At 44.2% G+C, this 72089-nt stretch overlaps 3 protein-coding genes and 1 pseudogene across 3 annotated transcripts; all 4 read left to right on the top strand.

Moving 5' to 3' along the window:
• The first annotated feature begins 3710 nt into the window (after positions 1–3710).
• Positions 3711–38750, top strand: LOC112263680 (fibroblast growth factor 10-like). Its single transcript, XM_024440564.2, has 3 exons — positions 3711–4698; positions 33347–33450; positions 36879–38750. Exons 1-3 carry the CDS (start codon positions 4341–4343, stop codon positions 37071–37073), a joined length of 657 nt encoding a protein of 218 aa, XP_024296332.2. The 5' UTR covers positions 3711–4340; the 3' UTR covers positions 37074–38750.
• Positions 38751–48454: 9704 nt separating this feature from the next.
• On the top strand, positions 48455–61509 carry LOC112265256 (annotated as a pseudogene).
• A 158-nt stretch (positions 61510–61667) lies between these two features.
• LOC112264538 (mast cell protease 2) lies at positions 61668–63890 on the top strand. Its single transcript, XM_024441600.2, has 5 exons — positions 61668–62581; positions 62693–62843; positions 62966–63101; positions 63217–63480; positions 63591–63890. Exons 1-5 carry the CDS (start codon positions 62482–62484, stop codon positions 63750–63752), a joined length of 813 nt encoding a protein of 270 aa, XP_024297368.1. The 5' UTR covers positions 61668–62481; the 3' UTR covers positions 63753–63890.
• A 365-nt stretch (positions 63891–64255) lies between these two features.
• LOC112229676 (complement factor D) lies at positions 64256–66655 on the top strand. The gene is made up of 5 exons (XM_024395675.2): positions 64256–64406; positions 64684–64846; positions 64991–65123; positions 65337–65591; positions 66154–66655. Exons 1-5 carry the CDS (start codon positions 64352–64354, stop codon positions 66307–66309), a joined length of 762 nt encoding a protein of 253 aa, XP_024251443.1. The 5' UTR covers positions 64256–64351; the 3' UTR covers positions 66310–66655.
• The last annotated feature ends 5434 nt before the right edge of the window (positions 66656–72089 follow it).

The following is a 72089-nucleotide window of genomic DNA, read 5'->3' on the forward strand; positions in this document are numbered from 1 at the left end:
GACCCTTTTAAAAGGAAGTAAGTGCTGCACTAACTGGATAGACTCACTTTAGAACATGTGCTGTGGAGTGCTGCGGCTGCTCTCACGGCGGATGCTCCTAGCACCCTCGGCTGGTAGAATCAGATGATAGTGAATATTTCAGTTGGTTATACTTTTGTGTAAAAAAAGGTCAACACATTACAGTTTTGTCCTCATTTCATTATTAATGATTAGCATGCAGTGAACTTGAGCCCCCCTTTAAATACCATCAGGAATACACTGAAGGAGTGAGGACAGGACAGTATATGGACAGTTTTGACAAATATTGAATACATTAGGTATCAGCAGTGCCGGCCCCAGGTATAAGCAGTTGCTAAGGGCCCCTGACCCTGTCCTCTCTTTCAGCTACACAGATTGAAGTGGATTTAACAGGTGACATCAGTAAGGGATCATAGCTTTCACCTGGATTCACCTGGTCAGTCTGTCATGTAAAGCGTTCCTAATGTTGTGTACAGTCATTCTCAAAAGTTTTGAGAATGACACAAATATTAATTTTCACAAAGTTCCTGCTTCAGTGTCTTTAGATATTTTAGTCAGATGTTACTATGGAATACTGAAGTATAATTACATGCTTTTCGTAAGTGTCAAAGCCTTTTGTTGACAATTACATGAAGTTGATGCAAGAGTACATATTTGCAGTGTTGACCCTTCTTTTTCAAGACCTCTGCAACCCGCCCTGGCATGCTGTCAATTAACTTCTGGGCCACATCCTGACTGATGGCAGCCCATTCTTGCATAGTCAATGCTTGGAGTTTGTCAGAATTTGTGGGTTTTTGTTTGCCCCCCCACCTCTTGAGGGTTGACCACAAGTTCTCAATGGGATTAAGGTCTGGGGAGTTTCCTGGCCATGGACCCAAAATATTGATGTTTTGTTCCCCGAGCCACTTGGTTTTCACTTTTGCCTTATGGCAAGGTGCTCCATCATGCTGGAAAAGGCATTGTTCGTCTTGGATGGTTGGGAGAAGTTGCTCTCTGAAGATGTGTTGGTACCATTCTTTATTCATGGCTGTGTTCTTAGGCAAAATTGTGAGTGAGCCCACTCCCTTGGCTGAGAAGCAACCCCACACATGATGCTTTACTGTTGGCATGACACAGGACTGATGGTAGCGCTCACCTTGTCTTCTCCAGACAAGTGTTTTTCCGATGCTTCAAACAATCGGAAAGGGGATTCATCAGAGAAAATGAATTTACCCCAGTCCTCAGCAGTCCAATCCCTGTACCTTTTGCAGAATATAAGTCTGCCCCTGATGTTTTTCCTGGAGAGAAGTGGCTTCTTTGCTGCCCTTCTTGACACCAGGCCATCCTCCAAAAGTATTTGCCTCACTGTATATGCAGATGCACTCACACCTGCCTGCTGCCATTCCTGAGCAAGCTCTGTACTGGTGGTGCCCCGATCCGCAGCTGAATCAACTTTAGGAGACGGTCCTGGCGCTTGCTGGACTTTCTTGGGCGCCCTGAAGCCTTCTTCACAACAATTGAACCGCTCTCCTTGAAGGTCTTGATGATCTGATAAATGGCTGATTTAGGTGCAATCTTACTGGCAGCAATATCCTTGCCTGTGAAGCCCTTTTTGTACAAAGCAATGATGACAGCACTTGTTTCCTTACAGGTAACCATGGATGACAGAGGAAGAACAATGATTCCAAGCACCACCCTCCTTTTGAAGCTTCCAGTCTGTTATTCAAACTCAATCAGCATGACAGAGTGATCTCCAGCCTTGTCCTCATCAACACTCACACCTGTGTTAACGAGAGAATCACTGACATGATGTCAGCTGGTCCTTTTGTGACAGGGCTGAAATTCAGTGGAAATGTTTTTTGGGGGATTCAGTTCATTTGCATGGCAAAGAGGGACTTTGCAATTAATTGCAATTCATCTGATCACTCTTCATAACATTCTGGAGTATATGCAAATTGCCATCATACAAACTGAGGCAGCAGGCTTAGTGAAAATTATTATTTGTGTCATTCTCAAAACTTTTGGCCACGACTGTATATACAGGTGTATTTATATTTTTTTAGGAAGTCAACTTACTGTTGACAGTTAGACTAGTAGAATACACCAGGTGCAAGTTCGAAATGTGGTTGTGCATCAGCCGTTTTTCTCTTGTTATGTCAGTCACTGACAGTCAGTCAATTATCCATGTCAGCTAACTATTTTTAGATTGGTAAGTTAGTCTAGCCAGCTATCTAAACTTGTTGTAATCATGGCCGTATACCAACGTGCTCATAGGGCACGGGCCCAGGGACTCTGACCTCAAGGGGGCCCCCATTGATTTCGTTAGTCACTCCCACTCAGTTATCATTACCATGGCATAAGTCATGGCAAAATGTGTAGAATTGCAGGAAATAAGCTGTTAAACTGCAATTTGTATCTCTCTGTCCCATGGCAAAATAAGTAGAATTGCATGAAATATGTAAAAAAATTGCAAGATAATATTTTCTCTACTTTCCATTGCAAAATGTGTAGAATTGCAGGAAATTAACTTTTAAACCAAAATTGTTTGCCTGCGAGGTGGGGGCTCCCCACAACCAAATCTTGCTTAGGGTCCCTAAAAGGCTAGTCACCCTAAGGTGACATATTAATTTCTTTGAACGCAAAGACTCAGTCCTAATTTACAGCCTAATTGTGACAACAGACAGACAGTGTGAAGTTGTTAAAATGGTGTTCACCATTACCACCCTGGTCTCACAAATCAGAGGTGAACATCAGAAACCACCTCAAGGAAACATTAACACAGGTGATCAGAAAGACTCCTCTGTCGTTGTTTCCGACAAACTAAAGCCCTCTTTAATCTGTCCCATGTGTCTACAAATAGTCCAGTCAATGGTGTCACAAAAGGGCCCCTTCCATGTCAATTTACCTTCTCACTGCTGACCTAGGATAATTCCTCATCATCTTCAAGTGCCGGGACAACAAAGGAGTTTGACTTAACACTTTCCAGTTGACTCTTTCCATGGAGCAATAAAACCTACAGGTAGCCGGCTAATGGCTTTCTAGGAACCACTATTAGGAGACAAAGGCTACATTAAGAAATGATAAAAGAGAGATCGTGCAAAGCCTCTCTCATTTATTTCAAATATTTATCAATGATTGTGGCCCCACCCCTCTCCTTTCAACTCCCCAGATGCAAGCCCTGCCCAGGATAAAATGCAGGACAAGCCCAAGCCTCCCATTCCACACAGGAGATGGGACGGACTGCACAGGAGAGAGTGGAGTCATTCATTTACTGCTTCACTGCTTCATACAGGCAGACAGACCAGACACACTCTCACTCACTGACTGCCTCTCTCTCACTGACTGCCTCTCTCACTGACTGCCTCTCTCACTCACCGCCTGCCTCTCTCACTCATTGACTGCCTCTCTCACTCACTGACTGCGTCTCTCACTGACTGCCTCTCTCACTCACTGACTGCCTCTCTCACTCACTGACTGCCTCTCTCACTCACTGACTGCCTCTCTCACTCACTGACTGCCTCTCTCACTGACTGCCTCTCTCACTCACTGACTGCCTCTCTCACTCACTGACTGCCTCTCACACTCAGTAGCTGTTGTCTCTTTCTCTCTTCCTCATACACACAGTGTCTCTCTCACTCTCCCTTCCCCTCACTGTCTCTCTCACTCTACCTTCCCCTCACTCTACCTCTCTCACTCACATATACACAAACATACACACACACTCTCTCCCTCTGTCTCCCTCGGTTTCTCTCTCTCTCTCCTCTCTCTCTACACACACACACATTCTTTCTGTGACTCGCTCTCCCTATTGCACTTTTACACACACTTACACACAGTCACTCACTCTCCCTCACTCAAGTCATTCTCAGCCAGACAAGCACTGTATTCCAGTCCAGCTGGAGAGAGGAGCATCGCAAGGTGCACACATCGCAGGACAGGACACTGATTGACTCTGCAGCTGGAAAGAAGGACACAAGCCAAAAGGAACAGAACAAGGAAAACAACAGAAAATAACAGATTACTTTTGGCAATGGAATTACAAAATAAATCATTTTAAGGGACAGAGTGAGTAAATAGAGGCTGAGAGAGAAATAGTAGTTTATCATCAGACAGACAAGTAAAGAGACAAAGTTATCTGTGACAGAGAGCTGGTTAGAAGCCCAGGTTCCTCTTTGCTCTGCTGACTGGTCCTCAGTGACAGGGTCTGCTGCCTGCTTGATCACCACCCCTTTCCACCTCCAGAGAGAGAGAGAGACCACTCGACTGGACCACACAGCCTGGGTCTCCAGCCAGCCAGCATGCCTACTGCTTGTGCAAGGTGCACCTTGGGAGTCTGATCCACCATGTGCAGATGGATGCCACCCGTCGCCGGACTCGGTCCTGACCTTGCTGCCATTGGCACAGCCCACGCCGGGCTTCCGCCCCTGCCCAGCGCTGCCTCCCTCAGCCTGCTGTGCCTCACCCTGCTCCTGGTGGCTGGCTCGGCTCTGGGGGGCTGCCCACCTGGGGTAGGGCATGAGCCCCTCCAAGTACTGGCGAGGGGCATTAACTGCTCATGGACACTGGAGCGGCACACACGCAGTTACAATCACCTAGAGGGCGACGTCCGACTACGGCGGCTCTACTCCGCCAACAAGTTATTTCTCTGTATCGACAAAACGGGCAAGGTGGACGGCACCAGACGGAAAAACTACGCTGAAAGTGAGTAAGCTGGCACTATCTCCCCTCTCTATCTCTCCTATGTGATGGAGGAGTGGCGGGATGCCTATGACACTATATGATATTTTATGGTGGTGTGAACTCTCTTATCTTGCTACTTTTATAGTGGTTCATAGGGGTTTCACTGGTTTGTATCAGCCTGTCACTCCTATTTATGTTGTGTTTGGAGCGGGAGGCGTTGCTAGGTAAACTGGGAATACCCAGTGTGGAGTAACACACCTCATGGGAACCCCGGCACTGTGTTTACAGCAAGGCAGACTTGAAGAAAGACATTATGCATCAGTTGGTCATGCAAACTGGGCTTGGGAAAAAAGCTTCAATATCACAGGGGATTAACTTGTCAAAACTGTGTTGAAAGTCCTCTGGTTCAAGGGGTAGCAATTTTCTATTTCTCACAGTTTTCTCGCTGATTTTGTTGAGCGCTCGTTAGTGGAATTGTCAGGATAATTTGGAGCCTCTGTGATATAAACTGTTAAGTACAGACCCAGAAACAACCGCCAACAAAGATCACGTGTGTGTGAAAACTTCAGACTAGACCAGAGAGCTGGCTTCACTTCCACGTACAACAAGTGCCTTGGGCTCACCAGCACTGTATAATTTACTGTAGACACTCAGAGAATTTCTACATACCCATGCAGAGTGTAAAGTCTTCTTACACACACACCTATCAGTCAATGATCTTCCAAAAAATGCCTTGAACAGATCAGCTCTTTCAACAGCTGCTATTATCTCATCTCAGTATGTTAAGATCCCCCAGATTAGATTGCACTGTATCTGATGTTAGTAGTAAGGACACTTGAGAGGAGAGCAGTGCACTGGGCATAGGTGTCACTCACTCCACAATCTCCATCAATGGTGTCTTTCAGACTGTTGACCAGGACAGACGAGTTGTCTCTGGTCATGAACTGACCTCCCAGTGGCTACTGGACAGCCTTGAGAGGTTTATGCCTTCCACGGTTATATTTATGTATTTAGTCGTTAATGCCTTTTTACACAAGTGGCTGAATCGGGGGTTTTCCATGCTACCGAGGTAACAGCCGAGGACTGCCGAGTCAGTCTGCCACTGTGTACAGCTTTTTAACAGTCGGTGACATTTGTTAACCTGCCGGGGCTAGTAGACTTCTCGTCTGGCAGACAGTTTTATACCTCACACACATCAACATCCATTCATATTGACTTGAATTATCACAATTCAAAATTGTGCTGGTGTTTGTTTTCCCTCAAATGGGGATTCTAATTTTCATGAAGGTGGTTTAGATGTCAGATATAATCAGAAAACGTTACTCTCTCAGGTCGTGATTATGTTTGTCACTTTAAAATCAGATTGGAGCAGGAGCGGAAATCAGGAATTGGCATCACAATGCAAGTTCTTAAGAGGACTGCAGCTACATGAAGCTTTTTCATGCTGGAAAACAGCAAAAGTGATGCATCTGGATTGGGAGATTTGTGTCTTTCCGTGGTCTTGTCAGAAGTGCTTAGTCAGTTGTAAAGACTGGTTCCCCATGAAAATGTGCAGCCCCCAAATGCAATGCTCTCATACTCTTTAACCACCATCCTCTCATTTCCTGCCCTGGAAAGAATGGTTCTCTATGAACACTACAGCACAGTGAGGGTGTGTACCTGCCTGCACCCCTAAAGCTGCACCCTGCCAAACCAGTGGTCATTCGGCCTTGAAATGAGTGAAATGGACCTTATGGTCGTGATGTGGTCATACCTCACAATGAGACGATATGGCCTGGTCTATTATGAGGTCCAGTTTGGGTTCTGTGTTACCACAGGTCATTGCACCTAGAGAATTCCTTGATATTGATATGGTCACTATGCTTTAGATTAGAGAGGGAGCTCTGCATTTTTAATGAGCTTCCATTGACACAGACACAAGACTGCAGCCTCAGTACGACTGTCTCGGTGAAAAGAGGGCACATATCTTTAAGTGGCTTGGCTGGCACAGTAGATGTTTGTGTTGAGTTTTAAGTGGCTTGGTTGGCACATTAGATGTTTATATTGAGTTTGAAGTGGCTTGGCTTGCACAGTAGATGTTTGTGTTGAGTTTTATGTGGCTTGGCTGGCACAGTAGATGTTTGTGTTGAGTTTTAAGTGGCTTGTCTGGCACAGGAGATGTTTGTGTTGAGTTTTAAGTGGCTTGGCTGGCACAGGAGATGTTTGTGTTGAGTTTTAAGTGGCTTGGCTGGCACAGGAGATGTTTGTGTTGAGTTTTAAGTGGCTTGGCTGGCACAGGAGATGTTTGTGTTGAGTTTTAAGTGGCTTGGCTGGCACAGGAGATGTTTGTGTTGAGTTTGAAGTGGCTTGGCTGGCACAGGAGATGTTTGTGCTGAGTTTTAAGTGGCTTGGCTGGCACAGGAGATGTTTGTGTTGAGTTTTAAGTGGCTTGGCTGGCACAGGAGATGTTTGTGTTGAGTTGACAAAAATGTGTCAAGTGTCTAATAAAACATAAAGAAACAGCAACTACTTTATTATCCAAACATAGATGTAATGTAACCAAATCCTGTGAACACATCACATATGAGCACACACACACACACACACACACACACACACACACACACACAGTCTTGTACAGCTAACCTTGTGGGGACACAATTCAGTCCCATTCAAAATAGTATTTTCCCTAATCCTAACCCGTACTCTTACCCTTACCCTAAAACTAGCTCCTAACCATAACACTTAATGTAATTCTAACCCAAATACGAATTATAACCTTAACCCTAAACCCACTAGAAATAGTATTTGACCTTGTGGGGACCAACAAAATCTCCCCAGTTGGTGAAATGAACATACACACACACACACACACACCTCTCACCCGCTGCAGACCCCTTGCTCCTTCCCACATGTTTTAATGTTGCTGGTGTGAGTGGGGAAGCACAGCTCAGCAGAGCCCTGAATGCTGTCCAGTGCGAGGACCCTCCTTGTTCTCTGTGTTGCGGTCTGTCAACACGGCTACATTGCCCCGACTGCCCTGCTACACCCTTGCCTCACTCAGTTTTTCCAGCCCCTGCTCCCAACGTCTCAGGTGTAAAAACAGTTGGAATTAGTCAACGGGCCCTCTGCTAATTGAGGTTGGAAAATATTGTATCAATCCCAGTGGACCAGAGTATGGAACAGCTGAAGGAAGAGGCTGAGAGAGAGAGAGAGAGAGAGAGCGAGAGAGAGAGAGAGAGAATTATCTGTATATTATCTACCGAAAATGCTTTGGCAATGTTAACACGTTTCCCATGCCAATAAAGCCCCTTGAATTGAATTGAGAGAGAGAGAGAGATCTCAATCTACTGAGGTAAAGTCTGGTTCTGATTAGGCATTAGTGGAAGGGAAGGCACATCTTTCTCTGTTTAGAAAGAGAGAGACAGAGCAAGTGGGGTTAAAGAGGTCAGGGAGCACAGTCTGAGAGAAAAGGGTGATCAAGGGAGTGATAGTCCAAAATCAAAATGGTTGGGATATAATTTCCAATAATTCAACTGTGTATTATACCCGGATAGATGCTGTGATTTGTGTTCTCATATTTATGTCGAGATACAATATGATACTGCACCTCTACAGTGAGGTTCTTGGGGTCCCGCAGTGGAATATTACGCTGAATGACTGAATGATCTGTGGTATATATTGAAATGTAACACTTGTGCTGGTCTGGACATTATTTGTGGGCCAGATATCAATTGCATATTTTTTTTAATGATTTCAAAGGTTCATTTCTGTCTTATACAGTAGCATCCTGTTCTGTCCTTATGCTTTTGAGCACACAGGTCATGTATCAATTCCTGAAACCTGTTATTGTCGCAGCCAGACCTAATCCCCACAGGCCACAGCACAGTATTTATAAAACAAATGATCTAGATACCCATCAGCCATGATAAAGTGCCTGCCAAACCTAGCCAATGGTGGAAAGCTTGCAAAAACCACACTGGTAAAGTAGGCCTTCATATGATTACAAACTACCATGTCACCAAGGCACTAAAGTTGCATGTTGAAATAATAATAAGAGGGGAGAGATTTATTTTTGACTGATTGGGGTTCAACATGTTTTTCTTTTTAGTAAATGGTGAAGGTACAATGATCGAAGGGCCAAACAAATCAAAGTGTTTACAAAAGCTCTAAAAGTCATTACTCATCATATCCTGTCCCAGGTCTTGGGTCAAATCTTACTAATTAAGAAGAGCACAACAGCTGTCGAGGCTGGACCATCTTCCACACAATAAACCACAGCAGCCAATCACTGAATAGGGAGAACGCTGTTAGGGACCAATCAAATCCCAACACAATGTTTGATGTCCCCTGGACAGCCTTAGTCCAGGTCAAAATACATACGGGATGATTATGCTGGGCCAACCTTGTTTTCTTACTTTTCCCTTTTTTCTCAGGTCAGTTCCCTATGAAATATAGTTGGCAAGTATGCCAATGTATGAGACATTTTCACATCTCACTTGAAAAGGACCCACTGTTGAATTGAAGGGTGTGGCTAAAGGCATCAAACCGTTGAGCGACCTCCAGGCTATGACACCGCGTTCAACCTGAGGAAATAAGGCCCTGCGACAAGTATAATCAGAGAAGTTACTTACATTAAAAGATGCCTGCTTTGCTATTTGCCAATTTGCTGTTTTATCTTTCTTCATCCGTTTATTTTAATTTGATTTATTTCACCTTTATTTAACCAGGTAGGCTAGTTGAGAACAAGTTCTCATTTACAACTGCGACCTGGCCAAGATAAAGCATAGCAGTGTGAGCAGACAACACAGAGTTACACATGGAATAAACAATTAACAAGTCAATAACACAGTAGAAAACAAAGGGGGAGTCTATATACAATGTGTGCAAAAGGCATGAGGAGGTAGACGAATAGTTACAATTTTGCAGATTAACACTGGAGTGATAAATGATCAGATGGTCATGTACAGGTAGAGATATTGGTGTGCAAAAGAGCAGAAAAGTAAATAAATAAAAACAGTATGGGGATGAGGTAGGTGAAAATGGGTGGGCTATTTACCAATAGACTATGTACAGCTGCAGCGATCGGTTAGCTGCTCAGATAGCTGATGTTTGAAGTTGGTGAGGGAGATAAAAGTCTCCAACTTCAGCGATTTTAGCAATTCGTTCCAGTCACAGGCAGCAGAGTACTGGAACGAAAGGCGGCCAAATGAGGTGTTGGCTTTAGGGATGATCAGTGAGATACACCTGCTGGAGCGCGTGCTACGGATGGGTGTTGCCATCGTGACCAGTGAACTGAGATAAGGCGGAGCTTTACCTAGCATGGACTTGTAGATGACCTGGAGCCAGTGGGTCTGGCGACGAATATGTAGCGAGGGCCAGCCGACTAGAGCATACAAGTCGCAGTGGTGGGTGGTATAAGGTGCTTTAGTGACAAAACGGATGGCACTGTGATATACTGCATCCAGTTTGCTGAGTAGAGTGTTGGAAGCCATTTTGTAGATGACATCGCCGAAGTCGAGGATTGGTAGGATAGTCAGTTTTACTAGGGTAAGCTTGGCGGCGTGAGTGAAGGAGGCTTTGTTGCGGAATAGAAAGCCGACTCTTGATTTGATTTTTGATTGGAGATGTTTGATAAAATCAAATCAAATTTTTATTTGTCACATACACATGGTTAGCAGAAGGGTTGATATGAGTCTGTAAGGAGAGTTTGCAGTCTAGCCAGACACCTAGGTACTTATAGATGTCCACATATTCAAGGTCGGAACCATCCAGGGTGGTGATGCTAGTCGGGCATGCGGGTGCAGGCAGCGATCGGTTGAAAAGCATGCATTTGGTTTTACTAGCGTTTAAGAGCAGTTGGAGGCCACGGAAGGAGTGTTGTATGGCATTGAAGCTTGTTTGGAGGTTAGATAGCACAGTGTCCAATGACGGGCCGAAAGTATATAGAATGGTGTCGTCTGCGTAGAGGTGGATCAGGGAATCGCCCGCAGCAAGAGCAACATCATTGATATACACAGAGAAAAGAGTCGGCCCGAGAATTGAACCCTGTGGCACCCCCATAGAGACTGCCAGGGGACCGGACAGCATGCCCTCCGATTTGACACACTGAACTCTGTCTGCAAAGTAATTGGTGAACCAGGCAAGGCAGTCATCCGAAAACCGAGGCTACTGAGTCTGCCGATGAGAATATGGTGATTGACAGAGTCGAAAGCCTTGGCAAGGTCGATGAAGACGGCTGCACAGTACTGTCTTTTATCGATGGCGGTTATGATATCGTTTAGTACCTTGAGTGTGGCTGAGGTGCACCCGTGACCGGCTCGGAAGCCAGATTGCACAGCGGAGAAGGTACGGTGGGATTCGAGATGGTCAGTGACCTGTTTGTTGACTTGGCTTTCGAAGACCTTAGATAGGCAGGGCAGGATGGATATAGGTCTGTAACAGTTTGGGTCCAGGGTGTCTCCCCCTTTGAAGAGGGGGATGACTGCGGCAGCTTTCAATCCTTGGGGATCTCAGACGATATGAAAGAGAGGTTGAACAGGCTGGTAATAGGGGTTGCGACAATGGCGGCGGATAGTTTCAGAAATAGGGGGTCCAGATTGTCAAGCACAGCTGATTTGTACGGGTCCAGGTTTTGCAGCTCTTTCAGAACATCTGCTATCTGGATTTGGGTAAAGGAGAACTTGGAGAGGCTTGGGCGAGGAGCTGCCGGGGGAGGAGCTGTTGGCCGAGGTTGGAGTAGCCAGGCGGAAGGCATGGCCAGCCGTTGAGAAATGCTTATTGAAGTTTTCGATAATCATGGATTTATCGGTGGTGACCGTGTTACCTAGCCTCAGTGCAGTGGGCAGCTGGGAGGAGGTGCTCTTGTTCTCCATGGACTTCACAGTGTCCCAGAACTTTTTGGAGTTGGAGCTACAGGATGCAAACTTCTGCCTGAAGAAGCTGGCCTTAGCTTTCCTGACTGACTGCGTGTATTGGTTCCGGACTTCCCTGAACAGTTGCATATCACGTGGACTATTCGATGCTATTGCAGTCCGCCACAGGATGTTTTTGTGCTGGTCGAGGGCAGTCAGGTCTGGGGTGAACCAAGGACTGTATCTGTTCTTAGTTCTGCATTTTTGAACGGAGCATGCTTATCTAAAATGGTGAGGAAGTTACTTTTAAAGAATGACCAGGCATCCTCAACTGACGGGATGAGGTCGATGTCCTTCCAGGATACCCGGGCCAGGTCGATTAGAAAGGCCTGCTCACAGAAGTGTTTTAGGGAGCGTTTGACCGTGATGAGGGGTGGTCGTTTGACTGCGGCTCCGTAGCGGATACAGGCAATGAGGCAGTGATCGCTGAGATCCTGGTTGAAGACAGCGGAGGTGTATTTGGAGGGCCAGTTGGTCAGGATGACGTCTATGAGGGTGCCCTTGTTTACAGAGTTAGGGTTGTACCTGGTGGGTTCCTTGATGATTTGTGTGAGATTGAGGACATCTAGCTTAGATTGTAGGACTGGCGGGGTGTTAAGCATATCCCAGTTTAGGTCACCTAACAGAACAAACTCTGAGGCTAGATGGGGGCGATCAATTCACAAATGGTGTCCAGGGCACAGCTGGGAGCTGAGGGGGTCGGTAGCAGGCGGCAATAGTGAGAGACTTATTTCTGGAGAGAGTAATTTTCAAAATTAGTAGTTCGAACTGTTTGGGTATGGACCTGGAAAGTATGACATTACTTTGCAGGCTATCTCTGCAGTAGACTGCAACTCCTCCCCCTTTGGCAGATCTATCTTGACGGAAGATGTTATAGTTGGGTATGGAAATCTCTGAATTTTGGTGGCCTTCCTGAGCCAGGATTCAGACACAGCAAGGACATCAGGGTTAGCAGAGTGTGCTAGAGCAGTGAGTAAAACAAACTTAGGGAGGAGGCTTCTGATGTTGACATGCATGAAACCAAGGCTTTTACGATCACAGAAGTCAACAAATGAGGGTGCCTGGGGACATGCAGGGCCTGGGTTTACCTCCACATCACCCGCGGAACAGAGAAGGAGTAGTATGAGGGTGCGGCTAAAGGCTATCAAAACTGGTCGCCTAGAGCGTTGGGGACAGAGAATAAGAGGAGCAGGTTTCTGGGCATGGTAGAATATATTCAGGGCATAATGCGCAGACAGGGGTATGGTGGGGTGCGGGTACAGCGGAGGTAAGCCCAGGCACTGGGTGATGATGAGAGAGGTTGTATCTCTGGACATGCTGGTTGTAATGGGTGAGGTCACCGCATGTGTGGGAGGTGGGGCAAAGGAGGTATCAGGGGTATGAAGAGTAGAACTAGGGGCTCCATTGTGAACTAAAACAATGATAACTAACCTGAGCAACAGTATACAAGGCATATTGACATTTGAGAGAGACATACAGTGAGACATACAGTAATCACAGGTCTCATCTGTGCCATTTCCACTGGGAGGACGTGTGTCCTGTTTGCCACATTCCCCTTGAGCTTAGCTTTGCAACATCTCACTGTTTGATGTAAGACTTTTCCTTTGCAATGAGTTCATGAGTATTTGACTTGGACTGGGCCCAAGGGAAGAAAATCTTCCACCCCTTCAGAATAGGATGTGGAAATGATTTAAACCCTTTTGAGAGAGGGGAAACTGTCACTCACCGACCAGAGAAGGACTGGATTGAACATGAATTGGTCACATTGGAATGGACAGGATAAATTATTGTGCAGGCATCTATATTGCTGCTTGTAAGACCTTAAAAATATTTTATGCTTGGTCTCTAAAATGCCAGTTTATTTCTGTTAATTGTAGCTATAAGATAGTGATCTCCTTTTTAGAAAGAGAGAGATAGCAAGAAAGAAAGAGGGAGAGAGATGGAGAGATAAATAGAAAGCGAGAGAGAAAGAAATAGAAAGAGAGAGAAATATATATTAAAAAATATATATATGTACACAGTGCATTCAGAGAATGTTTTTCCACATTTTATGTTGCAGCCTTATTACTTTTTTTTTTTAAATGCTCATCAATCTACACACAATACCCCATAATGACAAAGCAAAACCAGGTTTTCAGAAATGTTAGCAAATGTATTAAACATAAAAAGCAGAAATACCTTATTTACATAAGTATTCAGACCCTTTGCTATGAGATTCGAAATTGAGCTCAGGTGCATCCTGTTTCCAATGATCATCCTTGAGATGTTTCTAGAACTTGATTGGAGTCCACCTGTGGTAAATTCAATTGATTGGACATGACTTGGAAAGGCACACAACTGTCTTTATAAGGTCCCACAGTTGACAATGACCAAGAACCCAATGGTCACAAGATTCTCAGGTCTGATGAAACCAAGATTGAAGTCGTTGGCATGAATGCCAAGTGTCAAGTCTGGAGGAAACCAGGCACCGCTCATCACCTGGCAAACCATCCCTACGGTGAAGCATGGTGGTAGCAGCATCGTGCTGTGGGGATGTTTTTCAGTGGCAGGGACTGGGAGACTAGTCAGGATTGAGGGAAAGATGAACAGAGCAAAGTACAGAGAGATCCTTGATGAAAACCTGCTCCAGAGCACGCAGGACCTCAGACTGGGGGGCGAAGACTCACATTCCAACAGGACAACAACCCTAAGCACACAGCCAAGACAACATAGGAGGGGCTTCGGGACAAGTCTCTGCATGCCCTTGAGTGGCCCAGCCAACCTGGACTTGAACCCGCTTGAACATCTCTGGAGAGGCCTGAAAATAGATGTGCAGCGACGCTCCCCATCCAATCTGACAGGGCTTGAGAGGATCTACAGAGAAGAATGGGAGAAACTCCCCAAATACAGGTGTGACAAGCTTGTAGCATCATACCCAAGAAGACTCGAGGCTGTAATCGCTGCCAAAGGTGCTTCAACAAAGTACTGAGTAAAGGGTCTGAACACTTACGTAGATGTGATATTTCATCGTTTTTTTTCTATGCATTTGCAAAAGAAATCTAAAAACCTGTTTTTGCTTTGTCATTATGGGGTTTTGTGTGTAACTAGATTAGTTTAAAAAATATATATTTTAGAATAAGGCTGTAACATAAGAAAATGTGGAACAGTCAAGGGGTCTTGAGAGAGAGAGGGCAGTAAAACTGACCTATCATTGGTGTAAACATGAAGGTAGTGTGGACACCTGAGTTTTTAATTGTGATTATTTTTCCTTATTGACGATGTTCCTGATACTGAACCAAGGCAGGAATCCCAACCATTGACTGAATGACTTGTTTATTTCCCTATTTCCAAATGTATTGTATAACATGTTTGTATTTCCTTGCTTTGGCCATAAACATTCACTTGTTAGACATTACACTATGCTCTGGGTATTTAGTTAGCCCTTCTGAAGGCGTGAGAAAGTTCTATTCTGTCTAACTCCTCCTCATGACTCACCATTAACGCTAAGAGAAGTCAGACGGACTTAGATGTGTGACTGGATCAAAATCATGGAGAAAAAGCTAAAGAAGGAAGCACCTGGCTAAAGTAAGGACAGGCTGTTTTGAATAGGGAGTTCACACATGTTAATGAGGGTGTGAGAGGGCCGGGGTGTGCTCTGCTTAGTATTGTGGTGGACATTTAAAAGGTAGGAGAGCTGGAGTCTTTCCCATTGCTCATTAGAGGTTGTGCAAGGTTCCCTCCAAAGAGTCTAAGGGGCTTCGTAGAGAATCATGGTGCCAGCAGGAGGGGAAAATCCCACGAACCCTGCCGCTTTAATCCTTCCGAATAAGGACAGCGGCCCTGGTCCGAGTGGGAAACTATAAAAATCGATCTCTTGCCAGCGGTTCCTGGTATTGGGAGGCAAAAAGCAACAACAAAAAAACTGTACACACACACACACACACACACACACACACACACACCCTGGGAATGTTGCGGGAAACGTGTGGCAGTGGCACTAATTAGTCTAACCTCACTACCTTCTAACACCGGAGTTTGATATCATGAATGGCCAGGCTTTTTGGGCAATTAGCAGCTAACAACCACAGTCTGGCCTCAGCTCCTTTCTGTTACGTACTGAGTTCATCACTGGGTTTATTGAGTCTGACTTTGGCTCCAAGAGCAAACTCCTTTTTACATCCTACCTTTTGTACATCCTGTGTATTTGAAAGAGTACAAAAAGGAGACGATCTCATTGCCAATAAGGAACCCTCTTCAAAAGACTTGAGTAAATGATGTTAAGAGGGTTTCCATTTGAATGGCTGTTTTAATGACGAGGGGAATAAGAGCTTAACACATTATAGACCTTGGAGAGAGTTCATTGCGGAGAACTGAAACAATTACATAGTTTGACAGCCTATAAATGAAAGATACAGCAAGACAAGTCATCAAGTGTTCTTGATTCCAGAAAAAAACTGTTCCCTTGACGCTATTCAGCTCCCCTTGACCTCATTCAGCTCCCCCTGACCTTATTCAGCTCCCCCTGACCTTATTCAGCTCCACCTGACCTTATTCAGCTCCGTCTGATGTTATTCAGCTCCGTCTGACGTTATTCAGCTCCGTCTGACCTTATTCAGCTCCGTCTGACCTTATTCAGCTCCGTCTGACCTTATTCAGCTCCCCCTGACCTTATTCAGCTCTGTCTGATGTTATTCAGCTCCCCCTGACGTTATTCAGCTCCGTCTGACGTTATTCAGCTCCGTCTGACCTTATTCAGCTCTGTCTGATGTTATTCAGCTCCCCCTGGCCTTATTCAGCTCCATCTGACCTTATTCAGCTCCGTCTGACGTTATTCAGCTCCGTCTGACGTTATTCAGCTCCGTCTGACGTTAGCTTCGTCTGACGTTATTCAGCTCCCCCTGACGTTATTCAGCTCCCCCTGACGTTATTCAGCTCCGTCTGACCTTATTCAGCTCCGTCTGATGTTATTCAGCTTCGTCTGATGTTATTCAGCTCCTTCTGACGTTATTCAGCTCTGTCTGATGTTATTAATATCGGTCTGATGTTTATTCAGCTCTTGTCTGATATTATTCAGCTCTGTCTGCTGGCTACCTTGACTAATATACTCTAGCTAATAGAGTCCAAACCATGCTCCCTAAATGATTTTCCCTGCGTATACATCATTTTAATGACCTACAATACATTACAGTGGGCATTGCAGTGTTTTACACGGACGGTTACTTTTTAGAGGGGAGTAGAGCTCAGCGTTTTCCTCAATGAGATGTCATTAGCACTGTTATTATTAGAGGGTTTTTTGTGAAAGGCGTAAAGTAAGTATTCATTATATCAGCTGAGAACTGCCAGTCAGTTAGTCTTATTCAGGCAGCAGCACCATACAGTATGTTTTGAATCATCATCTGCCAAAGGAAATATTGTCACCAGTACTCAGTTCTCGGCTTAAATCAGTCCGCTCCATAACACGGAGAGGGAGACATGGACTCAACCCCGGCACTGCGAGGCGATGCGAGGCTCTGTGAGGCTCTGTGAGGCTCTGTGAGGCTCTGTGAGGCTCTGTGAGGCGCTGCGAGGCTCTGTGAGGCTCTGTGAGGCGCTGCGAGGCTCTGTGAGGCTCTGTGAAGCTTTGTGAGGCGCTGCGAGGCTCTGCGAGGCTCTGCGAGGCTTTGTGAGGCTCTGTGAGGCGCTGCGAGGCTCTGCGAGGCTCTGTGAGGCTCTGCGAGGTGGAAGACAAGGGCAGGCCCTCCCTCAGGCCAACTGTCAGAGTTTTAATGGTTTTATTTTGACCTTTTCGAATAATGAGTCTCACATCATTGTCTTGGAAAGAGCTGTTGGCCCTGGAAGAGAAGAGGAGATAGCAAAAAAATATTTTAAGGAGAAAATAGGCACAACTTGGCATCATTGAAATCAGGTAATGCCTGAGTGGAGAGTTTAAAGGTGTACAAATTTGACCTGCATTCACAGGGTCCTGGATGTGAGTAATAAATGGTAAAAGGAAGAAAGCAATATCATTTAAGAATGCGTAGTCGGCACACCTGCAGATTGTTGGCTAGCTTGCCCACCCTTTAGACAGATATTCCTGGATTGCATCATTAAAGGAAGCAACAAGCAACCATAAAATAGGGCAAGGTTTGGATGCCACGCGCCCCTACACTCACGTAAATCTGGTCCTTCGCCTCCCCACCCTTTCCTACTTACAGTAGTCTGGTGCCCGGCCTGAGAGACCCACCCACCTTGCCTCATCTGTCTGTGAAGGGAGGAGAGGCGTTGTGTGGAAAGCTCTCTGGACCCAAGTCCCTCACATCAACAACCTGCGTGCATGGCTAGGAGTAAATATTAACCTGCTGTCAGGCAACTGAAAGAGAGACTTCATTGACTGCTACTATGTGTGTAATAGAGTGTATATCTGGCTAATTACAACACCTCCACAGGGAAGTCACATTGTGTCACGGTGAAATATACTGGAAATGACAGATTTACATGGACATATTGGTCTATTTTTACTACTAGGCCTTATCTTTACACCATGTCGCTATGACTCATTATTATACAGTGGTGCTGGGATTGTTGGTATGAATCAATGGTAATAATCCCAAACTCCTCCTGTGTGAGACATACTCTGGCACATTTCAAGCAGCGGATGTGTTTTCACAGATCACAGGAGTGAACTCCGACCCCTCTGTAGTCCTAGGCCACACCCAGAATATTGATACAATATTCAAGATAGGAGGAATACCCCTGACATAGTTTCATATGCCCACCCAAAGTCGAGCAGGTCTAAAGTCTCTGTCTGATGTACTGTAACCTTCCTAGCCATTTCTGGAAGTGGATAATGAATGCAAATGTAAAAGTGTAAAAACTGCAACTCCCCAGGTTTCGCATACCATCAGGTTTAGACATTGCACTTCACTTTCCTGTAGGAATGCATTACACACGCATCCCCTGTACCTGTTTTTTATCTGAGGGAGCATTTAGCTAAGTGAACATGAGCAGGATGTGAGTAGCATGTAAAAGTTCTTTGTGAACTTGCACGTGTGTGTTTTATAGAATGGATGTGCAGTGTTTGTTCTTGTGCCATTGTAGGAGCATGATGTGGACTCTAAACAGAGAAAGATGTGCCTTTCCTTCCACTAATGCCTAATCAGAACCAGACTTTACCTCAGTAGATTCAGACTCCCTCTCTCTCTCGCTCTCTCGCTCTCTCTGTGTATGTAGGAGCTCATGCTCTTCATTAAAGCACATCGGGTGGTAACAAAGCATTGGAGTGTCAGAGGGCTTTCTCCACAGACAGCTGCAGTAAGGAAGTACACTCAATCAGTAGGACTTCAATCAAAACAAGCCAGCACCTCATTGAGCAGTTACAGTAATGATTCCTGCCTAGAGCTTATTCTGACGGAATATTATGAATGAGACAGAGGGAAGTAACATGACTTTCATATGGGACGGTGCATCATTTATCAGATAACTAAGCATTTATTCAGAAATTACTATGACTCATGAAGACTTGGAGTCAGCTAACAAAGTGGCACAGAGAACAGGTGATGAAACCCCCTGAAACCTGCATCCATCCGTAGCAAGGCATCCCCAGAGAGAATATTTAGATGTGTTTAAAATTGCAGGCTTTATTCACATCTTTGCCAGTGACAGTTGCAGCGGCTGCAACATGAGCTGGTTGACGTGAATGTGTGTGTGTGTGTATGTGTGTTTGGTGACTGGGATGAGCCGACAGGGTCTAGATGCCAGCCCCATTCCCCCTCCTCTCTCTCTCCTCCCCTGCAGTGGATAGGATTGGGGTCAGGGCCCTTTGGCCAGTGGAGCTAGTGACAGTTCTGACAGGGCCCTGATTTCCCTCTTGTGCCACCTGTCACCTCCCTGTCTGCCCGTCTCATTTTAATAATGTAAATACGGGGCAAACTGAGGCCAGAGAGACAACTCTGTGTCATATGCATCCAGTGGAACTTTCTACTTCTCTGAACTTAACTTGATGAGCCACCCAACCTCATCCCCTGCCACTCAAAGAGACACACACCTTGCTCATCCTGGTTGTCATGGCAACACGGTGCCTATTTTGTTCAGCGTCCTGGATAAGTTGGAAACAGGGAGGTTCAGAAGAAACCCAAATAAGCCAGAGGTCATCACTGGACTGGTTAGGGTTAATTAAGGCTAAAGGGAACTAAGTGGAGTTCAAATGAGTTAATGAAATAGCATGTATTCTGATAGCATGATAATTGGGTTTGTAAACACGAACGTCAAGTTCTCGCTGTACCTAAGTTATGAAACCCCACTGTTTAACCTGACATTATCTGTTTAAGTTTAGATGCGCCTGCTCCTGAATCAGTGTTGCACCGTTTTGCAGCCAAAGATGAAGGTAAGAAATGGTAAACAAACCGTTGTTTTCCTCTGGTTCTGTTTCCAGTCAGAGGCCTGTGCCTGTGTCTGGACAGCAAATAAGCTGCAGATGCAACTCCAACTGTAATTTAGTGGCCCCCTTTTGATAGCAAAGTGCAGGAAACTGCAGAAGCCGTGAGTCACAATGCGCGGGGCGAATCTGCTCGTAACTATCTGTGAAGCCTTTGACAGCCTCTCGCTCGTTACGGATGTGATGCATGATTTGGAGGCATTGCGCTCCTTCTCTCTCACTGATTAAAGAAAACCCCATCTGTACCACACAGGCACAGACAGATGACCACACTGTGGCTCAGTTAACCTCTTTCACCCCTCCAATCCCTCAGTCGCCCCACGACCCGCACCGCTGCACCCCGGGGCTGCCCCACATGCCTCTTGGTTTCATCAGTACAGGGGGATTGTTGTCTGATTGTTCATGCTGGAGGGAGTTAATGGGGTCCCAGCATAGTCTTAGCAGACCTGAGGAACTCACTGTTTATAATACCACTTGTTGCATGTTGGCATTCCAAGCATGAGCACGTCTTCCATATGGCTGTGTTTACAGATTAAATTATTAGCTATCTGTGTGGCAGGGCGGGAGGTCTCCCATACAAACCTCTTTTACTGCATACCTTCTCTTGAATGACTCATGTTTGTAATAGTTTACAACAAGTTATTTGATGTTCAGTATCTGCATAGCTAGGCCCAGTACATCAGCGGCAACCCAACTTAGTGGTAATGTGCACTGTTAGTCTGTTTTCTTCAGTGTTGTTTTTGAGTTTTACTGTTGTAGAATTTTACTATGTGTCTTTGGGTTGGGCCATTCTAGTTGTGGGTCAGGATTCTGAGGGATTTGCCCTGTCTTACTGTGGATGAATCAGACAGACTGAGGATCTCTGCTTGGAGGGGATGGGGTAATTGGTCACATTTGACCCTGGTCTACCAGACTGTGAGAACGTGTGCTTTATCTGCAAGAGGTAATTGGTTAATTCAACACTTCCGCAGCTCTGCTAGATAGTCGTTCACACACACACACACAGAGAGAGAGAGAGAGAGAGAGAGAGAGAGAGAGAGAGAGAGAGAGAGAGAGAGAGAGAGAGAGAGAGAGAGAGAGAGAGAGAGAGAGAGAGAGAGAGAGAGAGAGAGAGAGAGAGAGAGAGAGAGAGAGAGAGAGAGAGAGAGAGAGAGAGAGAGAGAGAGAGAGAGAGAGAGAGAGAGAGAGAGAGAGAGAGAGAGAGAGAGAGAGAGAGAGATCAGGGAGAGAGATCAGGGAGAGAGATCAGGGAGAGAGAGAGAGAGAGAGAGAGAGAGAGAGAGAGAGAGAGAGATCAGGGACAAACTGCGTACGTGATGTCCAGGGACAATGGCAGGCTATGGAACTCTCCATGGCCATCTATATATGGTTATCAGCTGTATCTGTCTCATGTCTTCCACAATGTCCAATAGATTGATGTAGAGTGATAAAACAATGGACTGATAAACTTCAATGGTGTGTGGCCGTCCCAAGTATTCAAATGTAGGTCTTTGATGGAAATGCAAAATCTAAGTGCAATTTTAAGAAAATGTTTAGCCGAGGGGAAGGATTGTCTGGTAATGATCCTGTCCAAGTCCATACGGTACAGCACTAGCTGCCAGCTTTCTGTAATTGTAAAACAACTTTGGGTTCTTGAAAGTATTACATATGTCCCAAGTATTATTATCATTATTATTATGTACCATATCATTAACTTCTAACTAGTACGATAGAGTCTGAAATCCCCACATAGAGGGAAACATTAGAATGACTTAACCTAAATTCATTTGTCACCAACAACATTTGTCCTCCTAAATCTTGTTTGAAAAAAACCTTTCATTTCATGCTTAGTCTTTTGTGTTCATTTGTGTTTCTTTACTTTAGAGAAGTGTTGCAATGCAAATGACAATGTGAATGAGCATCGTTGGTAAGTTAAAAACATTGAATTATTGACTAGTCTGATGAGATACGTTTTATTTTCATTCAAATCAATTCTCCATTGGGGAAGTCATGCCCATACGAAAAGAAAAACTCCCCAACCTGAAAACAAAACGCCGGACTGTAAAAAGCTCAAGTTACAAGAGTGAGACAATGTCTCGGCGGTCCCATCAAGCGGACCATTCATAAACGCAGGGCTCCCAGTTTAGGAGAGCCAGGGAGTGAGCCAGATAGAGTGAGGCCCACGCTGGCCTTGTCTTTTTGTCCCCAGCTGACCCTTGCTCTCCTGCTTGGCCTCTGTGCTCCTCACCTGGCCTGTCCCAGCACCGCCGAAACAGGATACCTGTCATTTGCTTTAATGGCCTTTGAAGGACCTGGCTAATCCCCCGAGCACTTCTCCCAGCAGCAGCAGTATAAAGGGGAAACTGGGCCGAGTGCTGTGCTGGCCCTGAAACTGTACCAGAGAGGGATTGTGTGTGAGAGAATGTCACCCCTCACATCTGCGGCCGAGGGAGTGTGAGAGTCAGCTTTCACCTGAGCACTAACCCGTTCTCGCACGCGCACACACACACACACACACACACACACACACACACACACACACACACACACACACACACACACACACACACACACACACACACACGTTATGTTGTTCTATCCTCATTGGGACTTAAAATTTATTTCCATTCAAAATCCTATTTTCCCTAACCCCTAAACCTAAACATAACCCTAACCCTTACCCTTATCACAACCCTAACCTTAATCCTAACCTTAACCCGTAATCCTAAATCCAACTCTTAACCATAATCCTAATCCTAACTCCTAAATTTAAAATAGCCTTTGTCCTCAAGGGGATGTGGGAAATGTCCCCAAAAGGGAGAATTTTCCTTGTTTTATTATCCTTGTGGGGACTTTTGCGGATTTTAGGTCCCCACAAGGATACAAGAACAAACCAACCCACACACACACATAGCAGAAGCCCGTTCTGGTCTGCACTCAGAAGGTTAGAGTAAAATAGAGCCGGAATAGGGATGAATTCATGTTTCCGTACTAGTAGCATGTCATACAAGTAGTATTTAATTTGACATTGAATGCTCATTCGTCAACTGCTGGCATTATACTGCATGACTTGTGCCGTGGGCTTGTAAAACTATACTGGGTATGACATTGTCAAAGGGGTGTTTGTTTATAAGATAAAACAGCTCAACCATACCGTAGAACTGTAAAGCACCCTGCAAAATGAGTCGGGATCTTAGGTTAGATGCATTCAGATCAGAGAATCACAGTTGCACTTCATTATCATCTGGGGATTTTGTGTGAACTATTTTGAGTAAGCATTGCATTATTTGTTTATCTCCATACTGTCATGTGGTATGTTCTATGATTTGCACATGCCATTGAAATATGTCGTTTTGTCTGTGCAAAATGAAAAAACCTTGTCCCGCTGGCCATCTTTTGAAAACGATTGATATCTGTCGGACCATAAATAGAGAAAAACGTTTCAACAATAAAATGACTTAAGTCTACCCACATCCCCATATCACTGCACATTCCCCATCACTTCCCCATACTACTGGTCTATGCGGAGCTGTCCAGTGTGTATGGGACGTGTCCGTGCGAGCCTATCCCAACACACACAGATAGCTCGGCAGTGAGTGAGTGTGGACTGATAGATTAAAAGACAGTAGGCAAATAATGTTATCAGGCCCATCGGCGCTCTCATCCCCCAAGAGGGATGTGGGAACAACAGTGGAGATCTGGGTAGGGAAGGAGCTAGCTCTGCCAGCTCTTTTCTTCTGGTTTTCCTGTTCTCCATTCTGTCAATTGTCCGTTGTTGTTCCGTGTTCTTGGCCATATACGAAGGGAACACACAGACACCGTCACACCCAGACAGGCCTTCCTCTCACTCTGTTTCAATTTCCTCCAGGTACCTCCTTGACTACACAACATATTGCATACATCATATAAATACAATGGCTATTCCTATACATGATCTAGTCACATTATTGATCACACATGCATGTCATCAGCAGACAGGGTAGTGTCCACTGTACTGTACACATGAAGTCATCAGCTGGGAGGGTATTGTATAGGACATCACATTGTACAGAGACACCGTACAAGACACATGTAAGTCCTCAGACAGACACAGGGTTTTGGCATGTGTCTGTAGTAGTGGTGTGTGTGGTAGTGGTTTGTGTGGTAGTGGAGTGTGTGGTCGTGGTATGTGTAGTAGTGGTGTGTGTGTAGTAGTGGTGTATGTGGTAGCGGTGTGAGGTCGTGGTGTGTGGTAGTAGTGGTGTGTGTAGTAGTGGTGTGTGGTAGTAGTGGTGCGTGTAATAGTGGTGTGTGTAGTAGTGGTGTGTGTAGTAGTGGTGTGTGGTAATAGTGGTGTGTGGTAGTAGTGGTGCGTGTAGTAGCGGTGTGTGGTAATAGTGGTGTGTGGTAGTAGTGGTGCGTGTAATAGTGGTGTGTGTAGTAGTGGTGGGTGTAGTAGTGGTGTGTGGTAATAGTGGTGTGTGGTAGTAGTGGTGCGTGTAGTAGTGGTGTGTGGTAATAGTGGTGTTGTGGTAGTAGTGGTGCGTGTAGTCGTGGTGTGTGTAGTAGCGGTGGGTGGTAATAGTGGTGTGTGGTAGTAGTGGTGCGTGTAGTAGTGGTGTGTGGTAATAGTGGTGTTGTGGTAGTAGTGGTGCGTGTAGTCGTGGTGGGTGTAGTAGCGGTGTGTGGTAATAGTGGTGTGTGGTAGTAGTGGTGCGTGTAGTAGTGGTGTGTGTAGTAGTGGTGTGTGGTTGTGGTGTGTGTAGTAGGACATGCACCAGACTGTACAAACTTCAAACTGTATTGTCTTATCCTCGCTTCATTAGCCGTGTCAGGGTGACTGGTTATTAAAAGTACATCTGTATAATAAAAACAAGATCCATTACAATGAGCAATGATCACAACCGCCCAAAAATGAGAGTAAAAATAGCCATGAGTATCTTTATTACTTGTTAGAACCTCTGGTAGCCAAGAGTCCAAGACAGTCTTCATTTATTTCAAGAGAGAGGCTATAGGGTTGGATACTTTTCCCTTTGGCTACTTTGGATGCATTTAATGTCTCCAACATGCTGTAGACCTGAGAGAGGTGTTCAGGTAATGTTAGTAGACTCAGATTTCATCAAGTTGGTGTGGGGTTTACATTTCTTTTCTGTTTCAGTAGCTTTCATCTCATCTAAGTCTGAGTCTCACGTATGTCTGGGTCTGGAAATGAATGATTTAGAATTACATTTGTTTAATCTATTTATTTCGACAAGCAGTCAGCGATTAGAAGCAACACATTATTGAACGTGTATACTGCATAACAGTATATGTACTATATCATCACAGACCGCAACACAGAGAACAAGGAGGGTCCTCGCACTGGACAGCATTCAGGGCTCTGCTGAGCTGTGCTTCCCCACTCACACCAGCAACATTAAAACATGTGGGAAGGAGCAAGGGGTCTGCAGTGTGTGTGTGTGTGTGTGTGTGTGTGTGTGTGTGTGTGTGTCTTTGTGTGTGCCTCTGTGTGTGTCTGTGTGAGGGAGCCTCTTAGCTGCACTCTGCCCCGAGGAGACATGTCTCATAGCCATTTGGGTGGGATGAATAAATCATCTTTGCCTTGTGAGACTTAATTAGGCATGATGCATGTCCAGAGACACAGGCTGCTGCCCTGATGCTGAGCCTTGAGCTCCACAGCGGCAGCTCAACAGTTCTGGGGCACTGCTCTGGGATGGCAGAGATTGAACATTTTATTCTGCTTTCCAACCCCAGTCAGTCCTTTAAACTGGTGAGGGCATCACACCATATGTTCAGTATATCAGCATAAACTGACATAACCTTTTGACAGCCACATTAGTTATGAAGCGTGCCGTTCTAAAAAGAAAACATGTAAAAACCAAAGGTCACAAACCCCTCATCCAATCTGGCTCGCTTTCCATTTGACGCAAGTTTGACTACAGTGTGTCTTTCAATGAAACTGTATGTAGAACCAATTCTAGCATCCAAACCAACATCCCTGAAGATAAATTACATGAATAAACCATTCAATGAAAAGTGAATGTGATGTGAAGATAGTCAAAAACATGCATGTTTCACCTCTAAGGGTTAAACATGTTTTTTAGTTTCTCCTAGAATTGGATTTAGTTACGATGCATTGATTTGCATGTACATCTACAGGGCTAGATATCCAATTCTCCCTTGTCTCTTCCGTCTGATGAACACACCATTTGAGCCCTCCAGGATTAGAAATAGTGCTTAGGGAATTCTCCTCCAATTGGCTAATCAAGGCCTCTCTCATGTCTCTAAATTTGTTTCAATTCTCCTCCAATTGGCTAATCAAGGCCTCTCTCTCATGTCTCTAAATTTGTTTCAATTCTCCCCCAATTGGCTAATCAAGGTCTCTCTCTCATGTCTCTAAATTTGTTTCAATTCTCCCCCAATTGGCCTCTCTCTCATGTCTCTAAATTTGTTTCAAAGGGTGCGATATTTCATCAGGGGTAATCTCTTTTCCAGCTGTAATTCTTAATCACCCAACCAGCCGCTCGGTCAGTCATGATATGGGGCTTCATGAAGCTCTATGGGGCTCTCTCTGCCTGCCCTTCCCTGTACCTCTTCCCTGTCTGGGCTTTATCATCTGGTTTCAGCAGGTAGATGCTGAGATTGAACCTGATCAATGTTGCTTCCTGTCTGTCACTGACCTCCTCCTCAGACACGGATTAATGGGAAGGACATGTGGCACAGGCACCATGCAGCACCATGACCCAAACAAGCCCTGCTGCCTGCTCCCTCCCTGCACTAACATAAACCTGCCCATCTTTGCTTTCATGGCATCATGTAACAGGGCCAATCACGCACACGGACCACATACAACCTACCTAAATCCACCCCTCTTTGTTTTTCCAGAGTTAAAAGCTGTTTGAAAGATGAAGTGGTTAATGGTTCAGTTTGGATGTCACAGTCAAAGTGCACCGTTATACTGTGGAAGTATAATTGCGACAAGTGCAACTTGGCTTCAACAAATGTACCAAGTGCTGTGTAGTAATATACAGACAGTGTAATATTGAAAGCTGATCGATAATATATTTCTGCTGTCTTTTCCCTTAGTGGATGTGAGTTCATGTACCCTGACTGAATTACAAGCTCCTATGTAAAGGTTAGCAAGTCTCCCTCCTCGCCTCCCAGCAGACGTCTGTGTGTCCTGTAAGAGATCCTTTTCCGTCCCAACACTGTCAGACTCGAAGTTAATGGAAGATTTGGTTTCATACAGCCACTCATAAAAAAAACAGCCATCAATGAGGCAGTATCACATGCCATGATAGAATTATCAGGCTTCCAGTAAATTCTGCTATTATAATCTAAATGTACTGGGTCCCTGACAAGAAATTCACCATCTATTATTCAGCTATCAGTAAAACGAATGGGCCACCCCATGTAGTGGTAAATCTGTCAAGACTGTGGCCATCCAATAGTATTCTCCATACTATACATGCCATTTCTAAAATGCCCGCTATATTAAGCACCTCTCTGTTACCAATGCAATTCTATTATATAGAAGTCATATTGCCAAATCCTAGCCAAGCTTCTCTTTCAGTCGGAATGGAATTAATGAAATTAAACACAATCCTTGACATTATGTGGGGGGATCTATTCAGTGGTATTTCAACCAGGCGATAAATTCTACAATGTATGATATAACACACATGTTTATGATCCACTCTTTTTCAAATATATTTTGCGGATCTTACATTACAGATCCCTGTCCACGGAGCTTGGAAGCCAACCGTTTGGCTAACCTCTGTTACCTCTGTTACCTCTATGCCCTCAGAGCTGTGTTGAGAGAGAGCGATGAACCTGCCAGTGGCATGCGTCTGTCCTTGGACTTGATCTGTCACCACAACCTCAGGCTGTCCATAACCACATGGCTATGTGGTTCAGCATTATCATATCAGGTTGTCAGCTTGGACAGGGACTGAAACCAATTAGATGATGATGTTTATATTTTTAATGGCCCACTAACTGATGGCCAGGTCAGCTGTTTTTGTCAGGGTTGTAGGAGGGGAGGGGGGGGGGGTATTTTCTTCGCTCATGAAACAAAAAGGTGATAAAAGCGGGTACATTTTGTTGAAAGACGTCCTTATCAAGTGTTTGTCATGAAACTAATACTGCTCCTCTGATGCCCTACAGTATCTTATCTACAGGTTAAGGAGAAGGTTGTGTGTAAACTGTTCTAGATGAGACTATCCATTAAACATGCAGGTGAAAGTAGTCCTTTATGAGAGGCTGAGCAGGACAGACTGAGAAGTCTGTCCCCTCCCCAGCCTTTCAAACACAGACAAGTGACAAGGTAGAAGCCAGTGGTGTGAAGATAAGCTCCCCTTTCTCTTCCTCTGTTCACCCCATTGCCTTTCGAGGTCCACACAAAAGAAGGGGGTCTCAAGATGTCTAAAAAGCACTATATACTCATAAAAAGCGACTAAAAAAGGCCAAGAGGGGTCGATTGTCCTTTTCTCCTTTCTACCCGGCAGAGTTTGGCTGTATGATAAGACTGATAAGGTTCACATAAGACTGATAAGACTGATATGGTTCACATAAGACTGATAAGACTGATATGGTTCACATAAGACTGATAATACTGATATGGCTCACATAAGACTGATATGGCTCACATAAGACTGATATGGCTCACATAAGACTGATATGGCTCACAAGACTGATAAGACTGATATGGTTCACATAAGACTGATAAGACTGATATGGCTCACATAAGACTGATAAGACTGATATGGCTCACATAAGACTGATATGGCTCACATAAGACTGATAAGACTGATATGGTTCACATAAGACTGATAAGACTGATACGGCTCACATAAGACTGATAAGACTGATATGGCTCACATAAGACTGATAAGACTGATATGGCTCACATAAGACTGATATGGCTCACATAAGACTGATATGGCTCACATAAGACTGATAAGACTGATATGGCTCACATCAGACTGATAAGACTGATATGGTTCACATAAGACTGATAAGACTGATATGGCTCACATAAGACTGATATGGCTCACATAAGACTGATATGGCTCACATAAGACTGATAAGACTGATATGGTTCACATAGCTTCAACAAGACACGTATAGCTGAAGTTAACATGAATGATTTTCCTTATCCTCCTTTTGATGTGATAATTGTTCATAATGTAAAAATAGTATATCTGTAGTATATATCTACAGATTCCCATATTCTGCGAATTCATTCAAAACCTGTGACCTACATTGAGATTAGAGTAAAAACGCTATGCTTAATAACAGAGTGATGCTACATAAAAAGTTAATTGCCAGGGTTCATTTGAAACGATTTTGATCCAATCACCTATCAAGTTCTTGTTCCCATGATACTTTTTCAAGGTGTTTAAAGTAGTATTGAGTGATGCTGGCTTTGTCCCCTCCTTCCTTAACCATGCACACACACACACACACACAGGCATTTGCTTGGACCCAGTCCTCAGCCCTCTGATGGGGTCAGCTCAGATCAAAGGTGCTGGTCACAGCCATTAGGCCAAGCAGTGAAGACCCAGCATGAAAAGCTTGTGTTTTGAAAAGGAGGGCAGAGAAAAAAAACAACAGGGACCTCTCCATTTTAAAGGCAAACTGTGAAATAATTGAAAAGGTATGTCAATCAAGAGCAGGCGCCCAGCGGGAGCGCCCCGATTCCCAGGCTCTCTCCTGGTCGAGCACCGGGCCATGGAGGGCTGCTGAAGGGGGCAATCCAAGAAATCTTTCACTCGATTCTCCTCCTCCCTTATCCCCTGCTTTATAATTGTGTATTGGGACGGTCCCCCCCCCCTCCCCGTCCCCCCCAAGTCCAACAAAAAGCTCAGTCATTAATAAGATCTTGTCTTTCCTCCACCTCTCAGGTAAGTAACAAAGAGTTATTGGGGGACGGAGGGGCAAGTTGGAGTCCACATAGATTTATGACCCCCCTCCCCCTTTTTATTACTAGCCCCTACACCCAGTACCCACTCCCTCCTCCTCCCATAGCATGAGTCTGACAAAAGGAACCCCGTGAGAGTCTCTCGCTTTCCTTTCTGCGTTTTTATTTCAAGGTCAGAAAAGGCTGAATGATCTGACGAGGGGCTCACTTCCAAAAAAGGGGGAACGAAAGAAAAGAGAAAGAGTAAAAGACGACTGGGCTTTGAAAATCCCATAGAAGATAGAAAACGGTCAGTCCACACTTGACTAGTCCTGTATAGGGATGTGTTTGTAATAGCAGCTTCAGCTTATTAACAGCTCTGGACAAAACATGTCAACAGATCCTGCCAAGGGTAAGAAAGAAGCTAAAGCTACCTGTCTCGTCAACAGAGCAGATGAAACATGCACAGCAGAGAGTGGATTATAATAAACAGCATGATTACAAATAGCTACCCTTTCTTTCATCATTAGTTCCTTTATTGCATGTGCACATGCAATAATTGGTTAACATGCAAAAATGGGTTAATACTGCATTGAAAAAGCAGAAACACATAAATATGACACAACATGTTGTCAACATGATACGTGGGTCTAATGAGGTGGTCATTAGACTTAACATAATGAAGACTTATGAGGTCTATTTGAAGACTGATATCCAAAAGATCTTCCGTACAAAACTATTCTCACACGTAAGAGATCCACGTTCCTGCATTCGATACCTCAGGGAAGAAAAGTCATTGTAACCACGCCATCCACTCCTTGCTTTTAGTACATAGTGCAATCTACGTATCAGAATGAGGATCATGGCAGCACCTACCGTGCCTGGAGCTCAGAGCAGCAAATAATGGCAATTAGAGGCAGCAGCACTTTCAGGCACCAGCGCTTTTCATTGGACTAGACAAGTCCCCATAAACCCACAGTGAGCTCCAATCACCAGCCTGCCTGGGCCTAATTGCTTATGAGTCGCTTGCACGCTCCCTACCACCATAACGCCCAGTGTTTGTAAACACAACTCAAAAGGGGACATTGCCATCAATGTGCTAACATGCCTTTGAAGGATCAGAGGGATGGGGGTGCAGCTGGATGGATTGGTACCTGGCTGGCTGACTGGCCCTGGGCTGACTGGCTGACTGGCCCTGGGCTGGCTGGCTGACTGGCCCTGGGCTGACTGGCTGACTGGCCCTGGGCTGACTGGCTGACTGGCTGTCCCACTGCAGCTGTGTGGAGAAAGGGGCTCCATGTACACACACATGTCAGAGAAGAAAGACACTCAACAGGTCCTCTATGTATTTACCCTCTCTGTCTCTCTGTCTCTCTGTGTGTCTGATGTGGATGACCTCACCTGGTAAGCATGGATAGTGGTGGTAGCAGCTGTGAGTCTGTGTATCGCTACATGGTTCAGGAAGGAAGGAAAGAGAAACAATGTCAATGTCTTTGGCTGTCTTATCTAGTAGTTGGTTTCACAATGTCAATTGTTGATAAGGATTTCACCTGTATAAAAACTTCCCTGATCTTAAGTGTCTCTAAGACCATTACCCTTCTCTGTTATTTAAGTGATAATGCCTGAGAGGCCGGTGTTTGGAGGATAAATTGACACGGGTGTTTCAAACCGTGCCAATATATCCTCCAAACACCTGCTTCTACAGCATTATCATTTTCAAACAATAGGTTACCAACATATTCAAATAATGATTGACATATAATTTAGCAATAAGGCTCGAGGGGGTGTGGTATATGGCTAATATACCACAGCTAAGGGCTATTATTATGCGGAGTGCCTGGATACAGCCCTTAGCCGTGGTATATTGGCCATATACTACAAACACCCAAGGTGCGTTATAGTATTATAAACTGATTACCAACGTAATTAGAGCAATAAAAATACATTTTTGTCATAACCGTGGTAAACGGTCTGATATACCACAGCTTTTAGCCAATCAGCATTCAGGGCTCAAACCACCCAGTTTATAATACTCTTTTTTAAATCCCCAAACATATTAAGCCAACACTTTCTCCCAATTACAGCTTTTTCCTAATTTCATTCCAAACAAAGTCTGGATTGACATAAATAAATAGGGGAAAGATGGCCGTGGCGGGAGAGTAACACCTGCTCGGACCCTGGTGAGCGCGTTTATTTTTCATCGCGGGATGGGTTTAACCAGTATCCCTGCTCGGAAACCCACTAGCTGCCCCCTTCAGCACATGTGGTTCTGCATGAGCAGCGCTGCACCGCTGGTCTGGGTCGTGAGTTTATTGCTCCTACTTCATTTCCTACTGGTGTGAGGTCCACATCTCCTTCAGCACCTTGATGTTACTGTGTTTACAGGCCCTGTCCAAATGCAACAGCCTATTTGTTAGCCTCGTTTCCCGTTTCAGCAACATTCAGAGGTGCCCATTAGAGGAGAAAAAACAGCATGTTTCTCAAGATGTTTTCTCCTCCAAAAAACAGGTTTCCATGGCTTGCGGTGTCTGTTGGGAGGGATGTGTGCTTAGATCTGATAGCAGGCCACATCAGGGTGCCTTTGAAGGTGAGACAGGAGGAGTTCTCCAAGGGAGCAGCGTATCCAGCAATTAGGTCCTTTTCAGGCCCCCGTGGTAAGACCCACAGGTCATCTCCAAAACATTTCCGTCTATCACCATGACAATGGCTAAGGGCTTTTTGTGTAGACTAAAACCAGATCATGACCAAGCCACATGGGATTTGTTTGCAATCAGTGCCCAGAAGAAACAATTAGCCTGCAGAACTGCCAGGTCTTTTATGGAGAAAGTGGGTAAGAGGTTGGTGTAAGTGGCCATCAGATGCTGCTTTGTGTCTCCCTGGTAAACTTCACCGGGCATCATCTGGGTGGAGTGTCAGTGTCTGGTCTGGGATGATGGCACTCCCTCCCTGTGCAGACAGGACCCAGCCCATAATGCTCTTTGTGCTGAATGCTATAGTCAGTCTACTGAGAGGGTGTAGTGTAGATACAGTGAGCTCTGGAAAATTTTGTCTGGCTCAGAATGGATTAAAAGACTGGGTGTTCTCATTTCATTGCATAAATCATATCGTACTTCCAGACACAGAATAATTAAAAAATATTTTTTTTACTTGAAAACAGTGTTTTCTTACAAGTAAATAGATTTTTCCTCTTGAATATTGTTTATGATATGTTTTTGAAATGGCTGATTTGAATCATATTGTATTTCTGAAGGATGACACAGCCTATTTTCAAATGTATTTATGTCTCTGCAGTCTAGTAGTTCTCAGTGAGACGATTGTTAATAAGAAACTGAGTTGTAGATGTCTCTTCACAAAGGGAAACATTTAAATGGGCCATTATGCATATCCAGTTTTTTTCTCTTTTGTCTTGGGAAAACCCTCTCCCCAGAGCATATGCCCGTCTGGTTTCCTAATCGATAACGATAGAGTAGCTTATGATGGAAAACTCCCCTGTTCTAACAGAGACTTCTGTTCCTTCTTTTTCAGGTCTAATGGAAATCCGATCTGTCAGTGTGGGAGTCGTCGCCATCAAATCGGTCAGCACCGGGCTGTACTTAGCAATGTCCAAAAAAGGCACACTGTTTGGATCGGTAGGTACACCTTGCAACATTGTTACATGAGACACCATGGGCAGCCAGGTTCCAGCTAGGGGACATTGATGTTTCCTCCAAGCACAGGTCATTCCATTCAAATGAGTCTTTGAGGTCTACACTAGGAAAATCAACAGCAGGCCAAAGTTTCAAGTATGAAGTTCTAATAGTGGCAATATCAATCATGACTATATACCGGGGCCCAGCTTGATAATAGCTGCAGGTGATGCTCGTACGCGGGTCTTGAAGAGAGGCTTGTTCCACTGTCAAAATACAGCAGATAGCCAAGAAAGGTCCAAATACTGCAGATAGCCAAGAAAAGTCCAAATACTGCAGATAGCCAAGAAAAGTCCAAATACTGCAGATAGCCAAGAAAAGTCTAAATACTGCAGATAGCCAAGAAAAGTCAGAATACTGCAGATAGCCAAGAAAAGTCAGAATACTGCAGATAGCCAAGAAAAGGAGGCTGAACTAATGTCAGAAGAGGCAGATGTGAAGGTCTTGCGTGCCATCTGCCACTTGTTGTGCTCATACACAGCTCTCTCGTTCTTTCTCTCCCTCTTTTTCTCTCTCTCTTTCTCTCTCTATTTCTCTCTCTCTCTCTCTGTCATGTAATGTGGCTGCCTATGGCGTGGTATCTAAGTGTTTTACAGCTCAGAGAGAGAGAGAAAAATCTGGAGCTGGCAATCAGTCAGCAATGTGAAGCTGTGATGAGTTGCAGACCATTATTTCACCCTGCCACCAGCATAAACAGGACATAGATGAACTCACTCAGCTTCCTAGAACCTCCCACTGAAACCTCCCTTAATGACCATTAAGCAGGAGAATCAAGCTAGCCTGATGCTATCTCCATAAGGGCCCTGTGATCTCAACCTGATAGTGGCATGTAGATGGGATTGCTCCAGAATCTGTTTTGATGGTCATATCTTTAGGTCATGCCTACGTACAGATAAGAAGTTCCAACCACCCATGGCAATGAGGAGAGGGCTTTGTTGGCTGGCCTGTGCCTGTATATTGACACAAATCCCTGTTTCTGTTCATAGCCTCAGAAATGGGCTGATAGATGACTGTCAAAACATTTTACATTGCAGATGAACACTTCTTCGTGTAGGTTAGTTACAGTATCAAAAATACATGTTTTTATATTGTTATATCTTCTTGGCCGTGATCCGACCATAACGAACACCTAATTATAAAATGCTTTGCCATTCAATGTGGATGGTTATTGTTTTGTTATATGGAACAACATAGAAACAACACACAACAAATAACTCCATAACAACACAGAAATAAATGGAAAACATGAATGCAATAACAGACATGGACCTTTGTCCCTATCTCAGAGGTGTGTCCATGCTACTGCTGTTAGTTACTCCTGGTCATAATAAACACGTTTTACTCTCCCTCACTCTCCCTCTCTCCCTCACTCTCCCTCTCTCCCTCGCTCCCTCTCTCCCTCTCTCCCTCGCTCCCTCTCTCCCTCGCTCCCTCTCTCCCTCGCTCCCTCTCCCTCGCTCCCTCCCTCTCTCCTTCACTCTCCCTCGCTCCCTCCCTCTCTCCTTCACTCTCCCTCTCTCCCTCGCTCCCCTCTCTCCCTCGCTCCCTCTCTCCCTCGCTCCCTCTCCCTCGCTCCCTCCCTCTCTCCTTCACTCTCCCTCGCTCCCTCCCTCTCTCCTTCACTCTCCCTCTCTCCCTCTCTCTCCCTCTCTCCCTCTCTCCCTCCCGCTCTCCCTCTCTCCCCTCTCTCCCTCACTCTCCCTCTCCCTCACTCTCCCTCTCTCTCTCTCTCCCTCACTCTCCCTCTCTCTCCCTCTCTCCCTCGCTCCCTCTCTCCCTCTCCCCCTCTCTCCCTCTCTCTCTCCTCTCTCTCCCTTGCTCCCTCTCTCCCTCTCTCTCTCTCCTCACTCTCCCTCGCTCCCTCTCTCTCCCTCTCTCTCTCCCTCTCTCCCTCCCTCACTCTCCCGCTATCCCTCACTCTCCCTCACTCTCCCTCTCTCTCCCCTCGCTCCCTCTTTCCCTCTCTCCCTCCCTCACTCTCCCGCTATCCCTCACTCTCCCTCACTCTCCCTCTCTCTCCCTCGCTCCTCTTTCCCTCTCTCCCTCCCTCACTCTCCCGCTATCCCTCACTCTCCCTCACTCTCCCTCTCTCTCTCCCTCTCTCCCTCCCTCACTCTCCCGCTATCCCTCACTCTCCCTCACTCTCCCTCTCTCTCCCTCGCTCCCTCTTTCCCTCTCTCCCTCCCTCACTCTCCCGCTATCCCTCACTCTCCCTCACTCTCCCTCTCTCTCCCTCGCTCCCTCTTTCCCTCTCTCCCTCCCTCACTCTCCCTCTCTCTCCCTCTCTCCCTCACTCTCCCGCTATCCCTCACTCTCCCTCACTCTCCCTCTCTCCCTCACTCTCCCTCGCTCCCTCTTTCCCTCTCTCCCTCCCTCACTCTCCCTCTCCCCCTCTCTCCCTCTCTCTCTCCCTCTCTCTCCCTTGCTCCCTCTCTCCCTCTCTCTCTCTCCCTCACTCTCCCTCGCTCCCTCTCTCTCCCTCTCTCTCTCCCTCTCTCCCTCCCTCACTCTCCCGCTATCCCTCACTCTCCCTCACTCTCCCTCTCTCTCCCTCGCTCCCTCTTTCCCTCTCTCCCTCCCTCACTCTCCCGCTATCCCTCACTCTCCCTCACTCTCCCTCTCTCTCCCTCGCTCCCTCTTTCCCTCTCTCCCTCCCTCACTCTCCCGCTATCCCTCACTCTCCCTCACTCTCCCTCTCTCTCTCCCTCTCTCCCTCCCTCACTCTCCCGCTATCCCTCACTCTCCCTCACTCTCCCTCTCTCTCCCTCGCTCCCTCTTTCCCTCTCTCCCTCCCTCACTCTCCCGCTATCCCTCACTCTCCCTCACTCTCCCTCTCTCTCCCTCGCTCCCTCTTTCCCTCTCTCCCTCCCTCACTCTCCCTCTCTCTCCCTCTCTCCCTCACTCTCCCGCTATCCCTCACTCTCCCTCACTCTCCCTCTCTCTCTCCCTCTCTCCCTCCCTCACTCTCCCGCTATCCCTCACTCTCCCTCACTCTCCCTCTCTCTCCCTCGCTCCCTCTTTCCCACTCTCCCTCCCTCACTCTCCCGCTATCCCTCACTCTCCCTCACTCTCCCTCTCTCTCCCTCGCTCCCTCTTTCCCACTCTCCCTCCCTCACTCTCCCTCTCTCTCCTCTCTCCCTCACTCTCCCGCTATCCCTCACTCTCCCTCACTCTCCCTCTCTCTCTCTCCCTCTCTCCCTCCCTCACTCTCCCGCTATCCCTCACTCTCCCTCACTCTCCCTCTCTCTCCCTCGCTCCCTCTCCCTCGCTCCCTCCCTCACTCTCCCGCTATCCCTCACTCTCCCTCACTCTCCCTCACTCTCCCTCTCTCTCCCTCTCTCTCCCTCTTTCCCTCTCTCCCTCCCCTGCAGGTGAAGTACAACCCTAACTGTAAGTTCAAGGAGCGCATCGAGGAGAACGGCTACAACACGTACGCCTCCCTGCGCTGGAAACATGGCGGCAGGCAGATGTTCGTATCTCTGAACGGCAGGGGGAAGCCCCGGCGAGGTCACAAAGCCCGGAGGAGACACCCCTCCACCCACTTCCTCCCCATGCTGCCCTCATAGAGGAACAACTGGACTCATGCTCTGCTCTGCAGCCAGTCCCTCCTACTAGTGTTGTGGTTACCAAGATAATTAGGAATAATATGATTATTTGATTATCATTATTATATCCATCCCTTCTCCCATATATGTACATTTGTTGGGGTCTTATAAACTATTTTGTTTGTCGAGATCGAAGTGGGGGGCATAATACAGTAAGTTTAAGTTATTCATCACCCCCCCCACGAGTGTAAGGTCCAGAAGTAAAGCTGCTAATATTGTGTAAATACAGTATGTCTACTATTATTATGATTGATTATCAAGCCGAGAGGATAATATTGATGACACTCTTCTGTGTCAAGGAGTAATTTTGACACCACCGTCCACTGAGAAAGTGCGTAATTGAAACATATCCTCCCTCTAAAGGGGTACGAGTATTGTCTATATATTGCCCCCATCCCTTATTTTCTGCGACTCTACAGGAGACAATGCTTTCCCTTGAGTGACCTTACAATATGCTGTTAAACCAATGGACTGCCGATGTAAAAGAGCTGACAAACAGTGAACAGGGCTTTGATTTAGGTTGTCAAAAATATCCATCTGATCGAGAGAGATGATTCTCTAAAGATACTGAAAGGCCTTTACAATCAACGCTGCAAGGACTCTGCATTTGAGTGGACTTCAGACAGAGGGGACAGAATTCCATGTTTACGGAAACGTTTGGACTGATGTACATTGATACCCATGGATATCTGCTGTAAAGACATCGGGTAGTCGTATGTACGGGAGACGCATGGTATACATCGTCCAATGGAATGCTTACTTGCAGGTTCCTTCTCGTCAATGCATCAACAATAAGACATAGTAAAAAAATAAGAATAGGAACGTAAAGTAAATGGCTCAGTAGAATAGAATAAACATAGACTAGAAGGCTATCGGGTCTTCTGGGTTTCTGAAATGAACTTGTGAGCTCTGCAGAAGTGTTCTTTAGCCTCCTTCTTTCATCCTAGACCACTAGCTCAGGGGTCAATCTTTCAAAGTGGGAGTCACGACGTTGTCTCTGATATGTTAGTTCCAGAATTCAGTAGTTAAATGCATACGGTACTCCCTTTGAAACACGTAGTGCATTTGAGATTGTATCACAGGAGGTTGGTGGCACCTTAATTGGGGAGGATGGGCACGTGGTAATGACTGGAGTGGAATAGGTGGGTTCCATGTGTTTGATACCATTCCATTTCTCTGCTCCAGACATTTTTATGAGCTGTCCTCCCCTCAGCAACCTCCACTGGGTTGTATGTACACTTTTTGACAGTGATAGGACTTAACCCATTAATTTTGTATGTATGATAGTTGGTTATTGCATTATCTTGTCATGTCTTGCTAACATTTTCAAAAACCTGTTGCAAATAGAACTTTTAATATATTTAAACCTTTTTGTACCGTATAACATTTGAAGTTGATGTTATTGTCTCCATTTTGTGTCTAGTCTGAAATCCTAATTGTATTCCAGTCCATATTCTAGTCTATACTGTATGTTACTGCAATATGGCACCTACTCCCAACATCTGAATGGTCAGCAATGAGGATCTACAAGAACACATGTTTCAACTATTAGTCAGTTATTAGGTAGTCTGTTAATTGAATACTGTCATCAAAACAACATTAGTGAGTGTCTTGGTTCGTGTTCAGCTTGAACGTCAATAAAATACACATAAATTACCCAATGTTCAAGGAGTCACTTATGCTAACACGCACCACATCTCTTCAGTTCCATTCAGCTCCATTCTAAAAGAGTGACCATTTTGCCTCTTATGTAGTAATGTACTGTACTTGCCTTGATTGTTTTGGGTTGTCAACATCTCCATCAGAGTTATATAATCATCATCATATCCACATGAACATTCACAGCAGGAGTGGATTTGATGTAGTGGACCTCCCCTGATGAGCACTTCAATGGGCTATCAGGGGTCTTCAATGGGCTATCAGGGGTCTTCAATGGGCTATCAGGGGTCTTCAATGGGCTATCAGGGGTCTTCAATGGGCTATCAGGGGTATTCAATGGGCTATCAGGGGTCTTCAATGGGCTATCAGGGGTCTTCAATGGGCTATCACGGGTCTTCAATGGGCTATCAGGGGTCTTCAATGGGCTATCACAGGTCTTCAATGGGCCATCACTGGTCTTCAATGGGCCATCACGGGTCTTCAATGGGCCATCATGGGTCTTCAATCACATTGAAGGCCTGGTAGAATGGGAGGCTATAGAATATTTTTTACCCTGCAGACTGCAAAGATGGAGATGAATGGCCTCTATTGGTGTGAGAAAGGCAAACGTTTCAGCATGTCATAATGTGAAATTGTTTTGATGGGAAACATGTCTATTCAAAACACGCTGTGTCGCGCTGCCGTTCGATCCAAAGGTCTGCCAAACAATTGGATGTGGGTGTGAGGGTCTAGGGAGACTGAGTGTGTTAGTTTTTAATTGTATTGTTTTTTATACCCTTATATTTTTACATCTTTAGAGCTGAAGACGTGGCCAAGGGTTACTTGTATCTTAGTGGGGGAAGTTTCAGCTGCGACACCATCTGAACCTTTAAAGTGCCACATGCCCAATCTATAGGGTCTCACAAGAAACAGCTGAAAGTAGTGAAACCTTCACTTAGTTCTGTATTTTACTGACAGTTAAGTGGGGAAATAAGGTTTAGTAGACAATAGACAGATGTTATATACTGTAATTGCAGAAATCTAGTTTTGCAGGTGTTTCTCGTCCAATGCGTCCTTGTTAATCCTTCAGCAGGCACAGCATCTCTTTGAAACATGCAAGCCCACAAAGTAAAGTAATCCCATTTTCTGCCTGTTCTGTTGAATGGCCCACCTCATCGTCAAAGTGTCTTCACCTCTCCACTCGCCTAACAGTGCAAGAATGTATTTCTTGGCTTTAAGGTGAGGCTGCCTGTTTATGCCAGACCCAGCTCAGAGCACAGGGACACTAAATGGGAGTCTGTAATTATCATTGTTCCTCTGCTGTCTTGTCAGTGTGCTCGCCAGAAAAACAAGAGGGATCCCTAGGCAGCGGTCATCAAAGCAATCAACTTTGATCAAAAACGGCATGAAAAAAATCAAGGTGGAATATGCTCCAAACACAATACAAAGTGAATGGGAATGGATATCATCCAAAGGACACCACCCACTCCCACTCTACCATGGCCTGTTAATGCCCTATGCACAGGTGCTTGTTACTAAATATAGGGTTTCATCAGTTGCTATGTGTCACTACGCATTGTGTTTATGCACTCGTATAGGGTGGTTCCAAGGTTTGGCAAAGGGCATAGAAAATATCAGCAATATCATTTAGTGGAGAAGAACTATATTTGAAATCGACCCAATAGCAATGCATAGCAGCTCAGTGTTCTAATGATTTGTCCTGATTCATTACAGCAGAGCTCTGTACTGACCTCACAATGTTAGGGCAGCATTGTGTATACATTTTTCTGCCTATTACCCTTTTTTACAGACACATACTGTATGTAGATTATTGAACTAAGCAGTGTTTTTTTGTATCTATACATGCCGTGTCATCTGTAAAAGCGTCATGAAAATGATTTCTTCCAGACAAAACAAGCAATAATATGATGGGGGCACAAGTCATGCTGCTTTAGCTACAACGTCCTAAAGCTTCAGGGACCTTTGAAACCCTGTGTGGTCAATTTCTCTCAGAGGAGTGAAAAGAACTGTGGTGGGTGGGAGAAGAAAAAAAACCTTGCCACTCACAATACCGATCTGATGTATGTAGACTAAAAAGGTGGGGGGAAGGGGCAGAATTTTAAAGCGCTTATTGAATTGCTATTACAGCTCCTGAGACTAATTGCGGCTGTTGTGTGTCTCTCAGTTGCCGAGGGGGCTCTGGAGTGGCCCTGCATGCTCTTACCCAGTGGAGTTTTTAAACAGAAAGGCCCAGAGAGAGCCCAGGACCACCGAAGATCAATAGCAAACCCTTCAGTCTTTCACAGGCCTACTCTAATCCTTCTCATTTGTCTGCCATTTTGTTCAGAGCCATTCACAGCTCCCTGCATTTGGGATTAGGGTCATGTTTTGTTACAAAAACAGCCCAAGTTATTACGGTGAATAGACAGAGGGGCAGACGATGAGTGTGTGAGTGCACATGCGCATGTGTGTACCTGTGTGTGTGTGTGTGTGTGTGTGTGTGTGTGTGTGTGTGTATATATGTTAGAAGAGTATGAGAATACTGTATGTCCAATGTCTCAGACAAAGCAGACTGTTTATTTTCTTCCTCGTAGAACTCCGTTAGAATGAGTTACAATGTCAGTTAGAATGAGTTAAGTTTCATAACTTTCAGAAATTCCTTTACCTTTTTGTTCTTTCTGTGGCTGCCTGGCCGAACTGTCTGCTGGAGTCTTGGCATCAGGCATCAGGTCCATCAGAAAGGCCAGGCCGGGCCTTCTCATCACTGAGTGAGTGGATTAGTCTGTGCGTCTGCAGCCACATGAGACAGGGCCTCTTAGGGCCACATGCACCAGCTACATTACCCCCAAAGCCCTACCATGCCACTTCGCAGGTATGTGGTGCCACAGAGTCCTCCGTCCACACTCACCCCATATGGCATTCCCCAGATGCCTGCGGGCATGTCAGACACCACAGGATTGGAAGGGAAGGCTAGGAGGATGGGGAAAGGGTGGAGGGGCTGAGGCTCCGTCCAGATAGTTTGGCCAACTGAAGCAAGTCCCAGTCAACATCATAAGGTTGTCTTTGGCTTTTGGTGACTGGAAAAGGCATAAGTCGGGACAGGTTCATGAGAAGTCTGAGGCGGGCCAAACATTATCCACCCTGCCCCTCGAGCTCCAGTGTGTGTTTGGAGTAATTCTCCAAGCAAGAGGGGCTAGACTGTCTCTGTCTTTTGTCACCATCTGTGCTGGGATATTTTCTCAGAGCTAACGTTGCGGTAGCACACGCTGTCCTTTCATGTTCAAGGACTAGCAGGTGGACGTTCTTCCCTAAAGATTCATTTTTCCAAGTATAATGTTTGAAATTCATCATGGCTAATTTGTCCTTCTTAGGGGTTTTAAAATAAGTTGCTTTCGCTGTGGTGAAAAGGTTTTATTTTATTACCCTGGCAGGCTGTATTAGACACATAAAATATCCGTTACCAGAAAGTGTCAGTTTCCTCTGTCAAGCCTTGTCATCATCTGCTTCTCAAGAACAGAACACAGATAACTTGACACTATTGGCAAGGGAGAGGAATACAACTGTCAGGTTACAGTTCAGTTTGAGGGGGCACATTTTTTCAATGAAACAGCCTGTGAAATTGTATCATTTTTTTCAGTACCCTGGATAAATATGGAGACAGACTTAATCAAAGAGGGACAACAACATGTAGCCTACACTAAGAGGGAGTAGCGTTTTGACCAGACTGCCTCGGGTCTAGACTAGCTATGAGTTTATAATATAGTTCCCTCTGGGACCCACTAATGTACCAATTTCCCCTTCAAGTCCCACCTTTGTGTGTGCAGTCCTCTATCTCTGCCTCTACTTCACTAGCTCTCTGTAACGGCTCTCTTCTATCTCCTCCTCTGACGAAGAGGTAGAACAAGGATCGGACCAAAATGCAGCGTGATGATGATTCATGATATATTTTAATGAAGGAAAACCTATACATACAGAAACTACAAAACTAACGAAATGAAATAATGAAAACCGAAACAGCCCTATCTGGTGCAAACACAAAGACAGGAACAATCACCCACAAACACACAGTGAAACCCAGGCTATCTAAATATGGTTCCCAATCAGAGACAACGAGAATCACCTGACTCTGATTGAGAACCTTAGGCAGCCATAGACTATGCTAGACACCCCTACTCAGCCACAATCCCAATACCTACTAAAACCCCCAATACCACAACACAGCACAAAATAACCCCATGTCACACCCTGGCCTGACCAAAATAAATATATAAACACAAAATACTAAGACCAGGGCGTGACACTCTCCTTCTCACTCCATCAGAACTGTGGCATTAGGTGGGCATTCTCTTCTAAAAGTCCTGTTTCAACTGTGGTCCACACATAGTTTTAATCATGTCTGGTTCTGTGTAACTGCTGTAGGTATGAAACCTCTTGGTACAATGTGCTGTAGGTATGACTGACAGGGTCTCATAAGAAGGGTAAAAAAACATGAGAAGAAAATAATTTACAATTCAAGAGAAGTGTAATCTCCTATGCTGTACTGAGGATCCATTTTGTGGGGCTCGCCTGGGATCTGAACCCGGGAACTCTTGCAACATCACAGAAGAATAAGAAGTTAACACATTAAAGAAGACCTCCAGCGATTTATGAACTTTTATTGTTGAAAAGCAATATCCCCAGTATAAATACAATAAAGTACACACACTAAAGGGTAAAAAAATATGTTTTGGGCAGAATAGTGTTTTTTAGACACAACTGCAAACTTAAAGGACTAGGGCATTCAATGAGTTGGTCTAATGGGAATCCGTGATGTCATCTGCCTCCTCCTTGCTTGAAGAACAATAGAGGAGCAATAGAGAACAAAAGAGGAAAGGCCCAACCCCCACTGCTATGTCATGACTTACCTGGACCACCTATTGAGATGTGCCTTTCAGATGTTAAATGAGGTGTTAAATGAATTCTTAAATAAGGTGAAAAGGAGACTGGAGTGCCATTTTAAGTTTTAATAAAGTTTTGTGTTTGTTGCTTTGTTTCTGTCAAGCCTTCTCCCATTCCCACTCTCTGGCGCTCGAGGACGCCAGGAGGCCCATCATTACACACACCTGTCACCATCATTACACGCATCAGTGCTTCATGGGACTCACCTGGACTATATTACCTTATTGATTGCCTCCCCTATATCTGTCACTTCCTCAGTTTCTTCCCAGTGTCTGCATTATTGTTGCTATGTTTCCCCTGTCCAGACGCTGTCCTTGTTTTGTTTCATGTCCGTTTATCCATTAAATCTTCACTCCCTGTACTTGCTTCTTGTCTCCCAGCATATGTCCTCACAGAATGCAGACACTAATATTGAAAGAATTGTTTTTTGTTATGGTTGGGGAAGTCGGGTCTGGGCGCCGCTGCTGAAGGAACCGGGGGTGGCTCAGCTGGCTCGTCGAGCTTCCATGCCGTAGCTGGCTCGAGAGGTTTTCTTGCCTCGGTTGGCTCAGCATCCCATGTCATGAGGCTCCCACGCCTCAGCCCGGCTCGTCCTGCGCCTCGGCCGGCCCATCAGGCTCGCCCAGGGGGACGCCAGGTGGTGCCCCTAGAGGGGGGGGTACTGTCACGCCTGCTTCCGCTCCCCCTCTAAGGCGCTCAAGGGCACCAGGTGACCCATCATTACGCACACCTGTCACCATTGTTACGCGCATCAGCGCTTCATGGGACTCACCTGAACTCTTACCTTATTGATTGCCTCCCCAGGTAACTTAACTAAATGGCTATCGCCCCGTAGCATGCACTTCTGTCATCATGAAGTGCTTTGAAAGGCTAGTTAAGGAACATACAGTGGGGCAAAAAAGTATTTAGTCAGCCACCAATTGTGCAAGTTCTCCCTCTTAAAAAGATTAGAGAGGCTTGTAATTTTCATCATAGGTACACTTCAACTATGACAGACAAAATGAGAAGAAAAAAAATCCAGAAAATCACATTGTAGGATTTTTAATGAATTTATTTGCAAATTATGGTGGAAAATAAGTATTTGGTCAATAACAAAAGTTTATCTCAATACTTTGTTATATACCCTTTGTTGGCAATGACAGAGGTCAAATGTTTTCTGTAAGTCTTCACAAGGTTTTCACACACTGTTGCTGGTATTTTGGCCCATTCCTCCATGCAGATCTCCTCTAGAGCAGTGATGTTTTGTGGCTGTTGCTGGGCAACACAGACTTTCAACTCCCTCCAAAGATTTTCTGTGGGGTTGAGATCTGGAGACTGGCTAGGCCAGTCCAGGACCTTGAAATGCTTCTTACGAAGCCACTCCTTCATTTCATTGTGTGTTTGGGATCATTGTCATGCTGAAAGACCCAGCCACGTTTCATCTTCAATGCCCTTGCTGATGGAAGGAGGTTTTCACTCAAAATCTCACGATACATGGCCCCATTCATTCTTTCCTTTATAGGGATCAGTCGTCCTGGTCCCTTTGAAGAAAAACAGCCCCAAAGCATGATGTTTCCACCCCCATACTTCACAGTAGGTATGGTGTTCTTTGGATGCAACTCAGCATTCTTTGTCCTCCAAACACGACGAGTTGAGTTTTTACCAAAAAGTTATATTTTGGTTTCATCTGACCATATGACATTCTCCCAATCTTCTGGATTTTCCAAATGCTCTCTAGCAAACTTCAGACGGGCCTGGACATGTACTGGCTTAAGCAGGGGGACACGTCTGGCACTGCAGGATTTGAGTCCCTGGAGGCATAGTGTGTTACTGATGGTAGGCTTTGTTACTTTGGTCCCAGCTCTCTGCAGGTCATTCACTAGGTCCCCCCGTGTGGTTCTGGGATTTTTGCTCGCTGTTCTTGTGATAATTTTGACCCCACGGGGTGAGATCTTGCGTGGAGCCCCAGATGGAGGGAGATTATCAGTGGTCTTGTATGTCTTCCATTTCCTAATAATTGCTCCCACAGTTGATTTCTTCAAACCAAGCTGCTTACCTATTGCAGATTCAGTCTTCCCAGCTGTCATAGTTGAAGTGCACCTATAATGACAATTACAGGCCTCTCTCATCTTTTTAAGTGGGAGAACTTGCACAATTGGTGGCTGACTAAATACTTTTTTGCCCCACTGTATCACCTCCACCTTACTCGACACCCTAGACCCACTACAATTTGATACTGCCCCAACAGATCCACGGACGACGCAATCGCCATTGCACTGCACACTGACTTATCCCACCTGGATAAGATAAATACCTATGTAAGAATGCTGTTCATTGACTACAGCTCAGCCTTCAAGTCCATAGTGCCCACCAAGCTCATCACTAAGTTCAGAGCCCTGGGACTGAACCCCTCCCTGTGCAACTGGGTCCTGGACTTCCTGACGGGCTGACCCCAAGTGGGGAATGTAGGCAGCAACACCTCCGCCACGCTGATCCTCAACAGGGGGGGACCTACAGGGGTGCGTGCTCAGCCCCCTCCTATACTCCCTGTTCACCCATGGCTGCATGGCCACGCACGTCTCCAACTCAATCATCAAGTTTGCTGATGACACAACAGTGGTAGGTCTGATTACCAACAATTATGAGACAGCCTACAGTGAGGAGGTGAGAGCCCTGGCGGAGTGGTGACAGTAAAACAACCTCTCCATCAACGTCAACAAAACAAAGGAGCTGATCGTGGACTAGAAGAGACAGCAGAGACAGCACGGCCCACCCACATTGACAGGGAGAGGGCTTGACCCCTAAGAACCTCACTAACTTCTACAGATGCACCATTGAGAGCATCCTGTCAGGCTGTATCACCACCTGGTATGGTCAATTGCACCCTCCGCAACCACGGGACTCTCCAGGAGCACACTGCTTGCCCTCCAGGACATCTACAGCACCCAGTGTCACAACAAGGCCAAGAAGATCATCAAGGACCTCAGCCACCCGAGCCATGGCCTGTTCACCCTGCTAACATCTAGAATAGGGGTGGGCAACTCCAGTCCTCGAGGGCCTGATTGGTGTCACAGTTTTGCCCCGGCCACATCTAACACACCTGACTCCAATAATCACATAATAATGATCTTCAGCTTAGAATGCAATTTCATTAATCAGCTGTGTTTTCTAGGGATGGAGAAAAAGTGTGACACCAATCGTGCCCCCGAGGACTGGAGTTGCCCACCCCTGATCTAAAAGGTGGAGACAGTACAGGTGCATCAAAGCTGGAACTGAGAGACTGATAAACAGCTTCTATCTCCAGGCCATCAGACTGTTAAACAGTCACCACTAGTGGCCTCCACCCAGTGCCCTGCCCTAAACCTTAGTCACTGTTCTAGTCAGCTACCACCCGGTACTTTACCCTGCACCTTAGAGACTGCTGCCCTATGTACATAGAGTCAGTGAACATTGGTCACTTTAATAATGTTTACGTTCTGTTTTACCCACTTTATACAGTACTAGTCAAAAGTTAGGACACACCTACTCATTCAAGGGTTTTTCTTTATTTTTTTACTATTTTCTACATTGTAGAATAATAGTGAAGACATCAACACTATGAAATAACACATGGAATCATGTACTAACTCAAAATGTGTTAAACAAATCAAAATATATTTTATATTTGAGATTCTTCAAAGTAGCCAACTTGATGACAGCTTTGCACACTCTTGGCATTTTCTCTACCAGCTTCATGAGGTAGTCACCTGGAATGCATTTCAATTAACAGGTGTGCCTTTTTAAAAGTTAATTGTGGAATTTATTTTCTTCTTAATGCGTTTGAGCCAATCAGTTGTGTTGTGACAAGGTTGGGGTGGGACACAGAAGATAGCCCTATTTGGTAAAAGACCAAGTCCATATTATGGCAAGAACAGCTCAAATAAGCAAAGAGAAACGACAATCCATAATTTCTTTAAGACACGTAGGTCAGTCAATTAAAAAACTTCAAGAACTTTGAAAGGATGATCGGATGATTTCTGTGGCAGCTTGTATAGTTCTGACTCTCTTACCCCCTCCACTGGATATACCGCAGTACTTGATTTACTCTTAAAGGTTTAAATCTATAAGAGCTGAATCCTAACTTGAGATCTGTGCACATCACTAGGATTGGAATGAAAGGAATAATATCTTAAAGCAGCAATCAGCAGTTGAAACGATGACAAAGAGCTTCCCCTGTTTTGGTAAAAAGCTGAGGGATGGGGCCGGAGAAATGTAACCACTCAATGTATAGACAGAGCTATGGATTCAAGGACTGGGCATCCATGATATAAAAATTCTAGTTTTAACCAAGTTTTGAGGCTATACAGTGTTGGTTTGTTTAAAAACATTGGGGGGGAACAATCTTATATTTTGGGTTCTAATGGGGTTTGACAGTTGACCTGAGCCCATGAGTCAATTATAAGCCATATTATTGAATTATCAATTGGTGCATATCATTCATTTATGAGTCCAACAATTGATGTAGCAACTGCAGATTGCCCCTTTAAGCCTATTTCTCACAGATTGGGAGAAACAGAGTGTGGATTTACCAGCGTAAGACCACCATGTCTGCTTGTCAGTGTCCTGCTATTCTAGTAAAATGTGAATAACCACAATGTGGTGACCTATATTAGGTGTGAATGTGGTGGGTGAATAAATGATATGCAAGGTTCACACATTCATAGCTCAAATCCTGTGTGGGTAGATAGGCTGGGAGGGGTTTATAAAGATGCTCAGGACTTTTGAGGACAGTCTGAGAAGAAGACAATATGGCTGCCTCATCTGTCTTGCTCCTGCTGGTCACTCTTCTGCCCCCTCAAGGGCACTCAGGTAAGACCAAACTTTACCTATCACTTCAACCTATCACATGTCCACTCACACTTCCACTCACTCTGGCGGTTAAAAGAAGATGACATTTGACCTTCTAACCATGGACAGCAGAAAACTGCAAAGTGACACTGATTTGGTTGAAAAGCAATAACATAGAAATTCACATGATGATCACAAATTCTAGTCTTTGAATTTTAGTCATTTCAAGCCCACTGTTGTTAATTTGGGTTTCATTGGGGATATCCCTATGTCTCTACCAGCCCACCAGGACTCTGGCATTGTGAATGGAGAAAAGATCAAAACCAACTCTAAACCCTACATGGTCTCTGTGCAGGAGAGGAACAAGGAAACGGAAAAGAGGGAACATATGTGTGGGGGCTTTCTTGTGTCAGATAACTTTGTCATGACGGCCGTTCACTGCTACACAAGGTAATTGTGTCTTACTCTTATTCTATTGAACTATTTGAGGGAGAAAACTACTCACACCAAGAAGTCATAGATGGTTGTGTGGTCTTTGTAAAAAATTGCAGATTTGCTTTATGCTGTAGAACAGGGTGTCAGACAAATTTTCCCCCGGGGGGCCACATTCGGTCTACAACTAGGTCTGGAGGAGGAGGGCCGCACTGAAAATGTGTTATATTTGCTTCCGTCAAAAGATTGCAAAACATAGTTTCCGATGCTGCCTGACTGTCTAGCTTTAGATGATTATTAGCAACCTGGAAAGTCGATACCATCAAGAAACGGTTGTCATTTCTACAGTTTAAATTTGGTTTCAGTCATTTTAAAATATAAATGAGTTCCCTCCCCCCTCCATTAAAAAAATATATATGATTAATATTATTGTATTTTCTGTAAATATTTTTACTCAAACCACCCCATCAGCCAGATTGGACTCCCTCGCTGTAGAATGTTGTGTGTGCTTAGAAGCTTAGTGAGTAGTATGTTGTTTCCTCTTCATTGGGGTGTGATAAGTAAGTCAAAGCTTATAGAGGAAAGGAAGTACAATAGCTACAGTGATATCCTCCAAGTTAGTGGAAATTCACAATCTATATTTTCAGTGAACTTTTGCCATTCAGTAATTGTTTCTTTGTCCTTGTAGTGGTGTATAGCTGACGGTTGTGGTTGGTGTTCATAACATTAAAAGTGGGAACATTCGGCTCACAGGATTGGTGTGAAAAGTTATTACATCAATGATTACGATCCCGAAACACACAAGAATGACATCATGCTGTTGGGGGTAAATGAGAGGGAAGTAATGAAGTGTGTGTAAGGGGTAAATAGAAACATGTTATAAACACCTATTCAAATCAGGTGTGATGTATATGATTTTATACGATTATCTTCCCAGAAGGGAATTGTGTAGCATACAAATACTGAATAAACCATTTGCAGGGATATTCTACCCTGCCTGACACAACACATTGTAGACTGCCAGAGAACTTGGAGAAGAGTCATACCCACTTCTATGATATGTGCCGGTGGTACTGCTGATGATAAAGGCTTTTGTCAGGTACGGTTATAAAGCATAGATAATTCTGAAATGAATAATAATAATCATAATAATATACAGGTATATTATATAAATATATACACTGAGTGGACAAAACATTAGGAACACTTTCTGCCCTCAGAACAGCTTCAATTCTTCAGGGCATGGACTCTACAAGGCATCGAAAGCATTCCACAGGGATGCTGGCCCATGTTGACTCCAATTGGCTGGATGTCCTTTGGGTAGTGGACCAATCTTGATACACATGGGAAACTGTTGAGCGTGAAAACCCCAGCAGTTTTCCAGTTCTTGACCCACTCAAATTGGTGCGCCTGACACCTACTACCATACCCCATTCAAAGGCACAAATATTTTGTCTTGCCCATTCACCCTCTGATCAAGGCATAACAATCCTTCTTTAACCTGTCTTCTCCCCTTCATCTACACTGATGGAAGTGGATTTAACAGGTGACATCAACAGGGGATCATAGCTTTCACCTGGATTCACCTGGTCAGTCTGGAAGTTGTCCCTGCTACACTCGCATTAACATCTGCTAACCATGTGTATGTGACAAATAAAATTTGATTTGATTGAATGTTTTGTACACTCAGTGTATGTGTATATACATTACATGACCAAAAGTATGTTGATACCGCTTCAAATGACTGGATTTGGCTATTTCAGCCACACTCGTTGCTGACAAGTGCATAAAATAGTGAGCCCTGACCTCATCCCCATCGAACACGTTTGGGATGAATTGGAACACCGACTGCGAGCTAGGCCTAATCACCAAACATTAGTGCCCGACCTCTCTAATGCTCTTGTGGCTGAATGGAAGCAAGTCAGGGCAGCAATGATCCAATTTGGTTGAGGTCGAATAATTGGGGAGTACAGGTCATCTGATGCAGCACTCCATCACTCTCCTTGGTCAAATAGCCCTTACACAGCCTGGAGGTGTGTTTGTGTCATTGTCCTGTTGAACAACAAATGATGGTCCCACTAAGCCCAAATCTCAAATCTCAAAACCAGTCTAATGTCTATTGCTCGTGTTTCTTTGCCCAAGCAATCTCTTCTTCCTATTGGTGTCCTTTAGTAGTGGTTTCTTTAACCATGAAGGCCTGATTCACGCAGTCTCCTCTGAACAGTTGATGTTGAGATGTGTCTGTTACTTGAACTATGTGAAGTATTTATTTGGGCTGCAATCTGAGATGCAGTTAAATCTAATGAATTTATCCTCTGCAGCAAAGGTAACTCTGGGTCTTCCTATCCTTTGGCGGTCTTCATGAGAGCCAGGTTCATCATAGCGCATTAAGTTTTTTTCCAACCGTCGTGTCTTTGTGAGATGCAGAGTAGGTGAACGAATGTTTTCCCCATGTGCGGTTCCCACCGTGAAGCATGGAAGAGGAGGTGTGATGGTGCTTTATGTGTAATTTCTTACATTGTTACCCCAGGTCATCTTAGGTTTTATTACATACAGTCGGGAGGCTGAGCAACGTCAACTTACCAACATTACCACCAGGAATATGACTTTCCCAAAGCGGATCCTCTGTTTTTCCCACCAAAGGCAAGGTGACCGGAAACATGACCGAATACAAACAGTGTAGCTATTCCCTCCGCAAGGCAATCAAACAAGCTAAGCGTTAGTATAGAGACAAAGTAGAGTTGCAATTCAACGGCTCAGACACGAGAGGTATGTGGCGGGGTCTACAGTCAATCACGAACTATAAAAGGAAAACCAGCCCCGTCGCAGACCAGGATGTCTTGCTCCCAGACAGACTAAACAACTTCTTTACTCACTTTGAGGACAATACAGTGCCAATGACCTCCCACACATGCGGTGACCTCACCTGGTTTAAATGGTGTCTCTAGAGACAAAACCTCTCTCATCGTCACTCAATGCCTAGGTTTACCTCCACTGCATCCACATCCTACCATACTCTTGTCTGTACATTATGCCTTGAATCTATTCTTCCGCGCCCAGAAATCTGCTTCTTTACTCTCTGTTCCGAACGCACTAGACGACCAGTTCTTATAGCCTTTAGCCGTACCTTTATCCTACTCCTCCTCTGTTCCTCTGGTGTTGTAGAGGTTAATCCAGGCCCTGCAGCGCCTAGCTCCACTCCCATTCCCCAGGCTCTCTCATTTGTTGACTTCTGTAACCATAAAAGCCTTGGTTTCATGCATGTTAGCATTAGAAGCCTCCCCATAAATTGGTTTTATTCACAGCTTTAGCACACTCTGCCAACCTGGATGTTCTTGCCGTGTCTGAATACTGGCTTAGGAAGGCCACCAAAAATCCTGAAATTTACATCCCTATTTATAAAATTTTCTGACAAGATAGAACTGCCAAAGGGGGCGGAGTTTCAATGTACTGCAGAGATAGCCTGCAGAGTTCGGTCATACTATCCAGGTCTGTGGCCAAACAATTCGAGCTTATACTTCTAAAAATCCACCTTTCCAGAAACAAGTCTCTCACCGTTGCCGCTTGTTATAGACCACCTTCAGCCCACAGCTGTGCCCTGGACACCATATGTCTCAAGTAAAACTGTGAAGGACATCGGCATTACTCTGGACCCTGATCTCTCTTTTGACAAACATATCAAGACTGTTTCAAGGACATATTTTTTCCATCTATGTAACATTGCAAAAATCTGAAACTTTCTGTCCAAAAATGATGCAGAAAAATGTATCCATGCTTTTGTCACTTCTAGGTTAGACTACTGCAATGCTCTACTTTTCGGCTACCCGGATAAAGCACTAAATAAACTTCAGTTAGTGCTAAACACGGCTGATAGAATCTTGACTAGAACCCAAAAATTTGATCATATTACACCAGTGCGAGCCTCTCTACACTGGCATCCTGTTAAGGCAAGGGTTGATTTCAAGGTTTTACTGCTAAGCTACAAAGCATTACATGGGCTTGCTCCTACTTATATTTCCGATTTGGTCCTGCCGTACATACCTACACGTACACTACGGTCACAAGACGCAGGCCTCCTTACTGTCCCTATAATTTCTAAGCAAACAGCTAGAGGCAGGGCTTTCTCCTATAGAGCTAAATTTTTATGGAATTGTCTGCCTATCCATGTGAGAGACACAGACTCAGTCTCAACCTTTAAGTCTTTATTGAAGACTCATCTCTTCAGTGGGTCCTATGATTAAGTGTAGTCTGGCCCAGCAGTGTGAAGGTGAACGGAAAGGCACTGGAGCAACGAACCACCCTTGCTAGCTCTGCCTGGCTGGTTCCCCTCTCTCCACTGGGATTCTCTGCCTATAACCCTATTACAGGGGCTGAGTCAATGGCTTACTGGTGCTCATCCATGCCATCCCTAGGACGGGTGCGTCACTTGAGTGGGTTGGGTCACTGACATGATCTTCCTGTCTGGGTTGGCGCCACCCCTTGGCTTGTGCCGTGGCGGACATCTTTGTCGGCTATACTCGGCCCTGTCTCAGGATGGTATGTTGGTGGTTGAAGATATCCCTCTAGTGGTGTGGGGGCTATGCTTTGGCAAAGTGGGTGGGGTTATATCCTGCCTGTTTGGCCCTGTCCGGGTGTATCGTCAAATGGGGCCACAGTGTCTCCCGACTCCTCCTGTCTCAGCCTCCAGTATTTATGCTGCAGTAGTTTATGTGTCAGTCTGTTATAGGATCAGTCTGTTATATCTGGAGTATTTCTCCTGTCTTATCCGGTGTCCTGTGTGAATTTAAGTATGATGACTCCTTGCTGTCCCCAGTCCACCTGGCTGTGCTGCTGCTCCAGAATTAAATATTCTGCTTGCGGCTATGGAACCCTGACCTGTTCACCGGACGTGCTCCCTGTCCCAGACCTGCTGTTTTCAACCCTCTAGAGACAGCAGGAGCGGTAGAGATACTCTGAATGATCGGCTATGAAAAGCCAACTGACATTTACCCCTGAGGTGCTGACCTGTTGCACCCTTGACAACCACTGTGATATTATTATTTGCCCCTGCTGGTCATCTATGAACATCTTGGCCATGTTCTGTTATAATCTCCACCTGGCACAGGCAGAAGAGGACTGGCCACTCCTCATAGCCTAGTTCCTCTCTAGGTTTCTTCCTAGGTTCTGGCCTTTCTAGGGAGTTTTTCCTAGCCACTGTGCTTCTACATCTGCATTGCTTGCTGTTTGGGGTTTTAGGCTGGGTTTCTGTACAGCACTTTGTGAAATCACATGATGTAAGAAGGGCTTTATAAATAAATTTCATATGTGAATTGATTGCCCTCCATCTATCTTCAGAGTTCGTACTGTTAGGTGACCTGAACTGGGACATGCTTAACACTCCGGCCGTCCCGCAATCTAAGCTAGATGCCCTCAATTTGACACAAATGATCAATGAACCTACCAGGTACAACCCCAAATCTGTAAACACAGGCACCCTCATAGATATCATCCTGACCAACCTGCCCTCTAAATACACCTCTGCTGTCTTCAATCAGAATCTCAGCGATCGCTGCCTCATTGCCTGCGTCTGTAATGGGTCTGCGGTCAGACCACCCCGCATCACTGTCAAACGCTCCCTAAAACACTTCAGCGAGCGGGCCTTTCTAATCGACCTGGCCTGGGTATCCTGGAAGGATATTGACCTCATTCCGTCATTAGAGGATGCCTGGTTATTCTTTAAAAGTGCTTTCTTCACCATCTTAAATAAGCATGTCCCATTCAAAAAAATTTAGAACCAAGTAAAGATATAGCCCCTGACTGCCCTTGAAAAGCACAAAAACATCCTGTGGCGTACTGCATTAGCATCGATTAGCCCCCGCGATATGCATCTTTTCAGGGAAGTTAGAAACAAATATGCACAGGCAGGTAGGAAAGCAAATGCTAGTTTTTTCAAACCGAAATTTGCATCCTGTACCACAAGCTCCAAAACGTTCTGGGACACTGTAAAGTCCATGGAGAACAAGAACACCTCCTCCCAGCTGCCCACTGCACCGAGGCTAGGAAACACTGTCACCAGCGATAAATCCACGACAACTGATAATTCCAATAAGAATTTTTCTACGACTGGCCATGCTTTCCACCTGGCTAACCCTACCCCGGTCAACAACCCTGCACCCCCCACAGCAATTTGCCCAAGCCTCCCCATTTCTCCTTCACCCAAATCTAGATAGCTGATGTTCTGAAAGAGTGGCAAAATCTGGAAGCTAGACAATCTAGACAATCTGGACCCTCTCTTTCTAAAATGATCTGCCGCAATTGTTGCAACCCCTATTCTAGCCTGTTCAACCTCTCTTTTGTATCGTCTGAGATCCCCAAAGATTGGAAAGCTGCCACGGTCATCCCCCTCTTCAAAGGGGGAGACACTCTAGACCCAAACTGTTGCAGACCTATATCTATCCTACCCTGCCTTTCTAAGGTCCTCGATAGCCAAGTTAACAAACAGATCACAGACCATTTCGAATCCCACAGTACCTTCTCCGCTATAGAATCTGGTTTCCGAGCTGGTCATGGGTGCACCTCAGCCACGCTCAAGGTCACACTCAAGGTTTTCATCGACCTGGCCAAGGCATTCGACTCTGTCAATCACCCCATTCTTATCGGCAGACTCAACGTCCTTGGTTTCTCAAATGACTGCCTCGCCTGGTTCACCAACTACTTCTCAGACAGAGTTCAGTGTGTCAAATAGGAGGGCCTGTTTTCCGGACCTCTGACAGTCTCGATGGGGGTGCCACAGGGTTCAATTCTCAGGCCGACTCTTTTCTCTGTATACATCAATGATGTCGCTCTTGCTGTTGGTGATTATCTGATCCACCACTACCCAGACGACACCATTCTGTACACTTCTGGCCCTTCTTTGGACACTGTGTTAACTGACCTCCAGACGAGCTTCAATGACATACAACTCTCCTTCCATGGCCTCCAACTGCTCTTAAATGCGAGTAAAACTAAATGCATGCTCTTCAACCGATCGCTGCCCGCAACTGCCCACCCGTCCAGCATCACTACTCTGGACAGGTCTGACTTAGAATATGTGGACAACTACAAATACCTAGGTGTCTGGCTAGACTGTAAACTCTCCTTCCAGACTCACATTAAGCATCTCCAATCCAAAGTTAAATCTCAAATCGGCTTCCTATTTCGCAACATAGCCCCATTCACTCATGCTGCCAAACATACCCTCGTAAAACTGACTAGCCTACCGATCCTTGACTTCAGCGATGTCATTTACAAAATAACCTCCAACACTCTACTCAGCAAATTGGATGCAGACTATCACAGTGCTATCCGTTTTGTCACCAAAGCCCCATATACTACCCACCACTGCGACCTGTATGCTCTCGTTGGTTGGTCCTCGCTTCATATTCGTTGCCAAATCCACTGGCTCCAGGTCATCTACAAGTCTTTGCTAGGTAAAGCCCCGCCTTATTTCTGCTCACTGGTCACCATAGCAGCCACCCGTAGCATGCGCTCCAGCAGGTATATTTCACTGGTCACCCTCAAAGCCAATTCCCCCTTTGGCCGCCTTCCCTTCCAGTTCTCTGCTGCCAATGACTGGAACGAATTGCCAAAATCACTGAAGCTGGAGACTCATATCTCCCTCACTAACTTCAAGCATCAGCTGTCAGAACAACTCACAGATCATTGCACCTGTACATAGCCCATCTGTAAATAGCCCATCCAGCTACCTCATTCCCATATTTAAAAAAATTGTTTTGCTCCTTTGCACCCCAGTATCTCTACTTGCACATTCATCTTCTGCACATCTATCACTCCAGTGTTTAATTGCTATATTGTAATTACTTCACCACTATGGCCTATTTTTTGCCTTTCTCCTTCATCTTTCCTCATTTGCACACACTGTATATAGACATTTTCTATTGTGTTATTGACTGTACATTTGTTTATTCCATGTGTAACTCTGTGTTGTTGTTTGTGTCGCACTGCTTTGCTTTATCTCGGCCAGGTCGTAGTTGTAAATGAGAACTTGTTCTACCTGGTTAAATAAAGGTGAAATTAAAAATCAAATAAAAATCTGCTAGCATTTGCCTTTGTGTTCTGCATTTTGTGTTTTGACCTAGCAAAAAACGTTTCATTATTCACAGGTCTAATTCTCTGATAGCATGGCATGGCAGGCAGCACACTTCTGAGAACAAACTGCTCAGCAAAGCAAAGGCTCTTCAAATCTACCAGATTTAAATATATACATCTAATCTACAGTGTCTGTGTCTCGTGTCTCTGTTTATGTTAAAGGTGAATCAACAGTTGTTTATTCTTATGCTGTAAGTGGCTATTTTATGGTTGTAACTTATAAAATATATATTTTATCATTTGCAATTCTGAGTAATTACTACTTCAGTAAGGAAATACACTCTATTCAGTGACCTTCGGTATGGAAACTGTCAGATCAACACATTGCTTCGAAAAAATATATTGCAATTGCTAAATAATTCCAATAGATAGCAGGATAAGACCACGAATTAAATTTCAGAGGCTCCGTTTTCCTCCTTCCCTTTGCCTTCACAGTAAAACTCCTTCGCGCGCTTCTTTCTGTCCCCTTCCACACTGCTAACGCAAGAGAAAGGACTGAACATCATTTGAAAAGATTATTGTGAATTACTATAATGATGATTCATTATGACCTATTTTCATGCTCATGTTTTGAAATTATACTTGATTACTATTTCAATAACGATTATCAATAATCCTGAACTTAAATGTAGTCACCTCTGGTCGAGAAACGTATTTTCCGAGTACATGCATTGTCAAATCGCACAAGCGGAGGTAAATTTGTTAACCGCGTGGGGTGCATGATGTAATTTATTGGCAGGCTGTGGAAACTGCGCTCTTGTCGTTTCTATTCCGAGGGTGTATAATCGCACTGTCATATCAGAAGTTAAAATGAATATATAATACATGTATAAAAGGGCTATAGTTATTTATTGTTTTGCTCTCCCAAAAGCAACACAGGCCTAATACGAGATAGATATACACTAGTTCAAAAGTTTGTGGTCACTTAGAAATGTCCTTGTTTTTTAAAAGAAAATCATATTTTTTATCCATTAAAATGACATCAAATTGATCAGAAATACAGTGTAGACATTGTTAATGTTGTAAATGACTATTGTAGCTGGAAACTGGCAACCATCACACCCGTGTTCCAATCACACATTGTGTTAGCTAATCCAAGTTTATCATTTTAAAAGCCTAATTGATCATTAGACAACCATTTTGCAAATATGTTAGCACAGATGAAAACTGGTCTTCTTTAGATTAGTTGAGTAGATTAAAATGTATAGTTTAAGAAACAGATGCCTCACAAGTCCTCAACTGGCAGCTTATTTAAATAGTACCCGCAAAACACCAGTCTCAATGTCAACAGTGAAGAGGCGACTCCAGGATGCTGGCCTTCTAGACAGAGTTGAAAAGACCTCCCACTCCTCTTTCTATTCTGGTTAGAGACAGTTTGCGCTGTTCTGTGAAGGGAGTAGTACACAGCGTTGTTCGAGATCTTCAGTTTCTTGGCAATTTCTCGCATGGAATAGCCTTCATTTCTCAGAACACGAATAGACTGACGGGTTTCAGAAGAAAGGTCTTTGTTTCCAGCCATTTTAAACCTGTAATTGAACCCACAAGTGCTGATTCTCCATATACATAACTAGTCTAAATAAAGAAGGCCAGTTTTATTGCTTCTTTAATCAGCACAAACATTTTCAGCTGTGCTATCATAATTGCAAAAGGGTTTTCTAATGATCAATTAGCCTTTTAAAATGATAAACTTGGATTAGCTAACACAACGTGCAATTGGAACACAGGAGAGATGGTTGCTGATAATGGGCCTCTGTACGCCTATGTAGATATTCCATTTAAAAAATCAGTCATTTCCAGCAACAAAAGTAATTTACAAAATTAACAATGTCTACACTGTATTTCTGATCAATTTGATGTTATTATTCTTTAAAAAACAAGGACATTTCTAAGTGACCCCACATTTTTGAATGATAGTGTGTACAGTATGTACTATGTAAAGTAATTAGTAACCATTTTAGAAAATCATATGACACATAGTCTTTGGTTGCATGCTATTTTTTTTATGTCATTCAAATTGCTGCTAAAGCCTATAACTTTGTGGTCTTCTGCTGCCATTTATAGGAAATATTTAGCAATTAAAAGTTATTCAAATAAAGACATTGAGCAAAAAAAATCCCCAAGAACACAGTGGCCTCAATCAGCCTAGCAGTTAGAGTGTTGAGCCAGTAAAAGAAGGTTGCTGGATCGAATCCCAGAGCTGACAAGGTAAAAATTTGTCATTCTGTCCTTGAGCAAGGCAGTTAACCCACTGTTCCTGGGTGCCAAAGATGTGGATGTCAATTAAGGCAGCCCCCCGCACTCAGGACCTCAGACTGGGTCAAAGGTTCACCTTCCAACAAGATAATGACCTTAAGCACACAGCCAAGACAATGCAGGAGTAGCTTTGGGACAAGTCTCTGAATGTCCTTGAGTGGCCCAGCCAGAGCCTGGACTTGAACCCGATTGAGAATCTCTGCAGAGACCTGAAAATAGTTGTGCAGCGAGGATCAAACCTGAGAGCTTGAGAGGATCTGCAGAGGAGAATGGGAGATACTCCCCAAATACAAGTGTGCCAGGTTTGTAGTTTTTTACCCAAGAAGACTCTAGGCTGTAATCATTGCCAAAAGTGCTTCAACAAAGTACAGAATAAAGGGTCTGAATACTTATGTAAATATGCTAGCCTTTTATATTTAATACATTTGCAAAAAAAACATATTGTTTTGCTTTGTCATTATGGGATAGTGTGTAGATTGATGAGGCGGAACAAACTATTTCATCCATTTTAGAATAAGACTTACGTAACAAAATGTGAAAAAAGTCTGAATACTTTCCGAATGCACTGTAAGTCCCTTGTCTGTTCCACTTTGTTCTGAGTCTCTTCTGGCAGAGGCATTGGGTTGTCCACAGGTGTGTCCTGTTTGTGGTCAACTGTGTGTTCTGCAGGTTCTACATCAGCACATTCAGTTTTTTGCTCGATACGCCCATGACTGTATTTCATATCTGTAGAATTCATTGTCGTTGTCCCGTTCGAGTTCTTCCATTTGTCCATGACTTTTGTTTGTTCCTCTTTTCTTTGGCTTGGAGTTTTGCTGTGTTTAAACTTCAAGGGGCAAGTGGTCCTTTTCTTTTTTTCCACATTAAATCAATTTGTCAAGTCTGAATAGGGCCTAGGGAGAATATTATTCTGTGGAAGTCTACCTTTATTCTTCAGTGCTTTGTTTAGACAGAATAGAAATAGCAGGAGACAGAGAAGGAGTGAAAGTGGGACAGGCAGAAGCAGGAACTGAACCCCTGACTTCTGGGGCAGTAAGTTGGCAAATTTCTTTGGAATTTTACCTACTCAATCACACAGCCACATATCATGTGAGGAACTTGGGCCCCCATAGTGATTCAATCCATCAGAACCACCAAGAGCTTGCCGCCTGGTCAAACTGAGCAATCGGGGGAGAAGGGCCTTGGTCAGGGACGTGACCAAGAACCCGATGGTCACTCTGAAGAAGCTCCAGAGTTCCTCTGCAGAGACAATGCTCAGCAAGTAGACTGTTGTTTCCTCTTCACAGAGGTGTGAATCTGATGGTTGTGGTTGGTGCTCATGACATTTCAAGGCAGGAAAGCTCTGCTCGCAAGATTGATGTGAAATATTACCACATACATCCTGGTTACAACTCTAAGACATTTCAGAACGACATCATGCTGTTGCAGGTACATGACAGTGGAAGAATGCACACATGTCAGAATGCCTCTTAGCTTAGCACACCATTGCCCAGGTAATATATGCCAGCAGACCTTAGATCAAATAGAGAAAAAAATAAGCAAACATATTGAGTTTGTTCAATTCCAGTGCTGTAATCATATATGAAAACCTTTTGAAGATGTGCATAATACTGCTTTGCATAATATCATATAGCTTACTTGAGAATTGACTGTATCTAACTACAGTCATATGCTCCAAATATAGCTCGTCAAAACTACGCCGAAAAGCAAAGCTGTGCAACAGATTCCTCTCCCTAAGAAGACAAGGACATCAAGGCCAAATCCTACTGTACTGTAGCTGGGTAGGGTGCCACTAAAACAGGCGGAACTGCAAACCCACATCTTCTGGAGGTGAATGTCACCGTCGTAGACAGAGCCTCCTGCCAGAGATCATGGGGGAACACTGCCACCATAACCCTGTCTATGATATGTGCTGGTGATACTGCGGCTGGTTATAAAGGTGTTTGTCAGGTATGGTCATAGAATGTAGTTAAGGTATAGTCTGATAATGTATTCATTATACAGAAATGACTTGATTTGCAGAGTAACTGTTTTTAACCAAGTATTACAGGGAGATTCAGACGGTCCTCTGGTGTGTAAGGGGACAGCAGTGAGAGTTGTGTCCTTCAATGAAAAAGGAAACTGTGACAATCTCAAGGAGCCCAATGTCTACACAAAAGTTGCCAAGTACCTCTCCTGGATCAAGTGTATCACAAAGTATTAAGGAACCAAATGGAGACATTTGTAATTAATAAAATGTAATTTATCAAACAGAAAAGACCATCAGTCCTTAAATAAACTCAGTGCTGTGTGTTAGCGTGAGTGTGTGAGAAGAATATGAATGTGCTTGTAAGAGAGAGTGTTTATGCATGCACGTGAGTGTGTCTTTTCCATCTTTCACTTCAGATCAAGGGTATGTGCAATTATAATGATGACTTAGCTCTTTAAGCCAACAAGTATACATCTTTAGAAAGATAGCTCCTCTTACATCTTCAGCTGTCTTCATCAAATCCACCACACGTGGAAACTTGTGGTCAAGACAACAAAGTAACTCTGGTTTCATGAAGGCGACACAATGCTTTGAAACCACACCACAGTTTCAGGTCTCAGACCAGAGGACATGATCTGTCTGTCTGTCTTCCAGTCTGCATCTCCGCCTGCTTGCCTGTCTGTCACTCAGAGGGGATGCAGAACATTTCACAGAAGAATACCACCAAAGATCAAGATGAGTCAATAAGGTTGACAGTACAATTTTCATAGTTTTACATGTTGTTTTCATTGCGAAAAATAATGGACCCTGTCTTTACCCTGGTGGGATTGGCAAGGTCCCAGTGTCTTTCAAGGCATCAAGAGTGTTGTCCTCCTTTGTAAACCACTGGTGGTTATTGGTTGGCATGCTAACACCGGAAAGCATCGAACCAGAGAAGACAAGGCTCTTGCATGAGAGAGGGGAGATGAGTTGGCCTATGTGGTATGTACTACTGCAGGCTATTATCTGTCTATGATAACTCACCACCTACATTAATGTGTAGAAGGGCTGCCAGAGTTCCAGTAAATGCAGAGACCACCTACCTTGACTTTACCGGAAGAAACCATACATGGATCGATAGAATTATCATAGATAGTCATCATAGAAGTGAAGCCACACAGTTGTCCTCATAAAAAAAACACTGTCTAGTGTATATAACGGGGCCATATGAATCAGGTCATCCTGGATTGTTTGACAAGCCCTCCAAACATGCACACCATGAACAAACTTCTACTCACTGTTCTCCTCACCTATCTGGGACATTCGGGTAAGTCTCTCTGCTGAACTCAATGGACACACATCAATGAGATTCTAACATTTGCCTATTACCTTACGGTTTAGTTCATTGTGGCTGTTTGTACTATTTTTACCCTCTCAGTTGCATTTGGGGGTCAAATCATCAATGGAAAAAAAGCCAAGAGGAATTCCCTGCAGTACATGGCCTCTGTGCAGAACGATGAGAAGCACATCTGTGGAGGATTCCTGATCACTCCAGACTTTGTGCTAACAGCTGCACACTGCAACAAAAGGTACAGTAGTAGCCTAACTCAATTACAACTGTAAATTCCAAATAGTAGCATATCATTACATTTAGCATATCAGTGTCCTTACTACTCAGACTGATAAACACATTGTTCTGCGTCTTGTCTAGCAACTTGAGTGTTGTTCTTGGTACCCACAACATCAAGAAGGGCCTCGGGAAAGCTGTCAGATACAATGTGGAACGCAAATGCAAATCCAACTCATATAAAAATGTCAAGGATGGTAGTGACATCATGCTTCTAAAGGTAGGGCTTTAGTTAAATATATTTGTCTTCATATGATATGACAGAGTATCCTAAAAGTGCTAGAAGGTCATATACTTTCATAACTGCTAAACAGATAATAAATGTTTGTTTCAAGCTGTCTAGGGAAGCTAAATTAAGCAAATCCGTGAACAAAGTGAGGCTTCCAACCAAGGATAAAGTCCTCAAACCCAACACAAAGTGCCTTGCTGCTGGATGGGGCCTCACAAAAATAGACGCAATCGTTGACGACCTTCAAGTGGTGGACGTGGAAGCCATTGATCTGAAGGTCTGCCAGAAGCAGTGGGATCACGTCAAAGTTAATCTTCCTCCCAATGTCATCTGTGCAGGTGGATACATGACCGACAAAGGCACATGTCAGGTTTGTCTAACTGAATTTACATTCAATACACACACATCATACATGAAGATCCAAAGCAAGAACCAGTAAGCAATGTTTGGCATATAAGGTGATTATTCTCTTTCCCACAGGGGGATTCTGGTGGTCCTTTGGTTTGCAATGGAGAGGCAGTGGGAATCGTCTCCTTCAACATGTGGGGAAACTGTGCCTATCCCAACGTGCCCAATGTTTACACTCAGATTTCCAAGTACTTACCCTGGATAAAGAAGGTCATCAACAAGCAGTCGTGTTAGAATGGATACTTTGTTTGCTGCAAAATTATGCCTTTAGATATTACTTATACCTGAGGATATTACTGATTATTTAGCTTGCTGTTAATCTGTCTAATGCATTACCATGTACTGTAATGGAAATAAATGTGTTCTTAATCATTGTGAAATTGCTCTAGTGATATGATTTGCATACACATCAGAAGGCATGCACTGTATGTTATACCTAAACAATTTTGAAGTCCAGACCATTTTTTGCATTTATTTTTTAAACCAACAAACTGAGCTCATCATGGCAAACTGTAATGCACAGAACCACAAACACCACACATTTCTAACATTTTCAACAACGGTTAGTGGTAGCATCTCATTGCACAAGTGTTCTCTATGCAATCAGACCAACCAGCAGAGTCATCATTTCATAATATCACAATCAGCTTTCATCATAGACTTCACCAAGCAACATTTGAAACCATCAAGCCACAGCAACACATTGGCAAACACTGGGGGATGAACAAAGACCCAGTACTGTCTATAACCACATCTGGAACAAGTAGCACCCTCCCGCCCACCCTACATATTTATACCCACGAGGTGCATCATGCTATTTGCCCATTTGCACTATGGCAATCTGCTCAGTGGTTCTTCACGTAGTTATTCTGCTCATCGCCTTGAATGGTAAGCTATGTTTCATTTCTATAACACACTAACTACCAATAGCACTAAACTGACTGCACCAAGCAGACTAACATTTAAAAAGTATAGCAAAAGCAAAATGAAAATTATATTTGACCAATTTCAATGCTTTTGCATACAGTGGCTCATATTCTATTTGGCAGTAATGAACAAACTGACATACAGTACCATAATTTGTTGCAAGCTATGCGGATATGGTAGCATTGCAGAGTTATAGACAAAAGCTATTGAAATAGTCTTCTCTACTTTCTGTTCAAAGGCACTGATGGGCGCAAGGTGCCGAAAGTGGGTATTGTTGGTGGCAGAGAGGCTGCTCGCAACTCTCGTCCCTACATGGCTTCCCTTCAGTCTCGTGGTCAACACATCTGTGGAGGAGTTCTGGTGAGAGAGGATTTTGTCCTCACCGCTGCACACTGTGATGGGTGAGAATCTCTATCAAACATTAACATATTAACCTCTCTCAGATTCTCTCAAACTAATTTCCCTTAAAGTTATTGCACTAGTCCTTCAAGGCAACTGCGCAAATAAATATTGCCTCCTAAACTCTTTCATGTACTGATTTTCAGGCGATACAAGGTGGTGCTTGGGGCTCATGACTTGTCAGAGGATGAAAATTCACAACAAGTATTGGATGTGGTTCGATCCATTCCACATCCGAGGTATGGGGACAACCTGGAGAATGACATCATGCTTCTCAAGGTGAGTGACATCAAGGACATTGTATCACCATGGAGATTATTGTATCCTAACTTCTCATTGTAGGTTTAATGTCCATGAAAATACATCAAATAGATTATAGAATCATGCAAAACTGATAAGAAAAATGATTATATCCTAAATATATTTACATCACACATATATGAAGACATACAGATCATCTATCTAGTGTGTTATCTCTGTGATCATTCTTAGTTGAGAGGGAGGGCCACCCTCAACACAGCAGTACAGTTGATCCCTCTGATGAATGGCTCTATGGCTGAGGGAAGCATGTGCACCACGGCCGGCTGGGGGGATATAGGCGATAATGGCACCCTACCAGACAAGTTGCAGGAGGTCAACGCCACCATCGTCCCTCCCAGAGAATGTGCCCGCAGGTGGACAGCCGTCGAAATCTCCAGCCGCATGGTGTGCGCAACAGGCCCCAGAGCTTTCCAAGGCTTCTGCTCGGTATGACTGCACTGTTTTAGGCTATAACTCTATTGCTATAACTGCAATTCGTTTTTCCTGGTCGAGACAGGCTGTTATTGGCTACAACTTGGCTATAACTCCCTAGAGCCGATGTCCATGCTCCTGCAGAAATTAAATTAGCATAATACATAAATCCCCAACAAAATTCATCAGTTTAAGCTAGAGATATCAGTTTTTTGCATGGGCTGCAATCCACCATGTCACAGGACTGGTCTGAATGTAGCCCGGTACCAGTTTAAAAAAAAATATGAACAAATATATGGAAGTAGTTCAGCGGCAATTGTTTTTATATTGGTAAAAAAAATACATAAAGTCTAATCCTTTGGCATTGTCCTTTGTTCCTGGACCATTTACCATGCAGCTCCAGGTGACAGAGAACACAAATGGTTGACTCCTTAATGGGGTTCTAAAATTCAACATTCAGTACCATATTATCCTTGGTATGACCATCTTAAAACCGCTTAGACTCTTAAGGTAACTAGAATAAAAGTTGATCCTTGTCAAGGCTGTAACTATGCTACTCCTCCTTTGTTCTTTGCAGGGTGATTCAGGAGGTCCATTGGTGTGTAAGGGGATGTCAGCGGGCATTGTCTCTTTTTCAGGGCAGAGGTGTGCCAACCCCAGTACCCCTGATGTGTACACACGAGTGGCTTCCTACCGCCGATGGATTCAGACAGCGTTAGCTAGAAACCCTTAAAGGGAAAATTGTTTTCATTAGTCCACTGTTGATACAGTCACAAAATGTTTTATCAAGCAATCAAGTTTTCAAGATATTGGACACGCAAGAAGCAAAATGTCACCAGCCCCAATGTTTGGTGTTTTATCAGCAGTCAAGTTTTCAAGATATTGGACTCACAAGAAGCAAAGTGTCACCAGCCCCAATATTTGGTGGATTTTGCCTTTAAGGTTTTGGGCATGTAAGCTGTCAGTGTGTGTTTACACAATCTCACAATATAACTGATCTCATTTAGACCAGGTTTGCACAAGGTGTTTAATGATCAATAGTTCCCTTGTTGCTGTTCTTATTAAAATTGGTTAATTAATTTTGGCTCCTGTGTCTCACTCTGGAGGACATGAGTTCCCTAAATTATTTAGCAAAAATACTCAGCCATCATTTCTTGACTTGATGTTCAAAGACTAAAAGCAACTACTGATTTAAAGTAAAAACAAAACATTAACATTAGCATATGCAGACTCTATACATCATTTAGGGTCTTGGTCACTCACCTGGTATGGATGGTCAGGCAGTAGACTCTATATATATAAGCTGACCAATGTTACTGACGGTTGGATGCATTGTTGGCTCCAGCAGGTTCCATCAAATTCCTACGATAGTGTACCTGAGGAGCAGTGGTTGGAAAAAGTACCCAATTGTACCCTAGAGTAAAGGTAAAGATACTATCAGGTATGAAGGTATGACCCAGACCACATCAAATTAACAATAGTTTAATGATTCAACAGGGGCAGGCAATAGACAGGTCAAGGCAGGCAGGGGTCAGTAAACCAAAGGTGGGGCAACGGTACCAGACGGCAGGCAGGCTCAAGGTCAGGGTAGGCAGAGGTCAATAATCCAGAGGCGGCAAAGGCACAGGTTGGCAGGCAGGGTCAGGCAGAGTGGTCAGGCAGGCAGGCTCAGAGTCATTACAGGCAAGGGTCAAAACCAGGAGGGCAAGAAAAAGAGAGCTTGGGAAAAGCATGAGCTGAGACAAAAACCACTGGTTGACTTGACAAACAAGATGAATTGGCAACAGACAAACAGAGAACCCAGGTATAAATGCACAGGGGATAATGGGGGAAGATGGGCAAATCTTGGAATCTTGGTCAACCGGCCTTTCTTTGGAGGGCATATAAATGCCAGCCCTTATGCTCAGAGTACCATCTATTCTGCCACTCATCTATCAAAATGTCTCTGATCTTACATTTGGCCTCACCTCTACCCAGTGGAACATTAATATGAATTATATCTTGTTTCAAAGCTCTAATACCTCCAATAGTAGGTCACTCCTATTAGATTTACCAGATGATAAACTATTCAATACGGATAGAGAATCTGAGCATACTATAATTCTAACAGGTTCTACGTCCTCCACCCACTAAGGGGCAACAGTTCATTAGCCTTCATGTAAATTCCTGCTCCTGTGCGTCCACTATCTGGGTCCTTGGATCCATCTGTGAAAAGAGGTAAAAAGGCATAAAAAGTTCTACCAATGTAATTGTCAATCAGTTTCCCTATATCACTGACTTCTGACCGACATGTGGCATCCATCTTTGATTATCTTTTAGAATCAGGTGTCCACCAGGAAGTATGGGCAGTAGCAGATTTAGTGATTTGGAGGCCCCAAGTAGAGGCCCCATACTATTTTTGTCCATACAGCATACTGTCCATGGGCTACACATACTATATGTGTCCTCTGCCTACACAACGATGGCAGTATTATTAGCAACACTTGTCTTTTTACTAAATAAATGTGTATTATATCCCCTTGAGTCTGAGCATGGGCTGGGATATCTAAAATAACATATGGAATTGTTTAACAATGGTCATACCAAGGATCATTTAGCTATTTGATTTAGAATTTTAGGACCCCTGATAAAAAATTTAAAAAAATAATAATATTTGATGAAACATACATGGAAAAACTGCTATTAGCCCATAGAAACGCATTGAATAACATGGAAAAACTGATAGTCAAAAATGTAATATGTAGCATGTTTTGAAGTGTCTGTCCTTTATCTGAGAGATAAGAAAGCTCAGAATATACAGTTTCCAAATACAGCTCCGTAAGTAGCATCTCAAGGTCCTGGAGTGGCCTAGCCAGTCTCCAGACTTGAACCCAATAGAAAATCTTTGGAGGGAGCTGAAATGAAAGTCCGTATTGCCCCAGCGACAGCCCCGAAACCTGAAGGATCTGGAGAAGGTCTGTATGGAGGAGTGGGCCAAAATCCCTGCTGCAGTGTGTGCAAACCTGGTCAAGAACTACAGGAATTGTATGATCTCTGTAATTGCCAACAGAGGTTTCTGTACCAAATATTAAGTTCTGCTTTTCTGATGTATCAAATACTTATGTCATGCATTGAAGTGTACCTATGATACAAATTACAGACCTCTACATGCTTTGTAAGAAGAAAAACCTGCAAAATCGCCAATTACCTATTGTGGAAATGCCCTATTTGCTTTCATTTTTAAACAATTTGGCCAGTTTCCGGGTTACCTTCAGAGGTGTCCCGTGACACTTGTGGGGGTCTTTCCAAAGATGGGTCATATTAGTGTGTAGCCAAACTGTTCGATGCTACAGATGTTTGCGTGAGAAGACAGATTTTCAGGGTTGTCTTCTGTTCTGACAAACATTGCTGTAGCTCTGCCACCATCCACCACAGATGCGGAAGGCAGAAATCGATGGGCAGATGTGAGGGATTGAGACGCAGGCCATGCAAAAAACATACCTCTAGCTTAAACAGACAGATTTTGATGGGTCTTTTTATTAGATTTTTTTTTTTATGCCTCGAGTGGAGCATTTCGGGGATAAATGATTTAAACATGATAAAAAATGAACAATAATAAATTATTCCCAACTAGAGAGGCCCTTTGGTGATGTGAGGCCTGGAGCAATTGCCTCTTCTGCCTTATGCTTAATCTGCCAGTGGGTATGGGCTTTTATCAAGACATAACTCCAAAACATTTATTTCGAAATGTTTCTGAGCTCACTCACACACTTTGCTTGGTTTAACATTGAATTCACATTAGTTGACAACTCAACCACATGAAAATCAAAATTAGAAGTAGAACTGATGTTTGTGCTCAGTGGAAAGTTGATCATGTATTATACAGTGGATGCTACCACTCCTAAAACAACATCAGACCTCTACTTTTGCAAAAGTCTGGCTTTAAGTTGTAATGGGACACTTTAGTACATGCAGTGGTCACTATATTCTCATATGGTGTACCACTTCACCTGGCACTTGTTTTGAAACCCTCAAAAAGACTGTAGAGGCATATAGATAACATTGTGTCATTGTCCTTACACTAGACCCTCTCTATGCTATTGGGACATTGATTTGTGGACATTCCAAGCTCTTGGTGAAAGCTTACTATTTATTTATTTTATTTAACTAAAGGCCATCTGCACCACTTTTACTTGATAGTGAAACACCTCTATTATTCCCTAAATGCTGTCCCCGGTCATAAATTGAGCCTCTTCTATCCTACGTTTCTTATATGTCCTTATGCTTCCTTTATTTCCTTACCTACACTTGTAATTTCCCTTTAATTCCTTCTGCTGCCACCCTATGCTGTTTATGTGCTATACAGCTAGGCTAGGTGTTGAGATGGGTAGAAATACTTGCGTTCAAAATAATAGGCATTTTGAGGGAGAAAAAATTTAGTTTTACAGTATTTGAAATGTCAAAAATGTTGTTTGCTTTAAATGCCAGGATGTCATATGCTGCATTCACGTGCTAGCTGACAAGATATTTTTCTCTGCTCATACTTGAGTAATAAAGGCAGATTGAACAATTTTCAAAACAAATATATATATATTTTTTAATTGTGATTTATCAGGGGGTGCTGCACCCCTACTTCCCTCAACCTAAACAACCTACATTTGTTGGGGCATAGACTACAAAGTGTCAAAAACGTTCCACAGGGATGCTGGCTCATGTTGACTACAATCATTTCCACAGTTGTGTCAAGTCCGCAGGATGTCCTTTGGGTGGTGGACCATTCTTAATACACATGGGAAACTGTTGAGCATGAAAAACCCAGCAGCGTTGCAGTTAATGACAGACTCAAACCTGTGCACCTGGCATCTACTACCATACCCCGTTCAAAGGCACTTCAATGTTTTGTCTTGCCCGTTCACCATATGAATGGCACACATACACCATCCATCTTTGACCTGTCTGCTCCCCTTCATCTACATTAATTAAAGGGGATTTAACAGGGGATCATAGCTTTCCCCTGGATTCACCTGGTCACTCTATGTCATGGAAATAGCAGGTGTTCCTAATATATTTTGTACACTCCGTGTATACAGTTGAAGTCGGAAGTTTACATACACTTAGGTTGGAGTCATTAAAACTCGTTTTTCAACCACTCCACAAATTTCTTGATAATAAACTATAATTTTTGGCATGTCGTTTAGGACATCTACTTTGTGCATGAAACAAGTCATTTTTCCAACCATTGTTTACAGACAAATTATTTCACTTATAACTCACTGTTTCTCAATTCCAGTGGGTCAGAAGTTTACATACACTAAGTTGACTGTGCCTTTAAACAGCTTGGAAAATTTAAAAAAATGACGTCATGGCTTTAGAAGATTCTGATAGGCTAATTAACATAATTTGAGTCAATTGGTGTACCTGTGGATGTATTTCAAGGCCTACCTTCAAACGCAGTGCCTCTTTGCTTGACATCATGGGAAAATCAAAAGAAATCAGCCAAGACCTCAGAAAAAAAATTGTAGACCTCCACAAGTCTGGTTCATCCTTGGGAGCAATTTCCAAACGCCCGAAGGTAACCACATTCATCTGTACAAACAATAGTATGAAAGTATAAACACTATGGGACCACGCAGACGTCATACCACTCAGGAAGGAGACACGTTCTGTCTCCTAGAGATGAACGTATTTTGGTGCGAAAAGTGCAAATCAATCCCAGAACAACAACAAAGGACCTTGTGAAGATGCTGGAGGAAAGAGGTACAAAAGTATCTACATCCACAGTAGAACGAGTCCTATATGGACATAACCTGAAAGGCCGCTCAGCAAGGAAAAAGCCACTGCTCCAAAACCGCCATAAAAAAGCCAGACTACGGTTTGCAACTGCACATGGGGACAAAGATTGTACTTTTCGTACAAAATCGTACAAAAATAGAACTGTTTGGCCATAATGACCATCATTATGTTTGGAGGAAAAAGGGGGAGGCTTGCAAGCCGAAGAACACCATCCCAACCGTGAAGCGCGGGGTGGCAGCATCATGTTGTGGGGGTGCTTTGCTGCAGGAGGGACTGGTGAACTTCACAAAATAGATGGCATCATGAAAACTGACAAGTATGTGGATATATTGAAGCAACATCTCAAGACATCAGTCAGGAAGTTAAAGCTTGGTCGCAAATGGGTCTCCCAAATCGACAATGAGCCCAAAGTTGTGGCAAAATGGCTTAAAGACAACAAACTCAAGGTATTGGAGTGGCCATCACAAAGCCCTGACCTCTATCCTATAGAACATTTGTGGGCAGAACTGAAAACATGTGTGCGAGCAAGGAGGCCTAGAAACCTGACTCAGTTATAACAGCTCTGTCAGGAGGAATGGGCCAACATTAACCCAACTTATTGTGGGAAGCTTGTGGAATGCTACCCAAAACGTTTGACCCAAGTTAAACTATTTAAAGGCAATGCTACCAAATACAAATTTAGTGTATGTAAACTTCTGACCCACTGGGAATGTGATGAAAGAAATAAAATCTGAAATAAAT

Source organism: Oncorhynchus tshawytscha, linkage group LG01 (genome assembly GCF_018296145.1).
Source record: "Oncorhynchus tshawytscha isolate Ot180627B linkage group LG01, Otsh_v2.0, whole genome shotgun sequence".
In the NCBI taxonomy this organism is placed as follows: Eukaryota; Metazoa; Chordata; class Actinopteri; order Salmoniformes; family Salmonidae; genus Oncorhynchus; species Oncorhynchus tshawytscha.

Bases quoted from the DNA above. Each gene is read 5' to 3' on its own strand.
- LOC112263680 (XM_024440564.2), top strand. From the start codon at position 4,341: ATGTGCAGATGGATGCCACCCGTCGCCGGACTCGGTCCTGACCTTGCT. The intron at 4,699-33,346 runs GTGAGTAAGCTG...CTTCTTTTTCAG, and splicing joins ACGGAAAAACTACGCTGAAA to GTCTAATGGAAATCCGATCT. The intron at 33,451-36,878 runs GTAGGTACACCT...CCTCCCCTGCAG, and splicing joins AAGGCACACTGTTTGGATCG to GTGAAGTACAACCCTAACTG.
- LOC112264538 (XM_024441600.2), top strand. From the start codon at position 62,482: ATGAATCAGGTCATCCTGGATTGTTTGACAAGCCCTCCAAACATGCAC. The intron at 62,582-62,692 runs GTAAGTCTCTCT...TTACCCTCTCAG, and splicing joins CACCTATCTGGGACATTCGG to TTGCATTTGGGGGTCAAATC. The intron at 62,844-62,965 runs GTACAGTAGTAG...CGTCTTGTCTAG, and splicing joins GCTGCACACTGCAACAAAAG to CAACTTGAGTGTTGTTCTTG.
- LOC112229676 (XM_024395675.2), top strand. From the start codon at position 64,352: ATGGCAATCTGCTCAGTGGTTCTTCACGTAGTTATTCTGCTCATCGCC. The intron at 65,124-65,336 runs GTGAGTGACATC...GATCATTCTTAG, and splicing joins ATGACATCATGCTTCTCAAG to TTGAGAGGGAGGGCCACCCT. The intron at 65,592-66,153 runs GTATGACTGCAC...TGTTCTTTGCAG, and splicing joins CTTTCCAAGGCTTCTGCTCG to GGTGATTCAGGAGGTCCATT.